The sequence below is a fragment of the Camellia sinensis genome, chromosome 10, assembly GCF_055761805.1.
Source record: "Camellia sinensis isolate YWXY chromosome 10, ASM5576180v1, whole genome shotgun sequence".
NCBI classification, from domain to species: domain Eukaryota; kingdom Viridiplantae; phylum Streptophyta; class Magnoliopsida; order Ericales; family Theaceae; genus Camellia; species Camellia sinensis.
The window spans coordinates 72,438,282-72,510,370 of record NC_138970.1 but is presented as its reverse complement, the minus strand read 5'-3'; the positions used below and the strand labels follow the sequence as shown (position 1 = coordinate 72,510,370).

Sequence of the window (72,089 nt, the reverse complement as noted above, 5' to 3'; positions counted from 1 at the left end):
TTGCTCGGTTTGTGGGCCGAATCTTGTTTCTCTTCCCTGGAGGGAGGGAGGGAGGGGTCTTATAAACCCCCTCTTGTGGTCGTAGACCACTTTTCACGCTTGGAGACTAGTTTTCGATTTTTGGAGTCTTCGGCTGCTCGCCTTGACTCGGGACCGCTTAACGTTCTCTGTTTGGCGTGGTTTTTGGACCACACCTTGTTGCCTCTGCCTAGAGGAACACTATGGTCTGGGAGACCACTTTTGTGGTTGTAAACCACTTTTGGTGCTCATAGACTAGTTTTCGAGGCTCCTGGCTGCGCGCTTTGCCTCCCGAACTTTTGTCTTGCATCCGTTTTGGTTTGTTTTTGGAACAAACGTTGTTTTCGATACAAACCTTGTTTTCCTTGTTTGAAAGGTGGTAAAAGGGTGGGAGGCTAGTTCTTCCCCTTGGAGACCACTTTTTGTCTTGGGAGACCACTTGTGGTGGTCGGCCGACCACTTCAAGTAGCTAGCCGACCACTTCAAATGGTCAGCTACTTTTTGTCACATTTATGGAGATATTTTTAGTCCAGCTGTGCCAGCTGGAAAGCACCAGAACCATCCTCCATACATGAGTATGGAAGGATGGCCTTGAACCCAAAGCTTGTCCAACAAGCTTGAGTTTTGTTCTCTATAAAGGAGAACCTCCTCCCTCATGCCTTAGGTTCAGAATTTTGTGGCTAGAGCTATACATACACATTTGTATCTATCTTGCACCTTTGCTTCATTTTTGTGCCTTAAAAGTGTAGTTTTACCACACTTTAACACACAAACACACACTCAAACACCATCCTTTTGTTGCTGAGGCTTCTTGAGGTTGTTTTTGGTGCTTTTGGGCTGGTTTTGATCCAAGAAAGCTGCTGGAGTGGTAGCCTTGAAGAGGTTCTACATGGGTGAGTCAACTAGCACTTTAATCTTTGTTTTGCTTAAGCTTTTATCCCTAGTTGCATGCTGATTTAAGCTTAACTTCCTACTGCAAAAAGTTCTTTTTTTTAGTCCTTAAAATATTTTTTTAAGGTCACTTTTTTGTTGGGAGTAGTCTACCCCCTCTTAGGCCTTGTTAGGCCTTGTTTTGAGCCATCCCTTTTGGCTCTTGTCTTAGCTTTTGTATGACCTTTCTACCATTGAAATCCAGAGGATTTTCAGTGGTGGATAGGTGGTTTTGGGGTCCTAAATAGGAGAGGGTCATCCCCTCTCCTCGTGTCTTGAATATTTGCTTCATATACCTCATGTTTGAGCATGTTTGTTAAGCTTATGTTGGCCATATCTTAGCATGGATTTGGGGCTATTTTGGGATGGCATGCTACTGTTTTTGGTTGCCTTGATCACCTCATGCATGCTTAATACACTTGTAGTGTAAATTTCATAAACTAGTCTTGTATGCTTCATGAAGTAGCATATCTTTCTAACTTATGTTGACTCCATTTCAGTAGGTTTTTGGTGTTGTTTTAGCATGCCATGACTCTGTTTTGGGTGGGTTTGATGGCCCCTTGCATGCTCCATGCACTTGTAGTGTAATTCCATGAAGTAGCCTAATGTGTGCCATGCTTTAATATGTCATTCTAGTATACTTTTGGCTTAACTCTAAGAAGCTTTTGTCCATGTTTTAGCATGCTTAAGCTCTGATTTGTGTTGTTTTGGTCATGCATGCCATGCTTTTTATAGCTATAGTGCATTCTAGCTTGTTAGCTTCGTATGTCAAGTCCACTAGCATGCATTACTTGGACTATTTTCATGATTTGGCATCATTTAAAATGTGATTTCAGTCCATGTTTCATGTTCATGCACTTGCATTTGTCACTCATTTAATGCGTTGGAGGGTTTGCCCTTTATGCCTTTAACATGAATCATTGTGTATGCCTTCATGCCTAAGCTTGCGAGCTATCATTTCAATGTGTTTTTGAGGTTATTTTGCCATGATATAACTCTGATTTTTGTTGGCGAAGCCATTCCATGCTTGGTCTTGGTAGGTGTAGTGTAATCCTCCCATATTGCCGTTGCATGATCCATGTTTTGGCCCTTCATGTTAGCTTATTTTGGCTTCCTTTTATACATGTTTTAGCATCATTTTGACATGCTCCTGGACTGTTTTGGGTTGTATTTTCCATATGCTTCATGAATTGCATAGCTATAGTGCAATTGGCCTTACTAGCCTTGTGTTTTGATGCCTCATGCATGCTATCTTTGAGCTATTTGGATGGTTTGGCATCATTTCTCATGTTATTTCAGAGCATGTACCATTGCCATGTTTCCACTTCACTCACTCTTTAAGTGCCTTTTTGTGCATTTGTTGCCTAGCTTATGGACCAATGTGTATGCCATCTTGCCTAGGTCCTTGAGCCCTCATCTTAGCATGTTTTGGTCTTTGTTTAGAATTAATTAAGCTCTGTCCATGATTGGTTCATGCATTTGTGCCATGTTTTGCATGCCTCTTATGTGTTGCTCTTTGCTAGCCTTATGCCTTAAGGACTCTAGCATGCCTTGTGCCTATTGTTTGAGTGATTTGGAATCATTTCATACCTTATTTCAGAGCCTTTAGTGTTGTCACACTCCCATGTTTATCACTTCTTGAGCACTCTTGAGAGTTGTGCTCTTAGGCCTAGTTGATGGGCCAATGCATGTGCATGCTTTGTTTTGCATTTCATGCCTTTGTTTTGGTGTTATGGCCACTGATTTGGGCATGGCTGAGGTCTGTCCATTTTGGTTTAAGTCCATTGAGTATGTTTGATTGCATGTTGTGTGCATGCTTTTATTACATCGCATTGTGCATGCCATGTTACATCGCATCGAATATGCTATGTTGTTCATTGCATTATGTATGTCATGTTCTTTGCATTGAGTATGCCAAGTTGTTGCATTGCATTGTGTATGCATGCCTTACATTGTGTTTTGGTCTTTGTTTAGATCGCATTGTGTATGCCATGTTACATCGCATTGAATATGCTATGTTGTTCATTGCATTGTGTATGCCATGTTTTTTGCATTGAGTATGCCAAGTTGTTGCATTGCATTGTGTATGCATGCCTTACATTGTGTTTTGCATGCTTGAGTTGCATTACATGTTTGCATTCTTGAGTTGCATTGCATATTTGCATGTTGTTGCTTGCATTGTGTTTGGATTAGGTGTTAGTCCAAACACAGGAAACGAGGGACGTTTCATACTTGAAGTGATGAAACGTGCCTCAATTCTCGGTCGACGACGCTCTTGATCATACATGATAGAGTTCTAGGCATTTATGTGTTTATTTGTGGATTCATTTCATATTGAATTGTGCAACTTCGCCTCTCGTCCATCATGCATCGAGATGCGTGATTGCTGGCCTAAGGGTCGAGAACCACACTCCTTTGAGCTTATGAAATGATAGGGAGGGTGGTTGTGTACACAAATACATTGCCATGCCCTTTCTCGCTCTCTGTTGCAACAAATTGGAGAAATGCAGCCACAACTGGTCAGCCAGCTAGAAAAACTAGCTGGTCGACCACTTTTTCTGGTTTGCAAACAAAGAAAAGTGGTCGGCAGGTGGTCTCCCACATCAACAACTGGTTAGCCATCCTCCTACAGGTCCCTAAGATGAGTTGGAAGCTATCTGGAGCTTGGTGTAAGTTTCTCAGAACAAATGAGAACAGAGGCAAGTTGGGGCATCGTATTGGATTTCCAAACGAAGCGACCGGGCATGCATACTCTTCTCCTTCTGAGGACATTGCATTACTGCTTTACTTAGCTTCATTTCCTTAGCTAGTTTATGCTTTGTTTCTGTACCTAATTAGCTAATGTGCTTAGCTATTCAATTTGTGTTGTAGTAATTAGTTGTAGCTAGTTATTCAATTTTAGATGTAATAATTAGTTTAATTAGCTTAGATCAGCTAGTTAGCTTGTTATTTGGACCCTCCGTCGAGAGGGCCAACTGTTGTAATAAGCGTGCGTATGTGTGATGCATGTCTTCCAACCCCCATTTCTTTCTCCCTTTTACTTAACCGCTTATGATGGTTAGTTTTAGGGCATATTTCGATTAGCATACCTTATGCTTGCATGCATGCATCCATTCATCTGTCTTGTATGCACCGGGCTCGGCGCATCATATTAACTGCATTGTATTTCAATTCCAAGTTGAATACATATAACAAGTTACATTTCACATGACATTCTAGAATAGCCGAGCCTATTTTAGTTGCATTTTTGCATGTGTTGCATTAGCCATCTTAACATGAACTAGGATCATGCATGATTTCTAACTAGTTCTTTGTTTTGGCTCGGAGTACACTGTAAGTGTTTACGCTTTAGCATACTGCATGTGTGTTAATGTTGCCATGAAAGCACGCTTGCCATGAGGCTAACTGCTTAATTGATTAACTGCCTGAATGCTTATGGGTGAAGGTTGGATTGCTTGAATTGGAACAATTCATTGAAATTCGCTATTTAGCCTACTTGCAAGTAGCAAACTTCAAATCATTTTCACAAACGAATATGCAATGTTTTGTTCCAACTTAGGCGATCTAGTCTATACTTGCTGTGCGTATCACATAGTAATTCTAGGTTAATAACCAGAATAAGAACACATGTGTTTTCAAAAACAAAATATCATGCTTAGTATAGGCCAATCTTTGATCGGGCGAGCGGGGGTGCTCATTGCATGACCTTCCCCTCTCGTACCTAAGTTCCCGAGCCGAGGCAACTTTGGTGATGACAGACACGTGGCCTTAGGCATGAGTCAGGGTTTCCTAAATTTTTCCCAAAATAAAATATTTAGGTGGCGACTCTGTATCTGACAAAGCAGTCCATGTTTGGCATTTCTTTATTAAAATCAGTTTTCCAAAGCGATTTGCCAGATTTGGACTCTATGGTGATTTACCGGTTTCACATTGCACTTTGTGAAATTAGATTCAGAACCGTGACTTTGAGTCTGAACTGTAGTAGCTCAGAACAAAATGAGATTTCGGGCCCTCGCGCACGGAGCCGTGACGTTCGGGGCACGTCTACATATATATATACATATAGGTCAAGTGATTGCGGTTCCAAGCACATCAAATGGCCTCGGGCCCAAGTCATTCATGTCCGACTGCCTTTGGCTCAATCGTTCCTGTCCGACGGCCTTTGACCCAATCATTCGCGTCAAACGGCCTTTGGCCCATTCATTCATGTCAAATGGTTTTTGGCGCAATCATTTATGTCAAACGGCCTTTGGCCCATTCATTCATGTCAAACGGCCTTTGGCCCAATCATTCATGTGAAACGACCTTTGGCCCAATCATTCATGTCAAACAGCCTTTGGCCCAATCATTTATGTCAAACGGCCTTTGGCCCAGCCTTTCATGTCAAACGGCCTTTGGCCCAATCAATCGTATCCAACAGCCCTTGGCCCGATCGTTCGGCATATCAAATATTTATCCACAATTCAGATTAGCAATCTTATAAGTATTATATACAAGTAAGCAATAGGACAAATAATATACTTCAAAATATCTTTACTCAGAGTAATCTGCCAGTGGATTTGCCCTCGTGCTTGACCTTACACATTTCATGAACATAATGGGTCACAAACGATTCATTCCGTTCTTCATTCATATATTCCTCTTAGGCTTCGTTCTTATCCTTTTTAACTCATTTACAATGCTTAATGCATGCCTAGGAGTGCTTAGAAATGAAAGAGAACAAAAAATGAAACACGAAACATCTTTACAAAATTTTAGAAATAGGGTTCCCCGCTCGAGCGCAGGTTGTCCCACTTGAGCAGACCCCCCTTTGGTCTGCAAAAGTTCTAGTTGCCTCATATTTACGCTCGAGCGTGACTTCGGACGCTCGAGCTGAGGGTCAAACATATGCCTTGGACGCTCGAGTGTGATTCTCCCCACTCGAGCGGACGACAACGTCTGCAAAACTGCTGGAAGCTAGCATTTCACGCTCGAGCGACCATTACCCTGCTCAAGCGGACATGCTGTAGACACCCCATTTTTGACCGTCCTCAAGACTTGGACATCATCGTTTGAACACTCGATGATCATCCATGTTCGTGTTCGTTTTGAGTTCCCGAAGGTCTCGGCCGCGCGCCTTGCCTCAGGATCTCTTAACTTGCCTGTTCTGTGCTTGGTTGTGGACCAAGAACTTGTTTGTTTTTGCTTTTGACGGTAGAGAATGGCTTGTTGGTCATCCCCACACCTCACCGGCCTTGGCTTGAGGCCACCGGCCCTATTTTGTTGCTACCAGCCAGTGGTGATGGCCGGTCGGCATTGTTTTTGGTCAGCTGACCGTTTGTTTGGTCAATCGGCCATATTTTCTGGCCGGGGCTTCTTTTTTGCCTTTTTTAGGCATTGTGCATGCCAGCTGTGCCAGCTGGAGCACACATACCTGTCCTCCATACACGTGTATGGAGGATTTGCACCCTTTACACCCTTTTGCCTTAGCTTCTTAAGGAAGCTTGAACCCTTTGCTCTAGCTTTCTCAAGAAGCTTGAACCTTTGTCTTAGCTTCCCCAAGAAGCTTAAACCTTTGTCTTAGCTTCCCCGAGAAGCTTGAACCTTTGTTCTAGCTTCTTGAGGAAGCTTGACCCCTTTGTCTTAGCTTCTCCAAGAAGCTTAGGCCCTTGTTTTGTTCTATAAAAGAGGGCCTCCCTTCTCCTTTAGGGGTGTTGAGCAAATCAGGGATATATATCAGAGATATATATCATATATATCACTCCCTCTCTATAGCTTCCTCTCTCTCTCCATTTGTGTGTGGAATAGTGTTCAAAAGGTGCTTTTGTTCTTAGTTTTGCACTAAAGCACCTAGTGTTACACTATACTTCGGTTACTAAGTTGTTGAGGGACTGGTTTCAGAGTTTTTAAGTTGGTTTTGATCAGAGAAAGGGGCTGGGGTTGGTGTTCTTGAAGTGTTCTTCAAGGGTGAGCACTATTTGCTTTATATTCCCCATTTTTGTACAAGATTTTAACCTATCTTGCACTTGTTTTTAAGCTTAAGTTATAACTGATAAAAGTTCTGTTTTTAAGTTCTTAAAATAGTTGTTTAAGATCACTTTGGTGTTTGGGGTTGTTTACCCCCTCTTAGGCCTTGTTTGGCCTATTTTTTTGTGCCTTTTTTGTGAGCTCCGGGACCACCTTGTATTAGCCTTCTCACCACTGAAAGCCAGAGGGATTTCAGTGGTGGGGATGGTTTTTTGTGGTCCTAAGAAGGAGAGGGCCACCCCCTCTCCTTGTTATCTTCAATACTTGTCATATTTGCCTCATGTGTGAGCACCTTGTTTAAGTTCATGTTGGCCATGTCTTAGTTGATATTTGGTGTTATTTTGCCATGATTTACCTCTGTCCAAAGTTGGTTTAGATGTGCCATACATGCTATGTATACTTGTCTTGTAATCCCATGATTTTGTCTCAACATGCACGTAGCATCTAGACCACTATGCTTACTTGTTTTGGCCTAACTCCATGAAGCTTTTGGCCTTGTCTTGCCATGCTAAAGCTCTGATTTTGGTTGTTTTGGCCATGGTTGACTTGCTTTGTATAGCTACCGTGCAATCTAGATTGTAAGCTTTGAATGTCCAAGTTGCTAGCATGCTCTATGTGGGTCATTTCATTGGTTTGGCATCATTTAGAATGTAATTTCAGTCCATATAGTATGCTCAAATACTTGCATTTATAACCTATTCCATGTCTTGGATAGTTTGTGTGTTATGCTCCATGATTGAGTCATTATGCATGCCTATATGCTTAGGCCATTTGGATGCCATCTAAGTGTGTTTTTGGCCTTGTCTCGACCTGCATTGGGACTGTTTGAAGTCCATTTCACCCTTTGGGACTTGCCTTGTATGGCCGTGGTTTAAGCCCCTTTGGCAAGCCTTAGGCCTTAGACCTTCTTGCATTCTTTGCTTGCCTTATTTGGTTGATTTGGCATCATCCCTTACATGTTTTTTAGAGCTTAGCATGTTGATCTAATGTCCATGTTTGTCCCTTTTAAGTATGCTTAAAAGTTGCCCCTTTGATGTTCAAATGGTAGGCCAATTGCTATGCATGTTTGTATGTGGCCTTGTCCCTTGTCCCTTAGCATTTTGGCCACTGTTTTGGACCTATTGGAGAGCTGTCCATCTTCGTGTAATCCCATCCTTTGCATGTTGTTGCATGCTTGCCTTATATGTTGTTGCATACTTGGCCCATTGCATATTGTTGTATGCTTAAGTTGCATTTTGCATGCTTGTTAGCTTGCATTTTGTCATGAGTTTAATATGTTGTTACATGCTTGCATGTTTGCATGCTTGTTCACATGCTCATGTTGCATTAGTTTACTTGCATGTCTAGGTTGCATAGCATTGTGCATGTTTGCATCCCTTGCCTCTTGATCAATTATGGTAGAGGTTAGGATCATTGTGTGTTTGTGTGCATTTCATTTGATATCGAATTGCACACTTGGCACCTTGGGCCATCATGCATCGAAATGCGTGATTGATGGCTCGAGGGTCGAGAACCATGCTCCTCTAAGTCTCAAACATGATGAGGAGGGTGGTGGTGCAAACATTGCTTTTGAAATGCATTGCCATGTCTTGTCTGTCCTCTGTTGCAGCAAACCAGTATTCTGCAGGAAGGAATGGCCGGTTGGGAACTTTCAGTGCCGGCCGACTACCAATACCCAGCCGGTGATCTAATTTTTGGTCGATGACCATAATTCCATGGCCGATGGTGCTCCCTCTTGGTCGGTGGCCTCCCACAACTCTCAGGGAGTATTTTAGAAGCAATTTGGAAACTTGTGCAGTCTTTAGAAGAAGAAAACAGTGCAAACAGAGGCAACATGAGCATGGCAATGGATTTCCAGGCGGAGCCGAGCGTGCGTGCGTGCATTTATCCCTCTTCTCGAGGCTGCTTTACCGCTTTATTAGCTTAGTTAATTTGCTTAACTAGTTAAGTGGTCTGTAATAATTAATTAGCTAGAGTAGTTAATTATTTATTTGGTTTGTACTATTCTTTCGGTCCCTCGAGAGGGCGCAATTGTGTAATAAGCGTGCGTGTGTGTGATGCATGTCTTCCAACCTCCACTTCTTTCTCCCTTTTACTTAACCGCTTACGATGGTTAGTTCTAGGGCATGTTTTAATTAGCATACTTATGCTCGCATGTTTGCATCATTCATCTGTTTTGCATGCACCAGGCTCGGCGTATCATGCTAACTACATTGTGTTTCAATTCCAACTTGAATACGTGTATCGAGTTGCCACATTTCACATACTATTCTTAGAATAGCCGAGCCTATTTTAGTTGCATTTTGCATGTGTTGCATTAGCCATCTTAACATGAACTAGGATCATGCATGATTCCTAACTCGTTTATTGTTTTGGCTCGGAGTACTAGGTAAGCTTTTTATGCTTTAGCATCTTGCATGAGTGTGAGTGTTGCCATGATAGCATGCTTACCACGAGGCTAACTGCTTATGTGATATAACTGCCTGAATGCCTGTGGGTGAAGGTTGGGTTGCTTGAGTTGGAATAATTCGTCGAAACCCGTGTTTTAGCCTACTTGCGAGTAGCAAACTTCAGTCCATTTTCAAAACAAACGGATATGCGATACTTTGTTCCAACTTAGGCAATCTAGTCTATACTTGTTTGCTGTGCGCATCACATAGTAATTCTAGGGTAAATAACCAGAATAAGAGCACATGTGTTTTCAAAAACTCGATATCATAGTTAGTAGAGGCCGATCTTTGATCGGGCGAGTGGGGGTGCTCACGAAGTGACCTTCCCTAATCGTACCCAAGTTCCCGAGCCGAGGCAACATTGGTGATGACGGACAGGTGGCCTTAGGCACGAGTCAGAGTTTCCTAAATTCCCCCAAAATAAAATGGTGGGGACTCTGTATCTGGCAAAGCAGTCCATGTTTCGCACTTCTTTCTAAAAATCTATTTTTCAAAATGATTTGCTGGATTTGGACTCTTTGATAATTCATCGGTCTTGCATTGCACTCTGCGAGATTAGATACAGGACTGTGACATTGAGTCCAAACTGTAGTGAGCCCAAATGAACAAAACGGGATTTCTCCCGGGACCTTCGGGGACGTCTACATATGCCGAATTCTGGGTTTTCCAGAATTGTTTTTGAGGCTCAAATTCAACATTCAAAGGTTCCAAAGCTCAAATTAAGGTATCAAAAACATGGGAAGTGATCACATAACATGAGAGCATAGGATATTCGAGACCAATCATGTAAAACCAAGATCAAATTCCCAAATTAGTCAACATTTCTCTTGTTATGATCAAAGCCCATGCATTCAAACTTCATATTCCCATTAATCAAACATGCATGTAAGTTTTGACTTCCAATTCTATTCCAAATGGTACAAATAAGGCTTATGATCATGGAACTTATGAAAATCATGCATGCATGTGAGATTTGGTGTCCAATTCTTCTTGTTCAACATGATTCATGCTTGAATATACAAAATTATAGCAATTATGCACATGCATGTTCATACAAGCTCCCAATTCAACAAATTCAATTCAAGTTATGCTCTTGATCACAAACAAACCTTGAACTTACAAAATTACAAGTTCAAACTTATGAATTCATAACCAATTACTCACCTAGAGGCTCAAATCATCCAAATTATGGTTAATTCTTAAGTGTAGCTTCAAGATCACCAAGTTCCTTAGTCAAATCTCTATCTTGAGCTCCCTCTCTCTCTAAATTCGACCCTCTCTCTCTCTAGAGTACAATTTTCGGATGTTGAGCTCCAAACAAAAATGGTGAGTTCAAGAGTATATGGGTCTATTTATATACACACCTCTAATCAAATTCCATTAACACTAATTAGTTGAGCATTATTAAATTAATTTAATCTGATTAATTTTTTCTTAATCGATTTTCAATTAAATTTCACCGTAGGTTCTAAAAATTATGCTAATCATAATGGCGTAGCCAATTTCGATTTCTATGGCCGATAAGGCCCTCAATTTTTAGTTTCTAACAGCAAGTTGAATAGATTTTCCTATGGTGAATAGATAGAAATTCAAAATCACATATAATCATATAAATAACACTCAAAATCGTATTAAAACACATAATCACAAGCATAATTAGGATCAATTAGCATAATACGGAACAAAGTTATCACAAGCAGGCCATGGGCGCCTTAGCCCGCAAGATGACAGGAGCATTGAGGGAATCCATGGACATTCTCAGGGCAAAGAATCAAGTCCAGGCCCATGTAGCTAAGGCAGGGCCGTCCTTTTTGAAGAGGGAGTTCTTCCAGTCGAATCCGGATGAGTTTATGGGTGACTTTAAAGAGCCACTGAAGGCTGATAAGTGGTTGGAACAGTTGACGAAGACGTTTGAGATGCTTGGCATCGAAGACGGAGGTTTGAAGGTGACCTTGGCGTCCTTCCAGTTGAAGGGAGACGCAAGTCAGTGGTGGAAGTTTGTTCGAAGGCGTATTGGAGGGACTTGGGAGGCTTTGGTTGACGCCTTGCAGGAGAAGTTGAGGGATCAGTTCTATCAGCTCAAGCTGCTGAATACACCTGTGGCAGAGTTTAAAGCCACTTTTACTAGCTTATCAAGGTTTGCACTAGAGTTAGTGGCGACCGAAGAGCGTAGATGTTTGGAGTTTGAGAAGAAATTGAGGACCGGGCTCATGTTTTGAGTTGCCGGGTCCATGATTAGGGAGTATTAAGCGCCTTGTGGAGGCTGCAGCCCATCTTGAGACTATCATGCATGTTGAGGAGGAGATGATGAGGGGCTCCAGGAGGAGTCAGAATGGTCAGGGGGATGGTAAGAGGCAAAGGGGTTCTAACCCTCAGCAGTCTCAAGGAGCACATTCTAGATCTACCTTTCCAGTACCGAGTTCAGGTTCTGGGAGAGGCGGTCAGGGAGACATCACCTGTTACAAATGTGGCTAGCTGGGCCACAAGTCTCCATCTTGCTCGCAGAGGGGAGGAGGGGCAGCGAGCAGCTTCATCTTCGGCTAGTTCTCAAGGCCAGAGTCGAGGTAGAGGCCAGCCGCTCACTTGTTATCCGTATGGACTGGCAGGGCACCTAAAGAGGTTTTGCCCACAATTGAGTGGCGTATCTGGTGCGTCTGGTTCAAGGCAAACATGGAGTCACCAGCCAGCTCAGTCAGTACAGGCCTTGAGGGCCAATCAAGGAGCCTCTTCTGCTCAGTCTGTGCAGCAGTTTTATGCTCCGAGAGGTGAGCAGGTAGATCAAAGACCTGCTCAGTTTGTGCAGCCGTCTTATGCTCCGAGGGTGCGTGTATGCTGTTACAACGCTAGATCTTGTACCGGCTCCATCAGTAGTGAGAGGTACCTTTTTGTTTTGCAACTTGGTTGCTAATGTGTTAATAGATACTGGTGTATCCCATTCTTTTATATTCTCTGCATTTGCATCTGTTTTGGGGTTGGAGTTGGCACAGTTAGCGTCTCCTATTTGTGTTGTATCACCCATTGGGGTTGAGGTAGTTCTGAAATAGGGGTGTCGGGGCTGTGATATAGAGGTTGTCGATCGTCGACTTCCCTTTTCCTTTGTATTGATGGATATGTCTGGATTTGATGTGATCTTGGGTATGGATTGGTTATCGCCATACCGGGTTGTTATAGATTCTTATAGCTAGAGGGTTACCGTATGTACCTTGAGTGGCGAGTGTTTTCATTTCTTGGTAGGGTTTTACCACCGGTGTATGATCCGCGAGGGCGGAGTGAGCTTGGTGATCTTCTCGCTAGCTTCATGAGTAGTGAGTGTGATGAGACCGAGACTGAGTTGCCAAGAGTGGTTTGTTAGTACTCAGATGTCTTTCCCGAGGATCTTATTAGTTTACCACCCCATCGAGAGATTGAGTTCTCTATTGACTTAGTGCCTGGCACGGCACTGATTTCCATGGTACAACATCGTTTTGCCCCAATTGAGTTGAGCGAGTTGAAGATTCAACTCCAAGAGTTACTAGATAAGGGTTTTATTCACCCTAGTACTTCGCCTTGGGGAGCACTGGCCCTCTTTGCTAAGAAGAAAGATGGGGCTTTGAGACTTTGCATCGATTACCGAAAATTGAACCAGGCTACGGTTAAGAACAAGGACCCTTTGCCTCGTATAGATGATTTGTTTGATCAGTTGAAAGGATCCCATTGTTTCTCTAAGATAGACTTGAGGTCGGGTTACCATCAGTTGAGGGTCAGGGAGGAGGATATCCCGAAGACGGCATTCTGTACGCGATATGACCATTATGAGTTTCTGGTGATGCCTTTTGGGCTTACCAATGCACCGACTGTGTTTATGTATCTGATGAATCTGATTTTTTTAGAGTTCTCAGATTGCTTCGCAGTCGTCTTTGTGGACGACATTCTGATTTATTCACCTTCCAAGGAGGAGCACGAGGAACACTTGCGAGTGGTGCTCGAGTTACTTAGAGCCCATAAGTTGTATGCTAAGTTTGGGAAGTGTGAGTTCTGGCTAAGAGAGGTTAAGTTCTTAGGCCATGTGGTATCCGGGGAAGGGGTGACTGTTGATTCATCCAAGATAGAGGCAGTGCAGGATTGGGCACAGCCTAAGAGTGTCTTCGAGATCCGTAGTTCCTTGGGGTTGGTCGGGTATTACCGTTGGTTTGTGAAAGATTTCTCCAGGCTAGCTTCGCCTTTGACTAGATTGACGCAGAAAGGGGTCAAATTTGTATGGAGTGAGACTTGTGAAAATTCGTTCCAAGAACTTAAGGTTAGACTTACCACTGCTCCAGTCTTGATTATTCCGGAGAGTGGTTTAGGTTATGCAGTGTATTGTGATGCCTCACGAGAGGGTTTGGGTTGTGTATTGATGCAAGAAGGAAAAGTAGTGGCCTATGGCTCGCGACACTTGAAATCACACGAGAGGAATGACCTTACTCACGACTTAGAGTTAGCAGCTGTGATTTTTGCCTTGAAGATTTGGAGGCACTATCTTTATGGTGAGAGATACGAGATGTTCTCGGATCATAAGAGTCTGAAGCATCTATTTACACAGAAAGACTTGAATTTGAGGCAGTGGAAATGGATGGAGTTCATAGAAGATTATGACTTCGAGTTGCATTATCATCCGGGGAAGGCCAATGTTGTGGCCGATGCCCTAAGTAGGAAGTCCATTGGCGATGTAGCTTATATTGCTATCCGAGAATGGGAGATGTTGGGGGCTCTTGGGGAATTTAACTTGCATCTGGGCGAGTCTGTTCAGTTTGCAACCTTATTTTCTGTAGTTGCACAACCTACACTTGTGAATCGAGTGTTAGAGGCACAGAAGGATGACCTTGAGGTAGAATCTCTCTGGGGGAAGATATCCAGTGGGAAGGTAGAGAAGGGTTTGACCATGTATCCTGACGTGAGTGTGAGGTACCAAGATCGTTTGATTGTACCGGATTCTTGCCGAGAGGAAGTACTCCGAGAGTTTCACCATTCACGATTTGTGGTGCATCCGGGAGGCACAAAGATGTATCATGATCTGAGTCTCCAGTTTCGGTGGAGGGGTATGATGAAGGATGTGGCGGTGTTTATGTCAAAGTGCCTTACTTGTCAGCAAGTGAAGGCCGAGCATCAGAGGCCAGCAGGTTTGTTGCAACCTTTGCCTATAGCCGAGTGAAAATGGGAGCATGTCACGATGGACTTCGTTGTAGGTCTTCCGAGGACTCAACGGGGTAGTGATGCCATTTGGGCAGCAGTGGACCCGTTGACTAAGTCGTCGCACTTTGTCCCTATGCGCATGAGAGATTTGGTAAATTACCTTGCCGACCAATATTTTCGGGACATAGTGAGATTGCACGGGGTCCCAGTGTCAATTGTCTCAGATAGAGACCCACGTTTTACTGCTAGGTTGTGGCCAAGTTTATAAAGTGCCTTGGGCACTAGATTGACTTTTAGCACGGCTTACCATTCTCAAACTGACGGGCAGTCCGAGCGCACCATTCAGATACTTGAGGATATGCTTCGAGGCTGTGTCCTTGACTTTAAAGGGTTATGGGAGAGACACTTACCCTTAGTGGAGTTTGCCTACAATAACAGTTTCCAATCGAGTATTGGTATGGCACCGTTTGAGGCCTTGTATGGCCAACCGTGTAGATCTCTAGTGTGTTGGGCCGAGGTGGGTGATGCACCTTTGTTGGGTCCAGAGTTGGTTCGGGAAACGCCGGAGAAAGTGGCACTTATCTGTAAGAGACTTGTTACAGCCCAGAGTCGCCAAAAGAGTTATGCAGACCGTATGAGGGGACTTTTGTCATTTGAGGTGGGTGATCACGTCTTTCTGAAAATATCACCTAGGCGGGGTTTGATGAGGTTTGGGAAGAGTGGGAAGTTGTCCCCTCGGTTTATTGGCCCTTTTGAGATCCTTGAGCGGATTGGGGAGGTTGCATACTGTCTAGCTTTACCGCCACAGTTGTCCAGAGTGCATGACGTGTTTCATGTTAGTATGCTTCGGAAATACGAGCCGGATACATTGCACGTATTGGATTGGACCGACTTAGAGGTATATGAGGATGCTTCATATGAGGAGAGACCGGTGAGGGTCTTCGATAAGCAGGACCAAGTCTTGCGAGACAAGACAATTCCCTTGGTCAAAGTGTTGTGGAAGCATCACGGGGTTGAGGAAGCCACTTGGGAACGTGAATTAGAGGTCCGAGAGAAATATCTGGATCTGTTTATTAATGTTTGAGTATAGGTTGGAGATTTTGTTTTGTTGATGAACTCTAAGAACATTGAATATGTTTTGGGTTGAAAAACATTGTATATGTTTTGGATTATGGAAGTACTGTAATTATTGAATGTGTCTCGGAAATGCAAGTTTAGTTTAACATTGTATATGTTGAATATGTTTTAGAAATGCAAATATGATTATGAACATTGAATATGTTTTGGAAAGCATGAGTTATATGTGTTGAAGTTAGTTGAATTTCAAAAGGATGCATGTTGAATTATGTTGTAGATTGCTCTCTTGAGAAGAGATGGAATGACCGGTGGTGGGTCATGTTGGTAAAAGTTGAACTATAATCATGTTGAGTATTGAAAAGATCATAATTTTGAAACTTATATATCTAATTTCGGGGACGAAATTCTTGAAGGGGGAGAGGTTATAGCGATCCCGATTTTTCCTCCATTATTCATTGCATTCCGGACTCGGTTCCGTAGGTGGTTGCTCTTGTCTATATCTCATTTCCATCCTTTAGTTCTTTTTATTTGAGTTGTGGGATGTGTTGGGTAAGTTTGGAACAGGTTGGTTGGGTGTTGGAACAAATGGTTGTTGTCCAGAATTTGGCATCTTCGTTCGAGCGAGGCTTTTTGCACTCGAGCGAGCGAGCCCTATGTTTTGTGTTTCTTCACTCGAGCGAGAACTCTTGCGCTCGTGCGTGCTTCTGCGTTGTAGACCTGAAGCTTTGCAGTGTTCACTCGAGCGACGATTCCTGCGCTCAAGTGAGGTTCTTTGTGTCAAGTCGCTTGAGCGACCACTTCTTCGCTCAAGCGGGCCCTGTATATACCAGTTCGCAGCAGCGTGATTCTACATCACTTTTTCATCTCCATTTCTCTCCAAACCCTAGATCCGGTTGTCTCTTTCTACATGCTCTCTCTCTCTACAAATACTCCATGTCCTAGAGGTTTTCTATCCTAGTCCCTTTGTAAGAAAGGTGGAGCTTTGCGTGGGCTGCATTTTGATCTGAAAAAGCTTGAGTTTGGAGCATTTTGGGTTTCTCTCTTCGTCTCCTTGAGCTTCTCCAGTTGAGGGAGCGATAATCTACTCCTTTTTATGAGTTTTGACATAAATGTTGGTTATTTCGTATAGATGGTGGTGTTTGGGAGTTATGGAAAAGTTAGGGTTTGATTTGAAATTATAAAAGAGGGGTTTATTTGTTTTGGACTCCATTATGAATATGAGGTTTTGAAATGGGGTTATTTGTGTATAATAGATGAAATTGAGCCTTAGGGTTATTATTTGAGAAAGAGGGAAAAATGCCCTAATAGGGATTAAATGAATTATTTGTCAAAATAATGAAATTAATTATGGGAATATATAATTGGATTGGAAGTGATGAAATTGGGTTGAAATGTAATTGAATGGTGTAGTTGGATTGATAAATCACTCACCTATGGAAGATGTAATAATTTATCTGTTTAGAAATAACTATTTTGGGCTATCGGTGAAAGATAGTTTCGATTGTTGTAGAACTGCATGATAATTAGGCAAATTGAAACTAATCAACGGGATTATGTCATTGAATATGACGGTTGGATTAACACATTGAATATGTGCTTTAATTGAACATTGTATATGATGATGTGTTTAAATACATTTGTAGACACCCCATTTTTGACCGTCCTTAAGACTTGGACGTCATCGTTTGAACACTCGATGATCATCCATGCTCGTGTTCGTTTTGAGTTTCTGAAGGTCTCGGCTGTGCGCCTTGCCTTGGAGCCTCTCAACTTGTCTGTTTTGTGCTTGGTTGTGGACCAAGAGCTTGTGGTTTTGTTTCTGAAGGGAAGGGGGTGGCTGTAGACACCCCATTTTTGACTGACCTTAAGACTCAGACGTCACCGATTGAGCGCTTGGTGATGTTGCATAATGTGCTCGTTCAGAAGTTTCAGAGTCGCGGCCGTGAGCCCTGCCTCCGGACTTCCGAACCCTCTTTTGTACCTTGCCTCGGTTTGTGAACCAGACTCGGTTTTCTTTGTTTTTTTTCTTGAGGGAAGGGAGAGGTCCCGTAGACCATCTCTCAATGTCCGTAGGCTACATTTGGTGGCCATAGGCCATTTTGCCCATTTCGGAGTCCGGTTTCCGGTTTTCGGAGCCGTCAGGCCGTGTGCCTCGGTTCGGGACCGCTTAACCATCTCCTATTGCTCCGGTTTTTGGTATACTTCCTATTGACTCCCTTTTGAGGGACACTGGGGGCTAAGAAACCCACTTCGTGGCCGAACGCCACTTTCGGTGCTTAACAGCCCATTTTCGGGACCCCGAATTGCGTGTTTTGGCCCCGGAACTTTCATTTTGCAACGGTTTTCGTTCATTTTTGGTAGGTACCTCTGTTTTATCACCAGGAAGGTCACTGAAGGGTGGGAGGCCAGCAATTGTTGCAGCAACCAGTTATACATCCTCCGACGCCCTCCGGCGCCCGTTTTTCACACTTCCGGGCTAATGTTGAACACCTTGGGCCCACATTCTTGAACTTTGAACCACATATTTGTAATGTACACACATGGGAGGACCCTAAAAAATGGTGGCCGGCCATTAATGCTACCTGACCCTTTTGACCCCCTCCTTCCGGGCTAATGTTGAACCCCTTAGGCCCATTTTCTCGAACTTTGAACCACATATTTGTAATGTACACACATGGGAGGACCCTAAAAGTTGGTGGCCGGCCAGTAATTCCACCTGACCCTTTTGAACCCCTCTTTCCGAGCTAATGTTGAACCCCTTAGACCCACTTTCTTGGACTTTTAACCACAGGGTTATGTTGTACACAGATAGGAGGACACCATCAGTTGGTGGCCGGCTAGAAAATCTGATTGACCCTTTTGACCCCTAGCCGGCCGGCTAGGGGGTGTGGCCGGCCGGCCACCTGCAGCAAAAGTAACTGGCCGGCCGAAATCTTGGCACTGTGCACTTTACAGCTGTGGGGCTTTATCCCCTAGAAAAGATCTTTATCTGGGGGATATTTTGTGGGGGAAAGTTTGTCTCCTTTTCCCCCACCTTTACACCCCCTTGTTGGCCTATATAGCAAGCAAGATATATCCTTTGTTGGGGTTAGAAAACTTCACCTTCAAGCCTCCATACACAACTCCATCTCTATACCTCTCATTTCCTTAAAAATCTCTAAGTCCCTAAGCTCCATTCCTTCTACACCACCAAGCTCTACCATCACCACCTCATTTCCAGCAACAAGGAAGGTTTCTCAAAGGAAAAAGAAGCTGCAAATTGGTCCAAGAAGCAACAAAAGTCTTAGTCTTCAAGGGTGAGTAACTTTTCTTCACTTTGACCCTTTTTCTTGATCCATTGGTAAGCCCCCTATGCTTTTTGTTTCAAGCTCCGGACCTAACTGAAAAGGGCCCTCTTTTGAGCTCATATTCACTTTTCATTAAGGGCTCAACCCTGTTTGAGCCCTCCATGATGCACTTGCTTCATTGATCATCTTATATGTCATAATCTTGCATGCTATTTTTGACCCATGAGTAATCTGTTTTTGAGCATGTTGTAAACTAATATGAGGCTTATTTTTAGCCCCTCTTCAACATTTAAGAAGGGCTCAACACCATTTGGGACTTCCATGTTGTACCTACCTTTATGCTCCTCTTTTCTTCCCCATTCTTGCATGCAATGGCAGCCTACCATGCTTTTGTTTTTGGCCATTTTACAGTTCTGAAAAAGTGCTTATTTTGGTCCATTATTCATGTTTCATTTAGTTCCTTTCATGGTTTGGGACCTCCATAGGTCACTTCATGTTATATCTCTCTTTTATTCCCCATTCTTGCATGTTTAGTTAGCCTATCATGCTTTTGTTTTTGGCCATTTTACAGTTCTGAAAAAGTGCTTATTTTGGTCCATTCTACATGTTTTATTAAGGGTCTTTGTCTGTTTGGCGAATATTTTGCATACCTCATGTTATAGCCACTTTTGTGCCTCATTTTGCATCACATTTCTATCATGTTTTTATACTGATTTGAGGTTTACCATATACTGTAAATATTCATATTTTTAGTCCTTCTTCAATGTTGTAGAAGGAATTTTTTCAGTTTGGATTTTTCTTATATCACTTGCTTCATTACCCCTCTCTTGGCCCCTATTCTTGCATGCCATTTTTGCCATACCTATGCTTGCTGTTTGGCCTTGTTTATAACTGTGAAAGTGCCTTTTTTGGGACTGTCTAGCTTCTGTCTTTGCATTTCATGTCCATGTTGTGCATGTTTGGCATAGCTATAGGCCATTTCGGGTGCCTAAATTCGCATTTCGGGACAATTCCATGCATTTGGTATCATTTCGCCTCATTTCGGGACTGTTTTCCCCCATATTTTAGTGCTGAAATTCCATTAGAATGATTGCTATCCATTTCATGTCATTTGCATCGCATTTTGTCATTGTCTCGGTTTGCGTGCCCGTGTGCACGCATTTCGAGGCACCCCATTTTTATCCGCCGGCATCCTATGTGAGTGTGGCTGAGGCTCACTCATGTTGGTATAAGCCCATATCATGTTTTCATGTCATTTGCATCGCATTTTGTCATTGCCTTGGTTTGCATTCCCGTTTGCACGCATTTCGAGGCACCCCATTTTTATCCGCCGGCATCCTATGTGAGTGTGGCTGAGGCTCACTCATGTTGGTATAAGCCCATATCATGTTTTCATGTCATTTGCATCGCATTTTGTCATTGCCTCGGTTTGCATGCCCGTGTGCACGCATTTTGAGGCACCCCTTTTTTATCCGCCGGCATCCTATGTGAGTGTTGCTGAGGCTCACTCATGTTGGTATAAGCCCATATCATGTTTTCATGTCATTGCATCGCATTTTGTCATTGCCTCGGTTTGCGTTCCCGTGTGCACGCATTTCGAGGCACCCATTTTTTATCCGCCGGCATCCTATGTGAGTGTTGCTGAGGCTCACTCATGTTGGTATAAGCCCATATCATGTTTTCATGTCATTGCATCGCCTCGGTTTGCGTGCCCGTGCGCACGCATTTCAAGGCGTCTCATTTTCATCGCCTTCTGCCATCGCCTCGGTTTGCGTGCCCGGGCGCACGCATTTCAAGGCGTCTCATTTTCATTGCATTCTGTCATCGCCTCAGTTTGCGTGTCCGTGCGCACGTATTTCAAGGCGTCTCATTTTTATTTCATTCTGTCATCGCCTCGGTTTGCGTGCCCGTGCGCACGCATTTCAAGGCGTCTCATTTTCATTGCATTCCGCCATCGCCTCAGTTTGCGTGCCCGTGCGCATGCATTTCAAGGCGTCTCATTTTTTGTGCATTCTGTCATTTTCTTGGTTTGCGTGCCCGTGTGCACGCATTTCGAGGCATCTCATTTTCACATCATAGTGCATACTAGGTTGCATTTTAGATCGCGTTCTGTATTTTCTCGATTTGCGTGCTCGTGTGCACGTATTTCGAGGCATTTCATTTCCATAGCATTGTATATGTTAGGATTGTATCTTAGTTGCATTTCATGCATATCATGCATATTGCATCATGTCCGGAATAAGAGTTAGCCCAGGCACGGGAAACGAGGTACATTTCGTACTCCGAGTGACGGAATGTGTCTCAATTCCCCAGTCACCGATACTCCGGATTATCCATGATGGAGTTAGGTTTTAGCTATAGTTTCATGTGCATTCATTCTATATTGAGTTGTGCATTTCGACTCCTCGGCCATCATGCCTCGATATGCGTGATTGGTGGCACGAGGTTCGAGACATGCATATATCTGTGCAAATACATTGCTATGCCCCTTTCCTGCTCTCTGTTGCAGCAAAATCAGGAATCAGCCACTTTTTGGGGCTTGGCACGCATTTCAGGAACAGATGTAAACAGAGGTTAATCGGGGCATCCCAGTGGATTTCCGCGCAAGACAACCCGGACATGCACCATCCATCAGAAGCAAGGCAGTCCCTGGCTTGCACGCCAGTTTCATTTACTTTCTTAGTTAATTCATTAATTAGTTAGAATTTTGTAATATTTTGGACTGTAATATTCTTTTATTCGGGACTGTAATATTTGGACTGTATTATTCATTCGGACCCTCTGAGTGAGGGCACAACTATAATAAGTGTGCGTGAGTGTGATGTATGTCTTCCAACCCCACGTCTTTCTCCCTTTTATTTATCCGCTTATGATGGTTAGATTAGGGCATATTTAAATTAGCATACAGTATGACAGCATGTTTGCATTCATTCATCCGTATTGCATGCACCGGGCTCGGCGCATCATACTAACTGCATTGTACTTTCAATTTCAAAGTTGAATACATGATAGTTGTAACATTCCATATGCCATCTTAGAATAGCCGAGCCTGCTATAGTTGCATTTTGCATGTGTTGCATTAGGCATTTTTGTATACTTAGGATTCATGCATGATTTCTAATGTAGTTTCTGTTTTTGGCTTGGAGTACTCGGTAAGTTTTATGCTTTAGCATCCTTGCATGCGTGTGAGTGAATGCCATGATAGCATGCTTACCATGAGGCTATGTGCTTATCTGATATATCTGCCTGAATGCCTGTGGGTGAAGGTTGGGTTATCTGAATTGGAATAAATCATCAAATGTTTCAAGCCTACCTGCGGGTAGCAAACCATTTTCAAAAACAAACACGAAATGTTTCGTTCCAATTCAGGCGACTCAGTCTATACTTGTATGCTGTGCGCATCACATAGTAACCTAGGCCAATAACCGGAATAAGAACTCACAATGTTTTCAAAAATTGATATCATGGTTAGTAGAGGCCGGTCTATGACCGGGCGAGCGGGGGTGCTCACGAAGTGACCTTCCCTAATCGTACCCAAGTTCCCGAGCCGAGGCAACTTTGGTGATGACGGACACGTGGCCTTTTGGCACCGAGTCAGGGTTTCCTAATTTCCCAAAATAAAATATTTAGGTGGCGACTCTGTATCTGGCAAAGCAGTCCATGTTTGGCACTTCTTTCAAAATCTGTTTTCTCAAAACGATTTGCCAGATTTGGACTCTTTGGTTCAGACTTAGAACCGTGACTTTTGAGAGTCCTGAGCTGTAGTGACCCCAAAATGAACAGAACGGGACTAACCCTCCCGGGGCGTTCGGGGACGTCTACAGTTTCTGGCGACTCTGCTGGGGATTTAGAGAACTTGACTCGAACTCGTGATATCTGTTTTTGACTACACTTGTGTGTTTCTTTGCATTGCATTTGCATTGGTGCGCCTAGGACACCGTGTTTGCCATCTGCTATTCCTGAACGGTTTGCCGGAGGCTTGTCTTGTCAAGGCATGACCATAAGGCTGACCGGTTGTGGGCTCTGCCAGTATGGGAACACAAACCCCGGTTTTACCGGGGCACCCTCTTTGACCATTCGACCTAGTGCATATTCGGATCCATAGTGACCATTCCAAATTAGGATAGGTTGCTTACCCGTTTATAGGTTGTTTGAAACCGTTGCGTGCGTAATGAAACCCTAGCTCCTGACACAATAGGACAGGGAAACCCTACCCCAACATAGGGGTGTTTTGGCTCTCACTTATCTGTTATGTGCTTTAGAGTACGTCTCTACAGGAATGCATGTATCAGTATATGAGTATGGCCATCAAGCCTGCGGGCTTCAGTTCAGTATTGTCAGTATCAAGCCTGCGGACATCAGTTCAGTATCAAGCCTGCAGGCATCAGTTCAGTATTGACAGTATCAGGCCTGCGGGCATCAGATTAGTCTACAAGTTTGAGCATCAGGCCTGCGGGCATCAGTTCAGTATTATGGGTATCAGGCCTGCGGGCATCAGCTAGTATTTGAGAATTAGTTATCTGCGGATATCAGATTCTGTTTCAGGGGACAGTGATACAGGGATAATAATCATTGTTTGAGGACAGTGTGTTATTCAGCTTATTGACTGTGTGTTGATTATGCCTGACTGTGTGTCATGCATTTTATTTTAAGCTGTTATGCTGCCCGTTTATCTGTTTATTTATTTCCTTTTCGCTTTATTTATCTTTTGCTAGGTCAGTTCTAGCACAATTGCTTCCAACCCGACAGGCATTCCCCAAGCACTTTGGACACGAGGTCGTCGACTCCATCGATCTGAGGATCTAATCGACGGACAACCAGTGTTCCATTCTCTACCCCCTGTTACCAGAAGAAAGCCGAAAAGGCGCAGTGTGTCAGAACAGAGGTTGTCAGAGCAGTGGGTTACTTCATCAGAGGACTATAGGGCTGAGGTCTCAATTACTGCTGTAGAAATAGACATACCAATTAGACAGATGGATCAACAAAATACATCAGGGATGGAGGCTCTAATGCGCCAGATGCAGGAGAGCATGAGACAGATGCATGATGATGCCGCCCGTCAAACGGAGTTCTCCAAACAGCAGGCCGCGATCATGGCCCAACAGGCCGAACTAATCACCAGACTGCAACAGCAGAATGCGGCATCTGCTTCACACCAAATTCCTCCTCCGGCAGGGGCTCCGTTACCTGAGCAGGAACCTACTGTTCAGAACGCCTCACCAAATGCCCAGAATACCCTGCCGCATGTCCAAAATTTACAAGAGGACACGAATCTTCCAACGGGGCCAGCTCCGCCCCCGCTTCCACCACAACTGTCCAAGGTCCATACATCCAATCACCCGGACTCTCCCTTCGAGGTCGAGGTTGATCATACAGCTCTGAAATTGAGCAAATTGGAGAAGCTCTTCAAGAAATCCCAAGGGGTCAAGGCTATGCTGGATATCGAAGATGGATATACCGAGGAGGCCGTAACACTCCCCGATAGGTTCAAAATGCCACAAATTGACCGCTTTGATGGGTCCGGCGACCCCATGGTCCATATCCGACTTTTTGCAGACGTCTTGCGGCCAATGGGCCTAACACGACCACAGAAGCTCTCACTATTCGGCCGAACCCTGTCGGGTGTGGCCTCCCATTGGTATGCAAAGTTACAAGATGAAGTGAAGAGGAACTGGGATGAAATGACTGAGGCCTTTGTCGCATAATATTCATACAACACTCAGATCGAGATCACAACTCGTGATCTCGAAACGACAAGGCAAGAGCCCAAAGAAACTTTCTCGGACTTTGTGATCCGATGGAGGGAAAAGGCGTCAATGATGACTTTAAGGCCGAGAAAGATCAAATCCGGATGATTGTGCGCAATCTCCACCCAAAGCTAATGCAGAGGATGATTGTAGTCCCCTTCCCTACTTTCGCAGATTTACATGAGATGGGGGTGCAAATCGAAGACGCAATGAGACAAGGTCTGTTTGACCACGACAGAGAACAACCGAGGAGGACGTTCAACCGTAACAACAATGCGGGCCCGAGTGGCGCTGCAAATACAAGAGCCTCGGAAGTTAGTATGGTCACCACCACTCCCCCTCCCCCTCCAAGGCCCATGACTGCCACACCCTTCTCCGGCGGGTCCGGAAGTAACACACAAGCCAACAGATTCCAACCGCGAGGCCAAAGAACCTTTACCCCACTATATATGCCCCTGACCAAAGTCCTGGGAATATTGATCAGAAAGAATCATTTAAAACCCCTGGAGCCAAAGCCATTACCGAGTCCACTCCCCCCCTCTTACGACCCGTCAAAATACTGTGCGTATCACCAACAACACGGTCATGACACCGACCGTTGTTACAGATTGCGTCATGAGATCCAAGATCTTATTGACAAACAGGTGATCGCGCCTCCTGATAAACCTAATGTCACAACCAACCCTCTCCCGCCACATAACCAACCTCCCCCTCCCAAAAGAATTAATTTTATCCAGACTGGGGTCGCATCTTACGATCCTAGCATCTATATTACACCCACCCACCTACCCAAGCCGGAGGTGCTCCTCCCCGATTGCACTGACTTCTTGTGCATGGTGGACATCTCTAAAACCCAACCAGAACCGATGGTGGTGACCGTCGAAGATAGGGCAGGGCAGATTTTGGGAGAGAGTGAGATTGTTGAATCTGTGACTGAACAGGATTTTGCTGGGGGAGCCTATGATCCAAGCAAGTACATCCTATCAATGAGCCGAATTGGGCTAAGTGTAGAATTGCCAGAGACAGGAGAGCTATGCATGATCTGGGGGGACGGATCTGGGCTATGGGCAGATGATCTGACAGCCGTAGAGGAGGACTTTGCTAACTTGCAATTTCTCGATGACCAGGAACTGGGGGATGCGTCAATCAATTGGTACGATTATGAGGGATCAGCGGAGGCCACTGGATGGCTCGAGGATCAACCAGATGCAGTGGGGGAAGCCCAACCAGAACAGAGCCCAGCGGGGGCAGAAGTATCAGTTGTGGCCGGAACGACCGAAAGTCAAGTTGTATCGCCGGAGAGCGCCGGTCCTAAGAATTCCGCTCGAGATTTGGGCATTATCGATACGGGAATCGTTGAACAAACAGCTGTACTGACGCAGCTAGAACGAGAGAAGTTTGAGGAGGCTGAGAGAATTAGGAAAGCTAAAGGCCCTGAGGGGACTGAAAGTGCTATGTGCACGAAGATGGAGAACGCTGTGAGCATGTGGACAGAGAATACTGTGAGTACAACTAAACTGGAGCCAGACAGGTGTCTGTTGGCTGCCGATGGGATGTGGTGGGAAGACGATGACTTATGTCTTGCCCACACGGATGAAGACTGGGGAAATAATCAACCGGATGACACTTGGTACCTCGATGAGGTTGACCATATGACGAGAAGTGGGAGGTACTTCAAACCCCCACATCTGGACCAACCCGAGGCATCCGGGAAGGATAGAGAAGCGGAGAAACAGAAGGAGAAGCAGATTGAAGATGAAGCTGTGCTGAAACAATTAAAAAAGATACAAGCAGACATCTCCATCTGGGGACTGCTAATGGCATCACGAGTACACAGAGAAGCTGTCCTATCTGCTATGGACAAGTCCAAACTCTCCATAGACACCACGCCTGAACAGCTGGTTGGGCTGGTTTTTCCGGGAGGAGGTTCCCCGGCATTAACCTTTTCGGACAAGGAGCTACCGCCTGAGGGCACAAGTCACAACAAACCTCTCTATATTTCTATGGAATGTAGAGATAAGTGGATACCGGTGGTACTTGTTGATACCGGGTCTGCAATTAATGTCTGCCCAACCAGAACGGCATATGCAATCGGGTTGAAACCCGCGGACTTCGTCCCAACCACCCAAGTGATCAGAGCATACGACAATACCAGCAGAGAAGTGATGGGGACTGTTAAAATTCAAACCAAGGTTGGTCCAGGACAACACAGCATCGAATTTCATATCTTGGACGTTCCCGCAACCTTTAACCTACTTTTGGGGCGACCGTGGTTGCACCAGGTCAAAGCAGTCTCTTCCACTCTACATCAGATGCTAAAGTACCCCCACGGGAAAGGGGTAGCGATCGTTTTTGGGAATTCATCAATCCATCCGCCGCCGGAAGTGTCCACACCCGTCTTGGAGATCGAGCACGGCACGGAGGATGTGTTTTTGTCGGGGTTCACTTTGGCCGAGGCTCAAGTGGTGCAGAATGTCATGGCTGTGAATGAGGGCATGTATGTTAGTGCACAATCTATCTACCTCATGAACAAGCTAAAACATACCCCCGGAATGGGATTAGGGAGAAGCGGCCGGAAGGGCGTCTCAGTGTTGGTCGAAGTGCCACACAACCCTCACGCCTTTGGACTGGGTTATCTGCCCACCAAGGAGGATTGGGTGAGGAAAGGAAAAGAAATGGCCGGGAGGGCCAGAGCAAAGAAGGCCGGGAAGCCATTTGAGTTAATGCACAGGCCCATCTGGGGTACCCTAAACGGACGCTTCGTCCGGGAGGGGGAAGATTTTCCGTTCTGCGGCTTCCCGGAGCCATGGCTAAACGCGGAGGGAACGCGCGTGCCTGGTTTTGAAATCTTCTTCGACATACAATTATCTGGGGATGACATTGCCGAAGCGCAGACAGACCCACCAACTGAGGTTGAGCAATGTAAAGCAGTGGATCCTGAGGGCACAGAGCTTGAAATGGGGGTAGCACTGGCGAGTCTACTATCAGATCCTCCGATCGGCCAAGAGTGCTTGGGGGATAACTCTTCGGTTTCTGTGATTGGAGATGAAATAGCTGCGGGCTTTCCAGCACCGATCTTGGATGCATCTATCGCACCTTCTCTCATCTGGCAACATGAAGAAGGCTTTTTATTTAGCAGTTCCGGGTCAGGTAGTGAGCCGGAATCTGATTCTACCGAATCTTGTGCGTCGGAATCAGATTCCAGCTCGACTAAGTCTGAGTCCGGTATTCCCGGGGGTGATAACCCGGATGCCACAGTCCTGTCTAGGTCGTCTTTTTCATTTTCTTTTGAGTCTGTTGTAACAGAGGAATCTGACGGCTTGGAAATATTTAATGAGAATGATGTGGACGTGGTTTCCGAGTATTTTTCTGTGCCTCTGATTTATTGCTTAAATCAGGATTTTCAAAATTTTGATGAAAACAACGAGGGAGAAATTCCCCCAGTTTTGCAACGATTAATTGATCAAGAGCAGGAAAGATTTGTTAAACCTTTAATGTATGAAATCACTACTGTGAATGTTGGTACTGAGAAGGACCCGCGGCTGGTCCAGATCGGGTCCACGTTGTCTTCAGAGGAGCGCGAGCGCTTAGTCGCTTTATTAAAAGATTTGAAAGATGTTTTCGCGTGGTCCTACGAAGACATGCCTGGAATCGATCCTGAGATTGTACAGCACCGGATCCCTCTTGATCCTGAGGCCCGCCCTGTCAAACAGAAACTCAGAAGGATTCGCCCGGACTGGGCTCTCAAGATTAAGGAAGAGGTCACCAAACAAATTGACGCAGGGTTCCTGCTGGTATCTGAATACCCAACTTGGTTGGCCAACATTGTTCCGGTGCCAAAGAAGGACGGCAGAATTCGGGTCTGTGTAGACTTCAGAGATTTGAATAGGGCCAGTCCGAAGGACGACTTCCCCTTGCCGCACATCGATGAATTGGTGGATTTCACGGCAGGACACGCCTTGCTTTCATTTATGGATGGTTTCTCAGGCTATAATCAGATAGTAATGGCACCCGAAGACCGGGAGAAGACTGCGTTCACTACCCCGTGGGGTACATATTGTTATAGAGTGATGCCATTCGGGTTGAAAAATGCTGGAGCTACGTATCAACGGGCAGCGACTACAATATTGCATGATATGATCCATAAAGAGGTCGAGGTGTATGTGGATGACATGATTGTCAAGTCCAAAGATAGAGAGGGCCACTACACCGCCTTACAAAATTTCTTTCAGAGGATCAAAGAGTTTCGACTGCGACTGAATCCCCAGAAATGCATGTTTGGTGTTACAGCAGGGAAGATGTTAGGGTTTCTGATTACACAAAGGGGCATCGAGGTCGACCCTTCCAAAATCAAGGCCATCTTAGAAATGCCACCACCAAGGACTGAAAAGGAGGTGCGAGGCTTTCTGGGTAAAGTGCAATTCATAAGACGGTTTATTTCTAAATTAACCTTGACTTGTGAACCACTTTTTGGTCTCCTGAAGAAAGGAAAGAAATTCCAATGGGACGGCCGATGTCAAGCAGCTTTTGAGCAGATCAAAGAATATCTACAGAACCCACCCGTGTTGTCACCACCAGAGCCGGGGAGACCGTTGATATTGTACCTTTCGGTAACTGAGACCACCATGGGCTGCATGCTCGCGCAGGAGTCAGAAGACAAAGTGGAAAGGGCCATATACTATCTGAGCAAAAAGATGCTGGATTACGAGACCCGCTATACACCGCTGGAGAAGGCTTGTTTGGCCTTGGTATGGGCAACCAGGAAGCTGCGGCACTACCTGTTAGCCCACTCTGCAACGTTGGTTTCGCGTTTGGATCCCATTAAATATCTTCTCGAGAAACCAGCACTTACGGGTAGGTTGGCTCGCTGGCTGCTGTTGCTCTCCGAATTTGATTTAAAGTATGTAACGCGCAAGTCAGTAAAAGGGAGAGCGGTAGCGGAGTTCCTTGCCGACCACCCGGTTGAGGGGGATGAAGCAGTTGAGTATCTATTCCCAGATGAAGCCATTCTGCACGTCGAAGATGAAACTTGGACAATGTACTTTGACGGAGCGTCAAACCAGTATGGGTATGGGATAGGGGTCTTGCTGATAGCACCTGACGATTCCCGTATGCCTTTAGCATTCAAGCTCCGGTTCAAAGTTTCCAACAATGAAGCAGAGTATGAGGCATGTATTGCTGGCCTGGAAGCAGCCCTAGAACTAGGGGCAAGACGGTTGGACGTCATTGGGGACTCGAACCTTGTTGTGTCTCAAGCAAAAGGAGATTGGAAAGTCAAGGAGGAAAGGATGATAATCTACCACCAAACCTTGGATTTATTAATTCCTCGGTTTGAGAAGCTAAATTTCACCCACCTCGTAAGAGAGAACAACAGGTTTGCAGATTCATTAGCAACTCTATCTTCTATGATAGACATCCCGTCCGGAGTCCGGATCCGTCCAGTCATTATTAATCAGAAGTTCGTGCCAGCATACGAGTCAATTTCCGCCATAGATGTGGTTCAAGACGGCAATCCTTGGTATTACGACATCTGGAACTTCTTGGAAAAGGAGACATATCCACCGGGGGCGAATGCCAAAGATAAGAGGACTGTCAGAAGAATGGCTGCTCAGTTCATTATCTGCGGGGGAAAGCAGTACAAAAGGGGTCATCTGGGAATGCATAAGCTCTGTGTAGAAGTTGAAGAGTCAAAACGCCTGATGGAAGCCATCCATGGGGGGGAGTGCGGTGCACAGATGAATGGAGTAATGCTGGCCAGAAAGATCCTCAGACAGGGCTACTACTGGTCAACTATGGAGGAGGATTGTATTAGTTTTGTTCGGCGATGCCACAAGTGTCAAATTCATGCAAATCGCATGAACATCCCACCGTCAAAACTATATAACATGACTTCGCCATGGCCTTTTTCAGTCTGGGGAATTGATGTGATCGGAGCTGTTACCCCGAAGGGGTCAAACGGGCATGAGTTTATCCTAGTAGCGATAGATTATTTCACAAAGTGGGTCGAGGCCCAATCATACGCGGTGTTGAAGGCGTCGCACGTCGCAAAGTTCATCAGAAACAACATCATCTGCCGCTATGGGGTGCCAAACGAGATAATTTCAGATAATGGTTCCCACTTCAAGAAAGAAGTGATAGACTTGTTAGAGAAATACAATGTGGCTTTCCATAAGTCATCTACATACCGGCCGCAGACCAACGGAGCGGTTGAAGCCGCCAACAAGAATATCAAGCATATACTGCAGAAGATGGTGGGAACCTATCGGGATTGGCCAGACAAGCTGCCATTTGCTCTGTGGGGCTACAAGACTTCAATCAGAACTTCTACTGGAGCAACTCCATATTCATTGGTCTATGGAATGGAGGCTGTTCTACCCATTGAGATTGAGGTTCCGTCGTTACGAGTGTTGGCTGAATGCCAGATAGCCGAAGCAGATTGGCAGCAAAGCAGATTCGAAGAACTCATGCTCTTTGATGAAAGAAGACTGAAAGCACTGTACCACATCCAAGGCTATCAACGCAGAATTGCCCGGGCTTTCAACAAGAAGGTTAAGTCCAGGAATCTGAAAGAAGGAGATTTGGTGCTCAAAGACAACCGAGCTCCCATCCACGACCCAAGGGGCAAGTTCAAACCCAATTGGACTGGTCCTTACATCATCAAGGCTATCTGGTCAGGTGGAGCTGTGGTTCTGATGGATCTAGATGGCTTGGAGTTCTCACAACCGATCAATATGGACAAGTTGAAGAAATACTATCCTTGAGAGGCTCGCTAGGCCAAAAACCCGAAAGGGCGACCTAGGCAAAAGTCAGAGCACAAAAAATTAGAAAATATAAAAACTGAGCTCGCAAGGTTGAAAACCCGCAAAGGGCGGCCTTGGCAAAAGTTAGAGCGCAAAAGGAGAGTGAAAATACTCGAGTGAACCTCGGCCTGAACTACGTAAGGCTTGATTCTCATCTTTGGGATACGTAGGCAACTTCACATCGAAGTTCAGCCATAAAATTTTCCCCGATCAACTCTGTCCATTTCGATCATCTCAGTCATCTTTATCCGTCAGCATTTATCGCGATCTCCGGTACAGTGCTGTTCAAACTACGGGCAACTTTCCGTTGCCGCAACGGTGCAAAGTTACTCAGACTAGGGGCAACTTTCCGTTGCTATGAAGTGCCACATTGTTCTTCAGACTAGGGGCAACTTTCCAGTTGCAGGGATCTGGGGTTGTGCATTTCAGTGACAGATCTCCGGCGTGTCCAGTTCTGATCCACATCGAAAATAGTTTTGAAAAGTTTTAATAAAAGTTGACTTTGTTCAAATCAATCTTTTTACGACTAAGACCATTTTTGGACCAAAAGCGGAAAATTTTCAGTATAATAACTTTCAATTTCATTGATTTCAAAACTGAGTTCTCCTGCTCTTGCATTACAATCGAGGTTGCTTTTTTTAGTACATTCATAAAGAAAACTTGAAAATGCTAAATAAGCAATAAATTTGGGGCATAGTCGAATCAAGTATCTCTGCGTCCCCTCCCAGAGCTGGACGGAGCATCTGATGCCAAGCTAGGCCCAACCTGTGCCTCCTCATTGAGCCAATCCAAGCACTCATCGGACAAAGTGCAACTGAAAGTTGAAGCAGGGGCCAGGAGCTCTCTAGTCCTCCATGCTGTGGCATATCGTGCAAGCTGTGCGCCCCGGATCGGGAAAGCGGCTGGGTACTCAATCCCCTCCGGTGGGCAGGTCTGATCATGACCACACTGATGTAGGAACCGGAACGGAAAATAGAATACGCAGTGGGTTAGACCAATCAATTGGATCCCAATCAGCCGGGACATACTATAGCTCATTGCCGGGAGGTTGAGCCAAGGACAACGCCAAGCAATGCTATCTGCAGACAAATTGCACATCCAATCAAACCACCACCTTTCGTCAAGAGCATTGACTAGGCGCTGCCGAAAGAAGTAGCCTCGAGCTGAATAGGCCGGGCAAGAGTCCACAACCTGCAACTTGTCCATTAACCATACCTAGGGGAGGGATGGAAAATGAGAGAATAAAGAACAAAGAGATGTACGATGAGAGAAAAGTAAGACAAGGGTTTTGTGAGAAAAAATGAGCCTGAGGGTCGAGTGATGTGAGCAAATATATACGTAAGGTTGGGTGGGAAACATTACCTGCAGCAGCAGTGGACTCCCAGCAAACCTGGTCGCCTCCCGGCGATAGACAGAATCTAAGCCCATCAGTGTCTCGGCCAAGGTCATGGCAATACAACTCTTTCCTTCTCTCAAACCTTGGGCGACTTCAATCAGGCAAATACTAGCCCCACCAAAGCCCGAGGAAAGCAGAAAGTGAGACAACAAACATAAGCAGAGGGCGTGTTGTCGGAAACCCTGCCGATAATGGTTGCTGCGGTCACCAGCGTCGAAAAAACGATGGATCAAGCCGAGGATGTCCAGTTCCCCACTGCAGATCAGAGATCGAGCGTCATGCGCCGTGAGCCCACACATCCGCCCTAAAGCCTGAGCGTGGCCAAAACGGAGCTGGGGCAAGATCACTTCAGAGCATTCAAACTCCATCAAAACCTGAAAATCTTCGAAAGTGGGACACATCTCTTGGCCGCCAAAGCTAAAAACATGCGTCACTGGATTCCAGAACCTTGCCGCGGCATGGAGAAAAGGAAGCTGTAGCGGAGTACGGCTCAGCGTAAATAGTGCATTCAAGCCGAAACCCCGGAAATTCAGCTTTTCCGAGCCATCTAGAGAAGAGATCCAAGATGTGACATTTTCTGCGAGAAACGCCTCCATCTTTGTCTAAAACTAAGATGAAATGAATGTTCCCGAAGTTGAGGCTTTTATAGAAGGAAAAACACTATTCACGGGGACACGTGTCAAAAATCTGGAGGCTGCAGGACTGAGTGGCCGGCCGGCCACCTTTTCTGGCTGGCCAGCCATTTACTTTTTACAAAACTGGCCGGCCAGCTGTCTCTCTCCACAAAATGGCCGGCCGGCTCCCAGGGATGGCCGGCAATGCTGCAGTGTATCCCCTTGGCCCTGTTTTACCCTTTGAGGAAAGTTTCAAGCATTTCCATGTAACGGGAGAGTCAAAGGCCTTCATTTCGGATACGTTCCGGTGCCCAGATCGTCAGAAGTACACTCTGTTGCTGCTGAGTTTTGTTTATTGAGTTGTTGTTTTGATTATCGAGTTGTTGTTTTGCTTATCGAGTTGTTTATCGAGCGGACGTGTTTCGTGTTTTTGAGCCATTGTTCTCTGTTTAAAACAGTCTTCGTTTAAAGTCTTGTTTATTTGCGTTGTCAACATTGTTGCATTTTGCTTATCGAGTTGTAAACTTCCTAAGGTTCTGTTATATCTTAGTAAGTTGAGTTGCTTAGTTTGTTGCGTCGGTTCACTACCTGACTTGGTGATTACACAACGCGCATTTCCATTCAATTCCATTTTTGTGCAAAATAAATTGATGCGATACGATGCTAAAAGTTTAAAATACAAACACCTTTTCAAAAGCTATTTCATTCCATCATGCTTTACAACAAACCAAGGTACAAGTTTTACAAAAAATAAAACTGCCTAACAATGTGCAAAGTGCTACAAACTACTAGCAAAAAGAAAAATAAAGCAGGAAATAGCAACATCAATGTCCTCGGGAGCGGGAACGAGAAGCACTCCTCATCCTCTTCTGCAGGACAACCTCCGCACCATCATCACCATCTGAGTCGGAGCTGTCATCCTCAGGATCCCCCTCAGTCTCGCCTCTATTCCCCGAGCCAAAACCGGAGCCCCCCTCCTCAGCAGATGTCTCTGACTGACGATCGGTAGCCTCCTCCTCCTCCTCAGCATCCTCCTCCTCCTCATCAGGCTCCACCTCCACAACGTGAGCCCTGCGTCTGCGGACAGGCCCTCCTCGAGCTCCTCGAAAAGGCCTACATGGCCCGGCTCCTCGAGAAGGCCGAGATGACCCCGCCCCCTGAAAAGGCCCAGATGGCCCAGCTCCCCAAGGAGGCCCAGGTGGCCTGGCCTGCGGCTGACCGGACCATGAAGGCATCTGAAAACAAAGAGTTCAATTCAAATACATCAGTCCGAATATATATATCAGATGTAGATACAAGCAAAGGCTACGTGAAGTGGGTGCATGTAAATACAGTGTACAAGTGGGGTGTGTGTTAGATGTGCTCTACACAAATAGTCTATCGATGCAGTAGAAATCAGCATGTCATCAGAAGTATGATAAATGCCAGAAAACTGAAGAGTACCTGAATGCCCGCGACAGACAACTGTGCCTCCCTCCGCAAGACCATGCCCTCGAGTGTGGCCACCAGTCCAACCACCTCCTCCATATACCCTCGATGTGGCTGCAAATATGAGCTCATAATCATCAGTGAACAAAAGAATGTCTAAACATCTGAATGATGAATGAAAAACAGTGGAGCATACCAGCGGTGAGTCAGGATCAATGGCGTATCGATCACTGGGCATCGGAGGCTCTAGTGGGATCGGGGTCGGAGAGATAGCCCCATACTGCCACGCCATCAACTCAGTGGGCATATCTGGCCATCCAGGATGAGGATAAACCGACGGAACCAGAGGAACCGGTCTACTCCCACCTCTAGATGTACCAGCCCTGCTAGTAGAAGGGGCGTCTGCAGCCCGAGCCTGAGCCTGGCCCGAGGATGACATACCGGCAGGCCTCATCATCGGGATACGAGCTCCCGTCAATGGAGGCATCAAGTATATGTGAAGGTAAGTGGCGTAGTCCCCCTCCTCAATATGTAGTAAAGCATCACTACCCAGCATGACGCCGACTACCTCCGAGTAAGAGAGCCTGTCAGCAGTCCGCATACTGGCTGGGGGTACTGCGGGAAGATCCTGAGAAAGATACCCCCATACCTGGCGCAGAAAGCGTTCCCCCAGGAACCATACCCTGCCAACCGGCCCTTCGAGCAGGACCCTATACTGGGAGATGTCCGACGCTCCGGTATACTAAAGTCGGAGACCATCACCCAGGGGCGCCCAAGGCTGCCATGTGATCTGCGGATGATAAATGCATAAACCAATCAGAAATCGAGAATATGCAGAGCAAATCAAAGATGAAAATGAAAGGAACTGAAAGTTCTGAGGTACCTCTGAATGTCGCACAGTGTCAAAGTACTGTCACAGGTAAAGGAGGGTCTCTCGAGGTCTCGGCCGGTGCGGGCCCTCGAACACCAGTGAATATGGGGTCATGGGAATCCCTGCCACCTCCAGCTGTGGGGCTAATGATGGGAAGTATACATAGACCCATAGCTGAGAAAAGCAGTGCAGAATGTAAGTACGAAATGCTGAGAGTAAAATACAGACTGTAAAAGTGTGCTGTGTGTGCAATGTACAATTAATGAGAAGTAGAAATATAAATCAAGGGGACAGAAAAGTACCTCCCAGGCTCTCCAGTAGCCGCCAAGTAAATCGCCCCGTCCGCGGGAGGTCGCGCTCATATAAAAGTAAAGGGTAGCCAGGCCGGTGCCACCCCAGTCATATCTACTGACCTGTGATAGGTCGACTAGAGCGCTCAGCAGATATAACCCAACTGTGTTCCCTCTGTCGGCGAACAGGGTAGTCCCGAAGAGGAACATAAGGAAACCACGGGCATACTGCTCCGTCTCCTCGGGAGTCTCAGGCACCATCTCCGCCCGCCGGAAGTGGGAAGAGAACCAAGTGTATCGAACTCTCCCTGAAACCCTATCAACAGGCGGGCGAGCCCCCAGTAGGTACATCCAAGCGGCCTCCCACTCGCCCATATCCTCATCATAGGGGATGGACCAACCTCCTATGTCTAAGCCAGTCAACACAGCGAAGTCTAGGGGCGTCATGGTCATGTCCCCAGTAGCAGAGAAATGAAAGGAGTTGGTGGTGTCCCACCATCTCTCTACCAAGGCTGCCATCAGTGTCCTCCTGGCAGGACAACGTAACAACCCAACGCAGAAGGGTCCAAATCCTGCCAAGTCTACTAAGTCTCGGACACCCTCCGGGAGCTCAGCATACCAGTCCCGCGCGATGGTGGAACCATACCCCTGCACACTACGGGAACCAACCTGTATTCAGAATGAATACACGTGTCAATAATAAAATAAATGGGCCGTGTGCCAATGAGATGAAATGGGTTGTGTGCCAATGAAATGAATGGGCTGTGTGCCAATAAAATAAATGGGCTGTGTGCCAATGAGATGAAATGGGCTATATGCCGATGAAGTGAAATAAGCTACATGCAAATTCTAGTGTGGGCTGCGTGTTCACTATTAACTAGGCTGCGTGTTCAGAAAATTTGAAATTTGGGCTGCGTGTTCAACTTTCAGTTAAATTGTGGGTTGCGTGTTCAGAAAATTTGAAGTTTGGGCTGCGTGTTCAACTTTCAGTTAAACTGTGGGCTGCGTGTTCACTATCTATCTGGGCTGCGTGTTCAGAAAATTTGAAATTTGGGCTGCGTGTTCAACTTTCAGTTAAATTGTGGGCGGCGTGTTCAGAAAATTTGAAGTTTGGGCTGCGTGTTCAACTTTTAGTTAAACTGTGGGCTGCGTGTTCACTATCTATCTGGGCTGCATGTTCAGAAAATTTGAAGTTTGGGCTGCGTGTTCAACTTTCAGTTAAATTGTGGGCTGCGTGTTCAGAAAATTTAAAGTTTGGGCTGCGTGTTCAACTTTCAGTTAAATTGTGGGCTGCGTGTTCAGAAAATTTGAAATTTGGGCTGCGTGTTCAACTTTCAGTTAAATTGTGGGCTGCGTGTTCACTATCTATCTGGGCTGCGTGTTCAGAAAATTTGAAATTTGGGCTGCGTGTTCAACTTTCAGTTAAATTGTGGGCTGCGTGTTCACTATCTATCTGGGCTGCGTGTTCAGAAAATTTGAAATTTGGGCTGCGTGTTCAACTTTCAGTTAAACTGTGGGCTGCGTGTTCACTATCTATCTGGGCTACGTGTTCAGAAAATTTAAAGTTTGGGCTGCGTGTTCAACTTTCGGTTAAATTGTGGGCTGCGTGTTCACTATCTATCTGGGCTGCGTGTTCAGAAAATTTAAAGTTTGGGCTGCGTGTTCAAATTTCAACTAGTGTGGGCTGTGTGTTCACTTTTGAATTCGGGCTGTGTGTTCGACAAATCAGTGTTTGAGCCGTGTGTTCGCCTCTTAACTAATGTGTACTATGCGTTCGCAATTAATTAATGAGTCGAGTGTTCAGAAATTCGAGTGTTGAAACTACATGTTCAGGATGCAAGCAAAGTACTATGTCATAAGCTAAACTGCATGTTGAAGCATGGCAAAGGTGCGAAAATGTACGAAAAATACAGAAAATGAGGAAAATACCTCTCGTGCCTCATGAGAGAGGTGATGCTCCGGCTCTCGGAGAAGCAGATCCCCGGGTGCTCGCTCGTCAAAGCTAGTAAAGTGACGGAAGACAGCACGAGGGAGGACATGTGCTGGCGGATGGTACCTCCCGGGAATAAAAGGTCGGGTCCTCGGGGGTAGAGTCATGGGATCGAAATCATCTCCGGCACCTGGAAAACCTCCGCCGTGGGGAGAATTGCCCGCCATTTTCAAAGAATCTGCAAAAGGGAGCGAAAATGAGCAAAATGAGCCAAAATTGGAAAAAGTCAACAAAAGTCAACTCTCGGGAAATAAAAAGTCAACAAAAGTCAACTCCCGAGAAAATCTTCCAAATATTAAGACAAACTTACCTCAAATGGTGAAAATGCGAAAAGAAGCTTCGAAACCGAAATTTAATCGCTTCAAAGTGCTTGAAACTGAGTGTTTTTGCGAAAACAATTTACACGAGGCGTTGGAAAACGCGTGTGAAACTCAGATCTGGAGAAGAAAAGTGTTGTAGGAGGCAAGAAAGAAAGGGGCCTCGGCTGCCTTTTATAGGCTCAAGGTCTTGGTTGAAGAAGCATGAAGGAAGGATGTGAAAAAGACCAAACTGCCCTCGGATCTGGGCACATGGCCGGCCGGCCCCCTTTTCTAGCCGGCCAGCTATCTGCTTTTTGGATAACTGGCCGGCCAGCTATCTACTTTATGGAAAACCGGTTGGCCACCTCCCCTCTTCCCTATAACCGGCCGGCCATGTTCCCCACATGCCCACCTAGCTCTCTGCAAATTTTGAGGAAGATCGGAGTTCCCGGGACCTGAAAAAGTTCAAGAAAAGTACACTTCCGGTCGCGAAATAGCTCCGCCGGGACTTCAGCTTCAAGTTCTGACATATGTCTCATCATCATTCATCGAAATCAAAGTGTATCCTTTTTGAATGAGTTGTAACCTTTCAGGGAAGCGGATCGGAGGCCGTAATTGAATCGCCTTCGCCGAAATGCGCATTTCCGTACTCGTTATTTCATGACAAATGAACACCTTGATTCATGCTCGTGTCACATTATCTTGCATTCTCATGAGCATACCTGCATTAACATGCACATTTCTTGATATTGGCATACCGCTATACTTGGGCATGCGTTGTCACGCATGTTCCACTCTTGCATTACGATGCATTCACTCACTGGCACTGCGTGTGTCGAACTTTCGGAATCACATTGGATATATAGCATATTGTACTTGTTGCAATTTCTCTCTTTTGCAGGCACGATATTGTATGTACGGTTCAATTGAGGCTGGTGCGACCAGACGAATCGCGCAGGTATCGTATCTTCTCCGTGTGAGACGTGGCGGGGATTGAATAATCCTTCGCATTCTTAACTACATGAAATGTAGTTGTTGCTTTGCATTCTTGCTTAAAACTGTTGCATCTATTTGCGAATACTTGCTTCATTACAGCTTGCTGCATTTGCATGATCATTGGGTTACCTTCGGCTTCTTGCATATCATTTGCACTTTGCCCCTGCCTGCGGGCATGCCTGCGGGCACATCTCTGTTTATCTTGTACGTTTGTCTAAGTCTTCGGCCTTGTCAAAAATGGGTCGTCTCTGGGCTTTGACATTCACTCCCGTCACTTGTGACTTCCGAGTTCTGTCAAAGAGGGGCAACTATAGACACCCCATTTTTGACCGACCTTAAGACTCAGACGTCACCGATTGAGCGCTTGGTGATGTTGCATAATGTGCTCGTTCAGAAGTTTCAGAGTCGCGGCCGTGAGCCCTGCCTCCGGACTTCCGAACCCTCTTTTGTACCTTGCCTCGATTTGCGAACCAGACTCGATTTTCTCTGTTTCTTTTCTTGAGGGAAGGGAGAGGTCCCGTAGACCATCTCTCAATGTCCGTAGGCTACATTTGGTGGCCATAGGCCATTTTGCCCATTTCGGAGTCCGGTTTCCGGTTTTCGGAGCCGTCAGGCCGTGTGCCTCGGTTCGGGACCGCTTAACCATCTCCTATTGCTCCGATTTTTGGCATACTTCCTATTTACTCCCTTTTGAGGAACACTGGGGGCTGAGAAACCTACTTCGTGGCCGAACGCCACTTTCGGTGCTTAACAGCCCATTTTCGGGACCCCGAACTGCGTGTTTTGGCCCCGGAACTTTCATTTTGCAACGGTTTTCGTTCATTTTTGGCAGGTACCTCTGTTTTATCACCAGGAAGGTCACTGAAGGGTGGGAGGCCAGCAATTGTTGCAGCAACCAGTTATACATCCTCCGACGCCCGTTTTTCACACTTCCGGGCTAATGTTGAACACCTTGGGCCCACATTCTTGAACTTTGAACCACATATTTGTAATGTACACACATGGGAGGACCCTAAAAAATGGTGGCCGGCCATTAATGCTACCTGACCCTTTTGACCCCTCCTTCCGGGCTAATGTTGAACCCCTTGGGCCCATTTTCTCGAACTTTGAACCACATATTTGTACTGTACACACATGGGAGGACCCTAAAAGTTGGTGGCCGGCCAGTAATTCCACCTGACCCTTTTGAACCCCTCTTTCCGAGCTAATGTTGAACCCCTTAGACCCACTTTCTTGGACTTTTAACCACAGGGTTGTGTTGTACACAGATAGGAGGACACCATCAGTTGGTGGCGGGCCAGAAAATCTGATTGACCCTTTTGACCCCTAGCCGGCCGGCTAGGGGGTGTGGCCGGCCGGCCACCTGCAGCAAAAGTAACTGGCCGGCCGAAATCTTGGCACTGTGCACTTTACAGCTGTGGGGCTTTATCCCCCAGAAAAGATCTTTATCCGGGGGATATTTTGTGGGGGAAAGTTTGTCTCCTTTTCCCCCACCTTTACACCCCCTTGTTGGCCTATATAGCAAGCAAGATATATCCTTTGTTGGGGTTAGAAAACTTCACCTTCAAGCCTCCATACACAACTCCATCTCTATACCTCTCATTTCCTTAAAAATCTCTAAGTCCCTAAGCTCCATTCCTTCTACACCACCAAGCTCTACCATCACCACCTCATTTCCAGCAACAAGGAAGGTTTCTCAAAGGAAAAAGAAGCTGCAAATTGGTCCAAGAAGCAACAAAAGTCTTAGTCTTCAAGGGTGAGTAACTTTTCTTCACTTTGACCTTTTTCTTGATCCATTGGTAAGCCCCCTATGTTTTTTGTTTCAAGCTCCGGACCTAACTGAAAAGGGCCCTCTTTTGAGCTCATATTCACTTTTCATTAAGGGCTCAACCCTGTTTGAGCCCTCCATGATGCACTTGCTTCATTGATCATCTTATATGTCATAATCTTGCATGCTATTTTCGACCCATGAGTAATCTGTTTTTGAGCATGTTGTAAACTAATATGAGGCTTATTTTTAGCCCCTCTTCAACATTTAAGAAGGGCTCAACACCATTTGGGACTTCCATGTTGTACCTACCTTTATGCTCCTCTTTTCTTCCCCATTCTTGCATGCAATGGCAGCCTACCATGCTTTTGTTTTTGGCCATTTTACAGTTCTGAAACAGTTCTTATTTTGGTCCATTCTTCATGTTTCATTTAGGTCCTTTCATGTTTTGGGACCTCCATAGGTCACTTCATGTTATATCTCTCTTTTATTCCCCATTCTTGCATGTTTAGTTAGCCTATCATGCTTTTGTTTTTGGCCATTTTACAGTTCTGAAAAAGTGCTTATTTTGGTCCATTCTACATGTTTTATTCAGGGTCTTTGGCTGTTTGGCTAATATTTTGCATACCTCATGTTATAGCCACTTTTGAGCCTCATTTTGCATCACATTTCTATCATGTTTGTATACTGATTTGAGGTTTTCCATATACTGTAAATATTCATATTTTTAGTCCCTCTTAAATGTTGTAGAAGGAATTTTTTCAGTTTGGGTTTTGCTTATATCACTTGCTTCATTACCCCTCTCTTGGCCCCTATTCTTGCATGCCATTTTTGCCGTACCTATGCTTGCTGTTTGGCCTTGTTTATAACTGTGAAAGTGCCTTTTTTGGGACTGTCTAGCTTCTGTCTTTGTATTTCATGTCCATGTTGTGCATGTTTGGCATAGCTATAGGCCATTTCGGGTGCCTAAATTCGCATTTCGGGACAATTCCATGCATTTGGTATCATTTCGCCTCATTTCGGGACTGTTTTCCCCCATATTTTAGTGCTGAAATTCCATTAGAATGATTGCTATCCATTTCATGTCATTTGCATCGCATTTTGTCATTGCCTCGGTTTGCGTGCCCGTGTGCACGCATTTCGAGGCACCCCATTTGTATCCGCCGGCATCCTATGTGAGTGTGGCTGAGGCTCACTCATGCTGGTATAAGCCCATATTATGTTTTCATGTCATTTGCATCGCATTTTGTCATTGCCTCGGTTTGCGTGCCCGTGTGCACGCATTTCGAGGCACCCCATTTTTATCCGCCGGCATCCTATGTGAGTGTGGCTGAGGCTCACTCATGTTGGTATAAGCCCATATCATGTTTTCATGTCATTTGCATCGCATTTTGTCATTGCCTCGGTTTGCATGCCCGTGTGCACGCATTTCGAGGCACCCAATTTTTATCCGCCGGCATCCTATGTGAGTGTGGCTGAGGCTCACTCATGTTGGTATAAGCCCATATCATGTTTTCATGTCATTGCATCGCATTTTGTCATTGCCTCGGTTTGCGTGCCCGTGTGCACGCATTTCGAGGCACCCATTTTTTATCCGCCGGCATCCTATGTGAGTGTGGCTGAGGCTCACTCATGTTGCTATAAGCCCATATCATGTTTTCATGTCATTGCATCGCATTCTGTCATCGCCTCGGTTTGCGTGCCCGTGCGCACGCATTTCAAGGCGTCTCATTTTCTTTGCATTACGCCATCGCCTCGGTTTGCGTGCCCATGCGCACGCATTTCAAGGCGTCTCACTTTTATTGTATTCTGTCATCGCCTCGGTTTGCGTGCCCGTGCGCACTCATTTTCATTGCATTCTGTCATCGCCTCGGTTTGCGTGCCCGTGCGTACGCATTTCAAGGCTTCTCATTTTCATTGCATTCCGCCATCGCCTCGGTTTGCGTGCCCGTGCGCACGTATTTCAAGTCGTCTCATTTTCAGTGCATTCTGTCATTTTCTCGGTTTGCGTGCCCGTGTGCACGCATTTCGAGGCATCTCATTTTCACATCATAGTGCATACTACGTTGTATTTTAGATCGCGTTCTATATTTTCTCAGTTTGCGTGCTCGTGTGCACGCATTTCGAGGCATTTCATTTCCATAGCGTTGTATATGTTAGGATTGTATCTTAGTTGCATTTCATGCATATCATCCATATTGCATCATGTCCGGAATAAGAGTTAGCCCGGGCACGGGAAACGAGGTACATTTCGTACTCCGAGTGACGGAATGTGTCTCAATTCCCCAATCACCGATACTCCGGATTATCCATGATGGAGTTAGGTTTTAGCTATAGTTTCATGTGCATTCATCCTATATTGAGTTGTGCATTTTGACTCCTCGGCCATCATGCCTCGGTATGCGTGATTGGTGGCACGAGGTTCGAGACATGCATATATCTGTGCAAATACATTACTATGCCCCTTTCCTGCTCTCTGTTGCAGCAAAATCAGGAATCAGCCACTTTTTGGGGCTTGGCACGCATTTCAAGAACAGGTGTAAACAGAGGCTAATCGGGGCATCCCAGTGGATTTCCGCGCAAGACAACCCGGACATGCACCATCCATCAGAAGCAAGGCAGTCCCTGGCTTGCACGCCAGTTTCATTTACTTTCTTAGTTAATTCATTAATTAATTAGAATTTTGTAATATTTTGGACTGTAATATTCTTTTATTCGGGACTGTAATATTTGGACTGTATTATTCATTTGGACCCTCTGAGTGAGGGCACAACTATAATAAGTGTGCGTGAGTGTGATGTATGTCTTCCAACCCCACGTCTTTCTCCATTTTATTTTATCCGCTTATGATGGTTAGATTAGGGCATATTTAAATTAGCATACAGTATGACAGCATGTTTGCATTCATTCATCCGTATTGCATGCACTGGGCTCGGCGCATCATACTAACTGCATTGTACTTTCAATTTCAAAGTTGAATACATGATAGTTGTAACATTCCATATGCCATCTTAGAATAGCCGAGCCTGCTATAGTTGCATTTTGCATGTGTTGCATTAGGCATTTTTGTATACTTAGGATTCATGCATGATTTCTAATGTAGTTTCTGTTTTTGGCTTGGAGTACTCGGTAAGTTTTATGCTTTAGCATCCTTGCATGCGTGTGAGTGAATGCCATGATAGCATGCTTACCATGAGGCTATGTGCTTATCTGATATATCTGCCTGAATGCCTGTGGGTGAAGGTTGGGTTATCTGAATTGGAATAAATCATCAAATGTTTCAAGCCTACCTGCGGGTAGCAAACCATTTTCAAAAACAAACACGAAATGTTTCGTTCCAATTCAGGCGACTCAGTCTATACTTGTATGCTGTGCGCATCACATAGTAACCTAGGCCAATAACCGGAATAAGAACTCACAATGTTTTCAAAAATTGATATCATGGTTAGTAGAGGCCGGTCTATGACCGGGCGAGCGGGGGTGCTCACGAAGTGACCTTCCCTAATCGTACCCAAGTTCCCGAACCGAGGCAACTTTGGTGATGACGGACACGTGGCCTTTTGGCACCGAGTCAGGGTTTCCTAAATTTCCCAAAATAAAATATTTAGGTGGCGACTCTGTATCTGGCAAAGCAGTCCATGTTTGGCACTTCTTTCAAAATCTGTTTTCTCAAAATGATTTGCCAGATTTGGACTCTTTGGTTCAGACTTAGAACCGTGACTTTTGAGAGTCCTGAGCTGTAGTGACCCCAAAATGAACAGAACGGGACTAACCCTCCCGGGGCGTTCGGGGACGTCTACAGTGGCCTTTTGGCCAGCCCTCTAATCCATCAGCCAGGCCCCCTGACCATTGGCCATGACCTCTTTCCATTGGCCATCAGTGACGGTCGGTCAGCATCATTGATGGCCGGTCGGCACTTTTAATAGCCGGTCGGCCATACTTTTTGGCCGAGGCCTTTTTTCTTGCTTTTTCAGATATTTTGTTGCCAGCTGTGCCAGCTGGTGAGCACATAACTCATCCTCCATACACGTGTATGGAGGGATTTTAACAAGCTCCTAGCTTGTTCAACACACTTGGGACTTGGATTTTTATAAGAGGGGAGGTCCCTCTCCCTTTCCAGAGGTTCTGAAAATTTGAGATACAAAACATATCTCTCTCTCTATATATATATATATTTGCACTTGTTTGTGCCTTAAAGTGATTTTTCTTCAAACTTTTGCACTAAAGCACCTAGTGAAACACCTTCACTACTGAGCTGAGGTTCTTGGAGGTTGCATTTGAGTTGTTTAAGCTTGGTTTTTGCCTCTAAAGTTGCTGTTCTAAAGTTGTTCTTCAAGGGTGAGTCTCTAGCCTCTTTCAAGTTTTGTTGTAGTTGCTTACTTAACCATATTTGCATGCTTCTTTTGGCTTAGCTTTCAACTGTAAAAAGTTCTCTTTTCAAGTTCTTAAAGTGTTTGTTTAGGCACCTTTGGTGTTAGGGGTGGTCTACCCCCCTTTTGTGCCTTGTTTGGCCTTGTTTTGTGCCCTCATTTTAAGCCTTCAAGATCACCTTCTCTTGGCCTTTTAGCCACTGAAATCCAGTGGATTTTCAGTGGTGGAAAGTATGTTTTATGGCCCCAAATAGGTGGGGTTTGTCCCCCCTCCTCTACTCTTGTTGGCTTGTGTTGATGGCTCATCAAAAGAGCATGTTGTTCTATCTTCTTGAGGCTTTGTTTGAGCACTTTTTTGTGACCTTTTAGAGCTACCGTGATTCTATCTTTGGCTGTCTTGGTCTCCTCTTGCATGCTTCTTGTACTTGTAGTATAATCCTAGTCATAGCTTTGCAAAGGAGCATGTCCTTCTAGCATGTTTTGGCCCCATCTTAGCATGTTTTAGGCATTATTCTAACATGTTATAACTCTATTTTGGGTTGGTTCGATTGCCTCTTGCATGCTTAATACACTTGTAGTGTAATCCTTGCAAACTAGCCTTGTACACTTAAGGTCTTAGCTCACCTTTCTAGCATGTTTTTGGCGTCACTCTAGCGAACGTTTACTCATGTTTCGCCATGCTTAAGCTCTGTTTGAAGTTGCTTTGGTCATGCATGCCTTGCTTTGTATAGCCTTAGTGCAATCTTGTTCACTAGCTTTGAGTTTCCAAGTCACTAGCATGCATTGCTTGGGCTATTTGCACGATTTGGCATCATTTGATATATGATTTCAGAACATATAGTGTAGTCACACTTCCATGTTTTTCACTCATTAAGTGCTCTTAGGAGTTGCACCTTTGTGCCTAGTTCATGGGCCAATGCATGAGCATTTATTTTATTACTTTCAATGCTAGCATTTCAGAGCATTTTAGCTATTATTTTGACATCCATGAGGACTATTTGGGGTTGGTTTAGTCCATTGAGCATTGCATTGTATAGCCTTAGTGATGTATACTTCATTAGCTTTAATGCTTAAGGACCCTAGCATGCCATGCTTTGTGTTGCTTGCATGATATGTCATCATTTCTCACATGATTTCAGTGCTTGTACCTATGCCATGCTCTCATATTCATCACTTCTTCATTGTGTTTGAAAGTTGACCCTTGTGTCTAGTTGATGAGCTATCACATGAGCATGCATATGTTGCCTTTTTGTGCCTAAGTTTTGGTGTGTTAGCCACTGTTTTGGCATGATTTAGGTCTACCCATATTCGGTTTAAGTCCATTGAGCATTGCATTGGATGCCTCTTGTGAGATGCTCTTTCCTAGCTTTGATGCCTTATGCTTCTAAACTTGCCATGCATGCATTGTTCATATGTTGGAATCTAGTGCATGCCATTAGGATTGATAAGTTGATCATGTGTGTTGCATTGCATTGTGTTCGGGTCGGACGTTAATCCAAACACGAGGAACAAGGGACGTTTCATATTCAAAGTGATGAAATGTGCCTCATTCCTTAGGTCACCGACGCCTTTGATCATGTATGATAAGGCGGAGGTTCATCGAGTCCTATGTGTTATTTGTGCATTCATTGACATTGACTTGTGCAAACTTGGCTTTTTGGCCATCATGCATTGAGATGCGTGATTGGTGGCCCGAGAGTCGAGTACCGCACTCCCTTGAGTTTGAGAAATGATAGGGAGGGTGGTTGTGCATACATACCTTGCAAATACACTGTCATGCCTCTGTTTGTGCTCTGTTGCAGCAAAATGAGAAATTGTAGGAAGTAGTGGCCGATCGGCCATCAAAGCTGCCGATCGGCTATGAACTTTGGCCAATGGCCATCCCTCTTGACCGTCCCTCCCTCAGCATGTTCCTAAGGTGGGGCATAATTTTCAGAAGTACATGAGGTGTGCAAACAGAGGCATCTTGAGGCAAGGTAGTGGATTTCCTGGAGGACGCGACCGAGCATGCATCCTTCATTGTTCAAGGCGGAGCTGTGGCAGCCTAGTTTAGATGCTTTTCATACTTAGTTGGTTTTGTAACTTAATTAGTTTGATTAATTAGTTGGTTTGTAATTAATTAGCTTAGTGTAGCTAGTTAGTTGATTTATTCGGACCCTCCTCCGAGAGGGCAAATGTTGTAATAAGTGTGCGTGTGTGTGATGCATGTCTTCCAACGTCCATTTCTTTCTCCCTTTTACTTATTAGCATTCGATGGTCAGTTTTAGGGCATGTTTCAAGTAGCATACTTATGTTTGCATGCATGCATCATTCATTTGTATTGCATGCACTGGGCTCGGTGCATCATTCAAACTACATCGTATTTCAATTCCTATTTGAATACATGTATCAATTGTTTCATTCTTATGCCATCTTAGAATAGCTGAGTCTATCTTAGTTGCATTTTGCATGTGTTGCATTAGGCATTCTTGACATTGCTTGGATCATGAATTGATTACTAACTAGCTTCTTTTTTGGCTTGGAGTACACTGTGAGTGTTTATGCTTTGGCATCCTTGCATGTGTGTAAGTGACTACCATGATAGCATGCTCGCCATGAGGCTAACTGCTTAAGTGTTTAACTGTATGAATGATTGTGAGTTTTAAGCCCACTTGAAGTGGAAAAATCATGTTTTTCTAAGCCCACTTGAGGGTGGCAAATCCACGTCTTAGCCTACTTGCGAGTGGCACTTTCAAACCATTTTCGAAAAACAAACATGAGTTGTTTTGTTCCAATCCGCGTGATTGAGTCTATACTTGTATGCTGTGTGCATCACATAGTAATGTTAGCCAATAACTGGAATAAGAATGCATGTGTTTTCAAAAACAACATATCATGTTAGTAGAGGTCGATCCTTTGATCAGGCGAGCGGGGGTGCTCATTTCATGACCTTCCCCCCTCGTACCTAAGTTCCCGAGCCGAGGCAATTTTGGCGATGACGGACACGTGGCCTTAGGCACGAGATAGGGTTTCCTAAATTTCCCAAAATAAAACATTTAGGTGGAGACTTTGAAATCTGGCGAAGCAGTCCATGTTTGGCACTTCTTGACTAAAATCGATTTTCCAAAACGATTTGCTGGATTTGGACTCTTTGGTGATTTATGAGTCTTACATTGCACTTTGTGAGACTAGATTCAGAAATGTGACAGGAGTTCGAATTGTAGTAGCTAGAACTACAATTCGTGCCCTCGTGCGCGGAGCGGAGTTTGGGCGGTCTACAGTTTCTGGCGACTCTGCTGGGGATTTAGAGAACTTGACTCGAACTCATGATATGTTGTTTTGTCTACACTTATGTGTTTCTTTACAGTGCTTTTGCATTGGTGCGCCTAGGATACCGTGCTTGCCATCTACTATTCCTGAGCGGTTTGCCAGAGGCTTGCTTGAAAAAGCGTGCCATAAGGCAGATCGGTTACGGGCTCTACCACGATGGGAACACAAACCTCAGTTTTTACCGAGGCACCCTTTTTGACCATTCGACCTAATTGCATATCGGAAGCCATAGTGACCATTCCAAAGTAGGACATGTTGCTTACCTGATTGTAGGTTGTTTTGAAACCATTGGCTGCGTAGTGAAACCCTAGCTCCTGACAAGATAGGACAGGGAAACCCTACCCCACCATAGGGTTGTTTTTGGCTCTCACTTGCTTGCTATGTGCTTTTAGAGTGTGTCTCTATATGAATGCATGTATCAGTTTGCAAGTCTGGGTATCAGGCCTGTGGGCATCAGTATTTGGGGGAATCAGTTTTACCTGAGGGTATCAGATTTGAGGAAGTGATTTGGAGGCAATGATCAATGTTGAGAACAGTGTGTTCAGCTTACAAATGTCAACTGTGTGTTGCGTTTATTTAAGCTAAAATGTTGTCCGTTTTTCTAGTTGCTTGTTTCCTTATTTTTGCTTTATTTATCTTTTTGCAAGGTAGTTTAGCATCATTGCTTCCGAAGAGGCAGTTTCCCCCGAAGCACTCTGGGTTAGAGGTAGAAGACTTCATTGATCTGAGGATCTAGTTGACGGACAAGCAGTGTTCTTTTCATTACCCCCGGTTACTAGACGAAGGTTAGTTAGGCACAGTTCATCAATACAGCAGTTACCAGATCAGCGGTCCTTATCCACCCCACCAGTGAGTAGTCGAGCTAAGGTTTCCGTTTCCACCGCAGAGAGGGATATACCTGTTGTTCAGTCAGATCAGCACCTTATGGCAAGTATGGAGGACACGATGCGTCAGCTCCAAGAGACTATGCAAGCCATGCAGCGGGATGCAGCCCGCCAGACAGAGGCTGCCGCGCGTTAGGCATAAGTAGTGGCTCAATAGGCAGAGTTAATTGCCAGGCTACAGTAGCAACAACCACAACAAGCCGGAGCATCCACTTCGTATCCACCCCTGCCCCCACCTAGAGTTCCAACACTCGGGAATACTGTAAATGTCCAGGAAGATACAGACACCCCAACAGGGCCAGTTTCGCTACCAGTTCTACCGCAGATTTCAAAGACACCGGCCTTTTCAACAGATATACCATTTGAATCTGAGATGGACCCAACCGCTCTAAAGATGAGTAAGCTTGAGAAGCTGTTCAAACGGGCCCAGGGGGTCAATTCCATTCCGGACATAGAGGATGGATACACCGATTCGGTGGTGACTTTGCCGGACCGGTTCAAGATGCTGCATATAGACCGATTTGACGGTTCTGGAGATCCCATGGTATAACTGCGGCTCTTCTCCGATATCCTAAGGCCAATGGGCCTCTCCAAACTGCAAAGGCTTTCCCTCTTTGGCTGGACCTTGTCGGGTGTTGTGGCTATCTGGTACACGAAGTTGAAAGACTCTGTCAAGTGAAGTTGGGAGCAGATGGCTGAGGCCTTCGTTGCCCAGTATTCATACAACACGTAGATCGAGATCACAACCCGTGATCTTGAGACAACGAGGTAGGATCCGAAAGAGGGCTTCTCTGACTTTGTAACCCGTTGGAGAGCCAAAGCTTCTATGATGACCACCAGGCCGGTCGAGAAAGATCAAATATGGATGGTTGTGCGCAACCTCCAACCCAAGCTGATGTAAAAGATGATCGTCTTACCCCTCCCTACCTTTGCTGATTTACACGAAACTGGGGTACAGATTGAGGACGCGAAGAAATAGGGTTTGATTGACCACGAGAGAGAACAGCCCAAGAGGGCATTTACCCGCAGTTCAAATGCAGGCACGAGTAATGCTGCAGCTGCCAGAACTTCCTATGTGGGCATGGTCACCACCACCACATCAACAACAGCCACACCCTTTACCAGCACATCTAGTGCCACCCCACAAATAGCAAAATACCCACCCCAGGGCTAGAGGACTTTACCCCGTTTTATATGCCTTTGTCCAAGGCCTTGGGGGTTTTAATTAGAAAAAAGCATCTGAAGCCCCTCTAACTGCGCCCACTGCCAAATAATCTCCTGCCAACCCATAACCTAGCCAAATACTGTGCCTTTCACCAACAGCATGGTCACGACACTGACCCGTGCTATAGACTTCGTCATGAGATTCAGGATCTCATTGACAGTAAGGTGATTGCATCTCCAGAAAAACCAAATGTCACAACCAACCCACTCCAGCCACATAACCAAGGTCTACCACTCAAACACATCAACCTGATCCAAACCGCGGTCATTCTATATGACCCAAGCATATACATCACGCCCTCCCACCTACCCAAGCCCGAGGTGTTCATCCCTAAAAGCACAGACCTATGCATGGTGGGCATCTCCCTAACCCAACCCGAGTCGGTGGTGGTGACCGTTGAAGGCAGAATTGGGATGACTTTGGAGGAAGATGGAAATGATGATTCAGAGCCTGAGGGGTCTGGGAGCTTTGCGTACAACCCAAGTGGTTATATCACATCAACGGATCAGTTTAAGCCGAGGGTAGAGTTGCCGGTTGGGGCAGAGATCAGTGTGGTTTGGGAAGATGGGCCTAGTCAGGGGTTAGATGACCTAGCAGATCTGGAGGAGGATGTCGCGAATCTGCAGTTCTTTAATGAACAGGACCCGAGGGATGAGAGTGTCAACTGGTTTGACCTGGATGGATTAGCAAAGGCTACAGGTGACCCAGTGACGAGCCAGATGTTGTTGAGGAACCTCAGCCAGAATAGGGGCAATCAGAAGCTGGAATATCAGTAGTGGCCGGAATGGCTGGGAATCAAGAAGCATCGCCGGAGAGCACCGGTGCGAAGAATTATGCTCGAGAACCGGGCAGTTTACGTACAACCGACGCTGAACAAGAGGCTACATTAAAGAGATTTAAGCGGGAAAAGATCGAGAATCTTGAAAAGGCTAGAAAAGCCAAAGCCCCAGCAGGGACGGAATGTGCTGTGAGCACAGAAGCAGTTACAACAAAACTGGACAGCTGTCTGTCAGTTATCGATGGTATGTGGTGGGAAGACGACGACTTGCGTCTTGCCCACACTGACGAAGACTGGGGTCGGAACCAACCAGATGACACTTGGTATGTTGAGGAGTTTGACCAGATGACTAGAAATGGGCGGTATTTCAAGCCCCCACACTTGGACCAACCGAAGGCGTCTGGAAAAGATAAAGAAGCGGAGAAGCAGAAAGAAAAATTGCTCGAGGAGGAGGCTGTACTGAAGCAGCTTAAGAAGATTCAAGCCGACATCTCCATCTGGAGACTGCTAATGGCCTCAAGAGTCCACAGATAGGCCGTCCTTACAGCCATGGATAGGACCAAGCTTTGAATCGATACGACTTCTGAGCAATTAGTAGGGCCGGTTTTCCCGGCAGGAGCTTCCCCGACCTTGACCTTTACTGACAAGGAACTGCTGCCTGAGGGCTCAGATCATAACAAACCGCTCTATGTCTCCGTGGAGTGCAGAGAGAAGTGGATACCGGTGGTCTTGGTCGACACAGGATCTGCAATCAACGTGTGTCTGTCGAGGACAGCATATGCTATCGAGTTGAAGCCCGCAGATTTTGTGTCTACAGCCTAGGTGATACGGGCCTATGACAATACCAGCCGAGAGGTGATGGGGACCGTACGGATTCAGACTCAGGTCGGTCCGAGGCAACAGGACATTGAGTTTCATGTCTTGGATGTTCCCGCAACCTTCAATCTACTCCTTGGGTGGCCGTGGCTGCACCATGTGAAGGCAGTCTCTTCTATCTTGCATCAAATGTTGAAGTACCCCCACGAAAAGGGGGTGGCAATCATTTTTTAGAATTGTTCGATACATTCGCCGCCAGAGGTTTCTACACTAGTTCTGGAGATTGAGCATGGAGCGGAGGATATATTTCTGTCAGGGTTCACCCTAGCTGAGGCCCGGGTTGTACAGAACATTCTAGCTGTTGATGAGGGGCTATACGTCAGTGCACAATCTGTCTACCTTATGAACAAGCTTCAGCACATGCCCAGGATGGGATTAGGGCGAAGTGGCCGGAAGGGAGTTGCAGCATCGGCTGAAGTGGCGCACAACCCATATACCTTTGGATTAGGTTATCTGCCTACCAAAGAGGATTGGGTAAGGAAAAGAGAAGAGATGGCCGGAAGAGCCAGGGCAAAGTAGGCCAGGAAGCATTATGAGTTGGTGCACCAACATATCTAGGGGACCCTGAACAGACGCTTTGTCCAGGAGGGGGAAGACTTCCCGTTCTGCGGCTTTCCGAAGCCATGGCTAAATGCAGAGAGGCGGCGCTTGCCAGGATTTAAGATTTTCTTCGACTTGCAATTGTCCAGGGAGGACGTTGCCGAAGAGCAGACAGACCCACCAGCTGAGGCTGAGCAGTGCAAGGATGAGACCGAGGGTACAAAATTGGAAATGGGGGTAGCACTGGCTTGTCTCCTCGCAGATCCTCAGATCGTACCGGAGTGCTTGGGGGATAACTCATCAGTTTCCATGATCAGGAATGAAGCGACTGTGGGCCCATCATCAGGCATTCTTGATGCATCCATCTCACCCTCCCTCGTCTGGCAATACGAGGAGGGCTTTTTATCGAGCAGTTCCGGGTCAGGTAGTGAGCCGGAATCTGATTCCACTAAGTCTGTGGAGTCGGAATCAGATTCCAGCTCGTCTGAGTCTGAGTTCGGTATTCTTGGGGGTGATAACCTGGACGCCGCTGTCCTATCCAGGTCATGTTTTTCTTTTTCCTTTGAGTCTATTGTAACAGAGGAATCAGGCGGATTGGATGTTATTAATGAGAATGGTACGGCTGTGGCTTCTGATTACTTTTTTGTGCTTTTAATTTATTGCATTAATCAGAACTTTCAAAATTTTGATGAAAATGACGAGGAAGAAATTCCTCCAGTTTTACAACGTTTGATTGATCAAGAGCAGGAGAGGTTTGGAAAACCTTTGGTTGATGAAATCACCATAGTTAATGTTGGTATTGAGAAGGACCCGCGGCTGGTCCAGATTGGGTCCATCTTGTCTTCTGAGGAGCGCGAGCGCTTAGTCGCTTTACTAAAAGATTTCAAAGATGTTTTCGCGTGGTCCTACGAAGACATGCCTGGAATCGATCCTGAGATTGTACAGCACCGGATCCCTTTTGACCCAGAGGCCTGACCTGTTAAGCAGAAGCTCCGAAGGATCCGCCCAGACCGGGCTCTGAAGATCAAAGAAGAGGTCACCAAGCAGATTGACCCAAGGTTCCTATTGGTATCTGACTACCCTACTTGGTTGACCAATATAGTTCCAGTGCCGAAGAAGGACGGTAGAATTCGGGTATGTGTGGACTTTAGGGATTTGAACAAAGGCAGTTCGAAGGACGACTTTCCTTTGTCGCATATCGACGAATTAGTGGACTTCACTGCTGGGCATGCGTTGCTCTCATTCATGGATGGGTTTTCAGGCTACAATCAGATTTTGATGGCACCCGAAAACAGGGAGAAGACTGTTTTCACTACACAGTGGGGGACCTATTGTTATAGGGTGATGCCGTTTGGGCTGAAGAATGTTGGAGCTACGTATCAACGGGCTGCGACCATAATTTTGCACGATATGATCCATAAAGAGGTTGAGGTGTACGTGGACGACATGATTGTCAAGTCCAGGGAAAAAGAGGGCCACTACACCGCCTTACAGAAATTCTTCCAACGGATCAGAGGGTTGCGGCTAAATCCTCAGAAATGTACATTTGGTGTTACAGCAGGGAAAATGCTGGGGTTCTTGATCACACAAAGGGGTATCGAGGCCATCTTAGAAATGCCACCACCGAGGACTGAAAAGGAGGTGCGAGGCTTTTTGGGTAAAGTGCAATTCATAAGATGGTTTATTACAAAATTAACCTTGACTTGTGAACCACTCTTTGGTCTCCTGAAGAAAGGAAAGAAGTTCCAATGGGACGACTGATGCCAAGTTGCTTTCGAGCAGATCAAACAATATTTACAGAACCCACCTGTGTTGTCACCACCTGAGCCAGGGAAACTGTTGATTCTGTACCTATCAGTGACTGAAACGACAATGGGCTGCATGCTTGCACAAGAGTCTAAGGACAAAGCGGAAAAGGCTATCTACTACCTGAGCAAGACAATGCTGGATTACGAGACCCACTACACTCCGCTGGAGAAGGCTTGTCTGGCCTTGGTATGGGTTACCAGGAAGTTGAGGCACTACCTGTTAGCTCACTCTGTAATACTGGTTTCGAGATTAGATCCCATCAAATATCTTTTCGAGAAACTGGCATTTACGGGTAGGCTAGCTCGTTGGTTGCTTCTGCTTTCTGAATTTGATCTGAAGTACATGACGCGCAAGTCAGTGAAAGGGAGAGCGATAGCGAAGTTCCTAGCCGATCACCCAGTGGACGGGGATGAAGTAGTTGAGTATCTGTTCCTAGACGAGGCCATTCTACATGTCAAAGAAGAGACTTGGACGATGTACTTTGACGAAGCATCAAACCAGTACGGGTATGGGATAGGGGTGTTGCTGATAGCACCCGACAATTCCCGCATACCTCTAGCATTCAAACTTCGGTTCAAAGTGTCGAACAATGAGACAGAATATGAGGCATGTATTGCTGGATTAGAAGCCGCCCTGGAACTAGGGGCAAAACAGTTGGATGTCATCGGGGACTCAAACCTTGTTGTATCTCAAGCTAAAAGAGATTGGAAAGTCAAAAAAGAAAAGATGAGAATCTATCACCAGTCCTTAGACGCTTTGATTCCTCAGTTGGAAAAACTGAACTTCCCTCATCTGTTAAGAGAGAACAACAAGTTTGTTGATTCTTTAACAACTCTATCTTCTATGATAGACATCCCTTTCGGAGTCCGGATGCGTCCGATCATCATTGAACAGAAATTCGTGCTGGCCTACGAGTTGATTGTTGCCATAGATGAGGTACAAGATGAGAATCCCTGGTATTACGACATCTGGAACTTCTTGGAAAAAGGAAGCATATCCACCAGGGGAAAATGCCAAAGATAAGAGGGAAATTCGAAGAATGGCTGCTCAGTTCATCGTCTGCAGAGGTAAACTGTACAAGCGGGGTCATCTCGGGATGCATAAGCTGTGTGTTGATGCTGAAGAGTCCAAGCGCCTGATGGAGGCCATCCATGGAGGAGAGTGTGGAGTGCACATGAGCGGGGTGATGCTAGCCCGGAAGATCCTTAGACAGGGTTATTACTTGTCAACCATGGAGGAGGATTGTATTGGCTTTGTCCGGCGATGCCACAAATGTCAGATCCATGCAAACCGCATGAACATTCTGCCATCGAAGTTGTACAACATGACTTCGCCATGGTCATTTTCAGTCTGGGGGATTGATGTGATTGGGGCTGTCACTCTGAAGGGGTCCAATGGGCATGAGTATATTCTAGTAGCGATAGACTACTTCAAGAAGTGGGTTGAGGCCCAATCTTATGCGGTGTTGAAGGCGTCACACGTTGCTAAGTTCATCAGAAAAAACATCATCTGTCGCTACGGGGTTCCGAACGAGATTATTTTGGATAATGGTTCCCACTTCAAGAAGGAGGTGATTGACTTGTTGGAGAAATACAATGTGGCTTTTCATAAGTCATCTACATATCGGCCGCAAACCAACGGAGCTGTTGAGGCCACCAACAAGAACATCAAGCACATTCTGCAGAAGATGGTCGAAAGCTACAGGGACTGGCCAGATAAGCTGCCATTTGCTTTTTGGGGCTACTAGACTTCAATTTGAACTTCTACTGGAGCAACTCCGTATTCCTTAGTTTATGGGATCAAGATTGTTCTGCCTATCGAAGTTAAGGTTCCGTCGTTACGGGTATTGGCTGAGTGTCAGATAGCTGAGGTAGATTGGCAGCAAAGCAGGTTCGAAGAACTCATGCACTTTGATGAAAGAAGGCTGAAAGCACTGTATCACGTCCAAGGTTATCAATGAAGAATTTCTAGGACTTTCAACAAGAAGGTTAAGTCCAGGAATTTGAAGGAAGGGGATCTAGTGCTCAAAGACAACCGAGCTCCCATTCACGACCCTAGGGGCAAGTTCAGACCCAATTGGACTGGTCTCTACATCATCAACTCTATCTGGTCAGGTGGAGCTGTCGTTCTGATGGATTTAGAAGGCCTTGAGTTCTCCCAGCCAATCAACATGGACACGTTGAAGAAATACTATCCCTGAGTGGCTCGCTATGAAGAAAGCCCGAAAGGGCAACCTAGGCAAAAGTTAGAGCACAGAAAATTTGAAATAATAAAAACTGAGCTCGCAAGGTTGAAAACCCAGAAAGGGCGGCCTTGGCAAAAGTTAGAGCGCAAAAGGAGAGTGTTAATACACGAGTGAACCCGAACCGAACTACATAAGGCTTAATTCTCATCTTTGGGATACGTAGGCAACTTCATTCTGAAGTCTAGCCATAAACACTTCCAAATCAACTCTGTCCATGTGATCATGTTGGTCATCTCTGTCTATTCCGCATTCAAGAGCTCGGTTGTGATCTCCAGTGCAGTGTTATTCAGACTAGGGGCAACTTTTCAATTGCTGGATCAGGGGTTGTACATCTCAGTGATAGATCTCGGGCGTGTCCAGTTGTGATCCATATCGAAAATGGTTTTGAAAAGTTTTAATAAAAGTTGATTTTGCTCAAATTAATCTTTTTATGACTTAGACCATTTTTGGACCAAACGGAAAATTTTCAGTGCCCACAACCTTCAATTACATTGATTTCAGTTCAGAGTTCTCCTACTCTTGAATACAAATTGAAATTGCTTTTTATTATATTCATAAAGAAAACTTGAAACTACTGATAAAGCAATAAATTCAGGGCATAGTCAGGTGTTCCTGCGCCCCCTCCCAGAGCTTGTGGAAGTCTCTGATGCCAAAATAGGCCCAATCTGCGCCTCTTCATCAAGCCAAGCTACGCACTCATTAGAAAGGGTGTAACTGAAAATGGAAGCGGGGGCCAGAAGCTCTCTCGTCCTCCATGCTGTGGCAGACTGAGCTAGCTGTGCGCCTCGGACTGGAAATGCAGCAGGGTACTTTATCCCTTCTTCTGGGCAGGTCTGATCATGCCCAAATTGGTGCCGGATTCGAAATGGGAAGTAAAAGACACAATGTGTCAGGCCGATCAACTAAATCCCGAGCTGGCGGGACATGCTGTAACTCATCGCCAGCAGATTGAGCCAAGGGCAGCGCAAAGCAATGTCGACAGCAGACAAACTGCACATCCATTTGCACCACCATCCCTCATCAGGGGCATCGACTAGACGTCGCCAAAAGAAATAGCCGCGAGCTGAATATGCTGAGCATGAGTCCACAACCTTCAACTTATCCATCAAGCATATCTGGGGAGGGATGAAAAATGAGAGATTAAAAAAAAGAGAGGTGTACGAGAAGAGAAAAGTGAGAAAAGGGTTTTGAAAGAAAAAAACCGAGCCTGAGGGCCGAGTGATGTGAGGAATACACATGTGAGTAGGGAGTAAAACATTACTGTAGAGGCACCCGCGTGGGACCCCGCTACAGTTCGGACTCAATTTGTGTCACGGTTTTTAATCTGAACCAAAGAGTCCAAATCTGTAAAATCGTTTTGAGAAAACAGATTTTTAGAAAAGAAGTGCCAAACATGGACTGCTTTGCCAGATACAGAGTCGCCACTTAAATATTTTATTTTGGGGGAACTTAGAAAACCTTGACTCGGTGCCAAAGGCCACGTGTCCGTCATCACCAAAGTTGCCTCGGCTCGGGAGCTAGGGTACGATTGGGGAAGGTCAGCCATGAGCACCCCCTCTCGCCCGATCAAAGATCGGCCTCTACTAACCGTGATATCTTGTTTTGAAAGTATTATGTGTTCTTACCCCAGTTATTAGCCTAGAATTACTAAGTTATGCGCATAGCAAACAAGTATAGACCAAATCGCCTAAATTGGAACAAAACATTTCATGTTTGTTTTGAAAATAGTTTGCTACTCGTAAGTAGGCTAAAATGCAGGTTTTGTCATCCTCAAGTGGGCTTTGGAAAAGATGATTTTGCCATTATCTAGTGGGCTTTAAACTCACAATTTTTAATGCATTATCCCAATTTAAGAAATTCGACCTTCATCCACAGGCATTCAAACAGTTATATCACATAAGCAGCTAGCCTCATGGTAAGCATGCAATTATGGCAACACTCACACGCATGCGGTATGCTAAAGCATAAAAGCTCACCTAGTACTCCAAGCTAAAACAGAAACCAGTTAGTAATCACATGCATGATCCTAGTTCATGTTTTGAAATGGCTAATGCAACACATGCAAAGATGCAATGCAAACAGGCTCGGCTATCCTAAACATGGCATGTGCAATGCTGCAAATAACATGTACTCAATTTGGGATTGAAAATACGATGCAGTTAGTATGATGCGCTGAGCCCGGTGCATGCGAAACAGATGAATGAATGCAAACACGTTGTCATGCTGTTATGCTAATTTAAATATGCCTTAGTCTAAGACGTGGGATTGGAAGACATGCACACACGCACCCACACTTATTACAAATTTGCCCTCGCTCGGAGGGACCAAAAGAATAATACAATCCGAATAATGAATTACCTATCCTAGCTAATTAATTATTATAGACCCTCTAATTTAACAAATTAAATGCAGAATAAAGACGGCCGTAACCCTACCTCGGGATACGCGAATGATGCATGCTCGATCTATCTTGCCCGGAAACCCGTACCATGCCACTGCTACATCTGTTAATGCTGCCTTGCTCCTCTGAAAATTGCCAAAGTCTTGGAATATGTTCTCTGCACACTGTAGAACACCATCGGCTAAAGGAAATAACCACCGGCCATGGGAAATTTCCATCGGTTGCTTTCAAGTCTATCGGCCACATATTCTTTGCCGGTCGGCACTAAACACTGCCGATCGGCCACAAATTCCTGCTAGGACCTGCAGTTGACAACAGCAGAGGGCAAAGCAGTACATGGCATGGAATTTTGAGCAAATGTGAGCTTGGTCACACTCCCAATCATGCAAGAGACTCAAGGGAGCGTGACCCTCGACCTTCGGGCCATCAATTGTGCATTTTTGATGCATGATGGCCTAAGAGGCCGAGGTTGCAATTCAATGTAAAATGCATGCAAACAAAACACATGAATACCAGCACCCTATCATGTTGGAGTCAAGGGGATTGGCGACCGAGGGTTGAGGCGTGTTTTGTCACTTGAAGTACAAACACTCCTCAATCCCCATGCCCGGTTTGACACCCCAAACCAAGCAATGCAATGCATATATACAAACTTGGCTCAAATGCACAACATGAGGTTAAAATGCAAAAGATGCCAAATGTAATGCAACCTAAACATGCAAACTAAGTTAGTGCATTCTAAATGTGCCAAGTATGGTACAATGTATATGAGATGCAACTAGATAAATGCCATGCCAACATGCAAGTATGATACAATGTAAGCATGAGGACCAAAACAATGCAACATGATCATGCAATGGTGGTGCTAAACCATGAAGGGCAAACCTCAGTCCATCCCAAAACAGTGACCAAAAAGTGTCCAAAATGGTGAACAAGCACTCACGCCAACATGCAAGCCAAAGGGGCCCAAAGCTAAGGCACAAACAAGGGGCATTCTACTACAACTGTCATGACCACTCATGGCATGGACTAAGCGACCAAAAATAGATGTTCAATGCAGCAAAATACGCCCAAAAACCCGCTGATACGGCAGCCCCAAAATGTCTTAAACATACAAGCATGCACAATGCCCATTTCAAGGCACAAAACTACAACACCTTAAATCATGGGAAGGGACACAAATGAAAATATAAGACCACCTTACATGGACTGAAATATTATCTTAAATAATGCCAAATCATGAGGATAGTCTAAGTTAAGCATGCTAGAAGCCAAAATACTCAAGGCCTACAAGCCAAAATGTAAAGCAACTACATCAAGCATGTCAAACATGACCAAAACAGTGGCCAACAGACCTTAAGCATGACAAATCATGACCGAAAGATTCAACAAGCTAAGCTAAATCATGCAAGCATGGAAGCCTAAATAGAAGATGCATTTCTATGCAAAAGGGTGGGATACAAAACAAGGGTATTATGCATGTAAAAGACCACAAACCCGACCAAAGATAGAGATATATTATGATCAAAAGACACCTAAAACCTCTGAAATAGGGCCAAAATCAGTCAAGCATGCATGTTGCCCTTTAAGCCAAAAACAAGGATCAAAGACAGACAAAGGGGAGAGGGGTGTCCCTCCCCTATGCAAGACCTCAAACCATATTCTTCACCACTGAAAATCCACTGGATTTTAGTGGTGAAAAGAGCAATACAACAAAGTCAACAAGGCTTAAAGAAAAGGCACCAAAAGAGGCCAAAAGAGGCCTAAGAGGGGGAGTTCGACCCCTAATGAAAAAATGACCTCAATGAGATGTCTTAAGAAGGAAAATATAAGACTTTTTTATGTTATACTCAAAGCTTGAATCAATATGCAAGACAGGTCAAAAGCCAATGCAAGATTGGGGAAACTAAAGTGAAAATCTTACCTTTGAAGAACACTTCAAGAACAGTTGGTCCAACCACACTCTTCTGAGCAAAATCAGTCCAAAATCTCAAAAAACAACCCTCAATGCCTCTCAATCTCAGAGCAAGGTGTAATGGTGTGTGTATTAGTGCAAAAGTGAGGTCAAAATGCACTTTTAGGCCAAGAAAACACACACAAGGGAGGAGAGAGAGGGAAATATAGAGAGAGAGAGTGTGTGTGTATAAGATGTATATGTATATAAGCTCTGGTTTTTATGTTAAAAAAAAAACTCCAACCTCAACAATGGAAGAAGAGATGTGCTTAAATAGGCAAAGGGAAATGATTTAAGCTTCTCAAAGAAGCTAAATGAAAGGGGCAAAGGGGGCAAGGAGGTCAAGGCTTCTTGAGGAAGCTAATATAGCTGGCCAAGCTTCTTGAGGAAGCTTTGACAAAGGGTCAAGCTTCCTCAAGAAGCTTTGACCAAAAAGGGGGCAAAAGGGGCAAAACAGCCACTTCATGCACGGGGAGGAGTGCTGGTGCATTCTAGCTGGCACAGCTGGCATGCACCAAGTTTGAAGGGTGCAAAAGGGTCACATCGGCCAGCAAAAAATGTCACCGGCCAGAGAAAAGTGCCGGTCGGCAAAATATAGTGCCGACCGGCCATTGGTTTCAAGAAACCACTGCCGGTGGCACCAATAAACGGCCAGTGCTGTGAGGGGACAGCTGGTGGGGTGTGGGAATGGCCAACAAGCCATTCCCTGCCCCTTAAGGCAAAAACACAAGTGTTTGGTGCAAAACCAGACACCGAAAAGTCGAGTCGAGAGATCCTGAGACGAGGCACACAGCCGAGACCTCCGGGAACTCGAGACGAACACAAGCACGGATGATCACCGAGTGTTCCAACGGTGACATCCAAGTCTTGAGGATGGTCAAAAATGGGGTGTCTACAATTACCTGCAGCAGTAGTGGACTCCCCGAGAATCTAGTCGTCTTTCGGGGACGAAAAGCATCCAAACCCATCAATGTCTTAGCTAGTGTCATGGCGATGCAGCTCTTGCCCTCTTTTAAGCCTTGGGCAATCTCAATCAAACGGACGCTAGACCCTCTGGAGCCTGGGGCAAGCAAGAAATAAGACAACGTGCATAAGCAAAACGCATGTCGCTGGAAACCCTGCCAGTGATGATCGCCGCGGTCACCGGCATTAGAAAACCGATGAATCAAGCTGGGGATGTCCAATTCCCTATCGCTGACCAAAGATTGATCATCGTGCAAAATGAGCCCGCACATCCGTCCTAAGGCTTGGACATGGCCAAAGCGGAATTGGGGCAAGATTTCTTCATCTCTTTGAGATTCCATCAAAGCCTGGAAATCTTCGAAAGTAGGGCATACCTCTTGTCCGCCGAAGCTAAAAACATGAGTTACCAGATTCCAACACCTTGCCGCGGCATGAAGGAGCGGAAAACGCAGCGGAGTGCGGCTCAGCGTGAATAGTGCATTTATTCCGAAGCCCCGAAAATTTAGCTTTTCTGAGCCATCCAAGTTAGCAATCCAATTTGTGAGATTTTGGACAAGAAATGCCTCTATTTGGTGCAAAAACATTGTTGAAATGGAGAAACCACGAAGCTGGAACCTTTATAGAAGATGAGGTGTTTGAGTGGAAGACAGGTGGCAGCATTCTGGAGGTTCCTGACATTAGTGGCCGACCGGCCATGTTAGTAGTCGATCGGCTAGTGTTGGTGGCTGATGGTCATTTCTTGTGGCCGATGGCCTTCTACCCTAGCCGATGGCCTCTCCTTTTGTTCCCTGAGATGTCCATGTGTTGGAGGTGTTGAGAACTTGTGACTTGTTCCACTTTGAATGCTTTTTGTGACGATTTTGTGAAGTCGAGCCTGTGTTACTTCAATTTGTTTATCGACTTGTTGCATCTGTTTATCGAGTTGTATTTTCAGTTGATTGTTAAGTTCTTGTCTTGCTTATCGAGTTGTATTCACATTTGGTTAGCATGTCAAGTCTTGGTTTTGCTTATCGAGTTGTTTTGTTCTTTCAGTTGTCAGTTGGTTCACTACCTGATTAAGACATTGTAAATCGAGTGTGTAGCTTTCAAACAAAATTCTATCTCATTTACATGTTGTGTGATGCGATGCGATGCTCAGAATATAAAATGTAACACTTTTTCAATCAAAAAGCTGTTTTCATTCCATCATGTTTTCTTTTACAAAAGAAGAGTACAAAGTTTCAAAGAAAATAAAACTGCCTGAGGTAGTACAATGTGCAAAAACTACAAGCAAAAAGAGAACTAAAGCAAAAACAAAACATCTGAATCGGCGGCAGTCACCTCAAGAGCAGGAAGCCCTCCTCGTCCTCTTCCTCGACGAAGGCCCAGGACTACCGCCGTCAGCTCCGCTACTTGAGTCTGAACCTGAGCCATCTCCCGCCTCATCTCCATCCTGAGACGACTCTGACTGCGGACTCACTGCCTCATCGTCAGACTCATCATCATCTAGGACAGGCCTCCATGAACTGCTCTCGGTATGAGTACGCCTAGCTCTACTCCGGCTGTTCGCTGGAGTCCCTCGTCTCACTCCTCCTGCTGCTCGGGGAGGCACTGAAGGTCCCACTGAGGCACCCACTGTGGTCGGTGTCTAGAATGGGGCCTGAAAAGAACATATTGGCAAATGCATCAGTTATGCTATGCAAAGCTGAGTATGGTATCAAATGCAGTATATGATTACAGTGTGTGAATGCTGTGAGCAGCATATGAACGCCGTGATCGGTGAATGATTGCAGTGTATGAGGGCCGTGGCCAGTATATGAGATGCAGTGTATTGCTGCCGTGAGTGGTATATGAGTGCGGTGTATCAAATACAGTATTGATAATGTGATGCATTAGACCAGAATGAAGCAAATGCAGGGTTGTGGGACAGAGGTTGCAAGAACTTACCGGAATACCGTAAATACTGAGCAGGTCCATGCTCCTCTGCAGCATCCCCATCACCGAAGCCGACAGCTCCAGAGCCTGGCCAGTGTACTCTATGAAAGCCTGCAAAAGTGTTGAGGTAATTAGTAATCTGCGGGATATAAACTGAAATGAAGTAAATGTACAGAATGTAAAGTATAGCATATACCAAGGTCGAGCCTCGAACTCCGACGAGCTCATGATCAACTAGGAGAGGAGTGATGGAAATATGATAAGTCTCTCCAGCCTGTCCTCGGCATGTCATAGTAGTGGGCAGGTCTGGCCACTCTGCTCTCTGGGCCCTCCGGGAACCCCGCCTACCATGGGCTTGGGTCGCCTTGGATCTCCCACTCCTCCTACTGTGGCTGCAGATCTCTAGATGAAAACGGTGTAGTCCTTGTCAGCTTTGAAGAAGTCGGCATCCCAACCTATTGTGAAATCGGTCATCCCCTGCGGGGTGTACCACTCTGTCTGCCTCATGTGCGAAGGAGGCGACATCGGAACCACCGGCTTTAGTAAACCAAGGCTCTGTCGCAAGATGCGCTCCCCCAAATACCATGCCTGACAGACTGGACCCTCAAGTAAAACTCGGAATCAGGAAGTCTCCCGAGCGCCCATAAGTCGGTCTCTAACTGCGTCAGGCAGCACTGCCCAGGGCTGCCAAGTGATTTGCAAATGATGGATATACAGGTTGCTATTTGCTACCGAAAGTGCAATATAAAGCAAAGCTCAAATGAACTGTAAGGTTTGAAATACCTTCGTTGTGGCTACAGTGTCAAAGTATCGGCGGAAGAATGAGAAAGACTCTCGCGGCCTCCGCTCGCATCTTCTGTCGAACCTATGTGAATATGGAACCATGGGGGGCATCTCTACCTCCGGCTCTGGAGCAAGCCTCGGGAAGTAGCCATATACCCACAACTACAGAATGTGAAAGGGCAATAATGGGTATGTTTATCAGTAAAGCAGTATACAGATAAAGTTGAAATCAGAGAATGATGTGCGGTGTATTGTGCAGTGTGTGTAGTGTACAACTAGTGTAAAGCAGATTGCATGTTATGTAGTGTGTGTGGTGTACAGATAATGTAAAGCAGAACTGTAAAGCAGAAGGGAAAGATGTACCTCCTAGGCTCGCCAATAGCCTCCTAGTAGGTGCCCACTCCGGCGAGATGAGGAACTCATATATCCATACAGTGTGGCTAGGCCTACGCCGCCCCAGTCATAGCGCCAGATGCGAGTCACGTCCACCAGTGCGCTCAAGAGGTAGAGGCCAACGGTGTTCGCCTGGTCGGCGAATAGAGTGGTGCCAAGCAAAAACATGAGGAACCCCCGGGCGTAGTGCTCGACCTCCTCGCGGGTCGTCGGCGTCTGTCCCCTGAACTGGTCGGCGAACCATGAATATCTTATGAACCCTAGCCGGAAGAGAGGTGGGCGAATGTTGAGCAAAAAGATCTAGGCAGCATCCCACTTGCCCATATCAGTGTCGAAAGGGATCGGATCATCCCCTACTCCGTTGCCAGTGAGCATGGACAAGTCGAAGGGAGTCATCATCATCTCCCCTGCTGTAGAAAGGTGGAAGGAATCGGTGGTGTCCCCCCACCTCTCCACTAAGCCACCTAGAAGAGGCCGACTCGCAGTAAGGCGCGAGAGTCCCATGCAGAATATGCCAAAACTGGCCCCATCGACGATATGGCGAACATCATCGGGTAGCTCCATGTACCAATCTCGAGCAATGGTGTTCCCATAACCCCGGAAGGCATGGGAATCTCCTTGTGTTCAAGATAAACAGATGCGAAGCAGTGTCAGGAATACAGTGTATGTATGTGTTCCGAATTGGTAAAAATGCAGTGTGTGTATGTTTTCGAGTTGACAGAAGTATCATGTATGAATGTGCTCAGAATGAACTAGGCATGCGGTATACAAGTGTGTTTGGGTTAATCAGATAAAGAGTGATATTGGCTATCCAAGACATATAACCTACATTGCAGAAAGTAAAGAAGAAGAGTATCCCTCAGCGGCTCCATAGGATAAGTGTGACTCTGGCTCGCGTAGTAGGAGGTCCTCCGAAGCACCTCGCGCAAAGCTCCTGAACTGGCGAATACTGTCAGGAGGCAATATGTGTATGTTAGCGTGATAAGACACTGGGTCGAAAGGCCGAATGCCGAGTGACAAAGGCTCGAACTCGAGATCCATCTCCATCCCTGGAGGAGCCCCATCCTGTGGAATATCATCCGCCATCTCGAGAAGAGTGAGAAAATGGTCGAAGGTATGGAAAATGGGCAAGAATGCCAAAAGTCAACCGAAAGTCAACTCTGAGGGGTAAAAAATGGAAGAAAATGTCAAGGCTTGGAAGAGGGCACGGAAACCAAGGGTAACTCGAGGGAAACAAACCCCAAGTGGTGGAAATAAAAAAAGAGGCACCGAAGGCACTTTTCAATCGGTTCAAAGTGTGTAAAACAACGAGGGTTTCGCGAATCAAATGTTTTTGGGACGTTGGAAAATGCGTTTGAAGCACGGATCTAAGGGGGAAAGTGATCTAGAACAAGAGGTGAAAGGTTTTCGGCTTTGGAGAAGTGAAAGAATAGGGTTTGGAACCCTATACTTAAAGACCCAAGGCAAATGGACAAAACTGCCCCGAATCTGTCATTTTTGGCCGATCGACCAAATTGTTGGCCAATAGAGTTTTCTGGTGGCCGATGGGTGGCCGATGGTTCCCTCTTGTGGCCGATGGACCTCCAATGCCCTTGTTTGGGATTGTTCTGTTGATTTGTATCCTCATCTTTCAAGAAAGTTCAAGCAAATACACTTTTGAGCTCTAGCAGTTTTTCGTGGAAGCTCCGAACTGTGTTTCCGGTGCGTGGCACTCGATATGCACAAAATGTATCCTTTTCGTATCCTTTTGCATATTGCTAGATTCAAAAATTATCCTTGAATGTGTGGCTTTACAGTGTTCTTATCACATTCACAAGGCTTGCATTTGTTATATGCCTCTTTTACTTTTTCATTGGACATGCATCATCGCGTTTGCATAACATATGCGCGTTGTGTCAAATAGGTATTCGTGTTTACATTGCATAGAGTATGTACATTGCATGAAGCATGTTTTAACCTTGCTTGCATAGAATGTGAACTTCTCACCTTAGCATGAAATGCACGTCTTAATGTTGCATGGAGCATACATTTCTCCATTTACGTTGTCACGCACGTTCCAGTTGCATTGTTATGCACACTTCACTTGCATTGTTATGCACACTTCACTTGCATTGCTATGCACTTTTCCCATACATTGTTATGCACCTTTCCATTAGCATCATATGTGCATGCATCTATCTTGTATTGGAATTATATCTTGATGTAACGTTGAACATGTGTTTCTACTATATTGTACCTGGTGAGTTTCTTTCTTATGCAGGCACGATATTGTATGTACAGTTCATTTGAGGCTAGTGCAACTAGACGATATTGTATGTATGGTTCATTCAGAGGAATTCCAGGTGAGACCTTTCATGTCCTCAGAGTTCGTCTTGTCTCGGTTAGAAGCATTCGGGTACGCCCGACGTTTATACCACTCCTTTAGTTAGAAGTGTTTGGGACGTGTGTCCAACACTTATACTACCTTGTTGGTTAGAAACACCTGGGTGCGCTCGGTGCTTACGCTATACCCTTATTAGAAGCATTGGGATGCACTTCGATGCTTATACAACTCCTCAGTGTTTGCACTGTTTACCCTTCCCTCTCTTGCATGTGATACGCTGAGAGGTGTACCTTTCCTCTCTTACGTGTGATACCCTGAGAGGTGCACCCCTTCCCTCTATCGCGTGTGATACGCTGAGAGGTGTACCTTTCCCCTCTCGCGTGTGATACGCTGAGAGGTGCACCATTTCCCTCTCTCTCATGTGATATGCTGAGAGGTGTACTTTCCCTTCTCTTGCTTGTGATACGTTAAGAGGTGCACCCCTTCCCTCTCTCGCGTGTGATACGCTGAGAGGTGTACCTTTCCTCTCCTGCGTGTGATACGCTTAGAAATGTTGTGTTTGAGACTCCGAGTATTCTCAGTAGTCGCTTTTAGTCTTCTCCGCTTGAGACGCAGTGAGAATTGTTTAATTTTCTTACATCTTTTCTGTTGGAATGTGTGAGACTATTGTTTCTTATTCTCTTTCTTAAAATGTTGTGTTTATTTTGCATAAATGCTTCGATACAGTCCTCTTTGCATAATCATAAGTTATGTTCTGCATTGTGCATATCATTTGCATTTTGCCCCAGCCTGCGGGCGCATCCATATTGTTATCTTGTATGTTTGTCTAAGTCTTCGGCCTCGTCAGAAATGGGTCGTCTCTGGGCTTTGACATTCACTCCTGTCATTTCTTGACTTCCGAGTTCTGTCAAAGAGGGGCAACTGTAGAGACACCATTTTTGACCGTCCTTAAGACTTTGACGTCATCGTTTGAACACTCGATGATCATCCATGCTCGTGTTCGTTTTGAGTTTCTGAAGGTCTCGGCTGTGCACCTTGCCTTGGAGCCTCTCAACTTGTCTGTTTTGTGTTTGGTTGTGGACCAAGAGCTTGTGGTTTTGTTTCCGAGGGAAGGGGGTGGCATTTTGGCCAGCCCTCCAACCCATCGGCTAGGCCTCCTGACCTCTTTCCATCGGCCATCAGTGACGGCCGGTCGGCATCATTGATGGCCGGTCGTCCATACTTTTGGGTCGAGGCCCTTTATCTTGCTTTTTCAGATATTTTGTTGCCAGCTGTGCCAACTAGTGAGCACATAACTCATCCTCTATACACATGTATGGAGGGATTTTAACAAGCTCCTAGCTTGTTCAACAAGCTTCGGACTTGGATTTCTATGAGAGGGGAGGTCCCTCTCCCTTTCCAGTGGCTCTGAAAATTTGAGATACAAAACATATCTCTCTCTCTATATATTTCTCCCTGTCTCTATATATTTGCACTTGTTTGTGCCTTAAAGTGATTTTTCTTCACACTTTTGCACTAAAGCACCTAGTGAAACACCTTCACTACTGAGCTGAGGTTCTTGGAGGTTGCATTTGAGTGGTTTAAGCTTGGTTTTTGCCTCTGAAGTTGTTGTTCTAAAGTTGTTCTTCAAGGGTGAGTCTCCAGCCTCTTTCAAGTTTTGTTGTAGTTGCTTACTTAGCCATATTTGCATGCTTCTTTTGGCTTAGCTTTCAACTGTAAAAAGTTCTCTTTTCAAGTGCTTAAAGTGTTTGTTTGAGGCACCTTTGGTGTTGGGGGTGGTCTACCCCCCTTTTGTGCCTTGTTTGGCCTTGTTTTGTGCCCTCCTTTTAGGCCTTCGAGATCACCTTCTCCTGGCCTTTTAGCTACTAAAATCCAATGGATTTTCAATGGTAGAATAATCCTTATTCTCTTGCATGCTTAATACACTTGTAGTGTAATCCTTGCAAACTAGCCTTGTACGCTTAAGGTCTTAGCTCACCTTTCTAGCATGTTTTTGGCTTCACTCCAGCGAGCTTTTACTCATGTTTGGCCATGCTTAAGCTCTGTTTGAAGTTGTTTTGGTCATGCATGCCTTGCTTTGTATAGCCTTAGTGCAATCTTGTTCATTAGCTTTGAGTTTCCAAGTCACTAGCATGCATTGCTTGGGCTATTTGCACGATTTGGCATCATTTGATATATGATTTCAGAGCATATAGTGTTGTCACACTTTCATGTTTTTCACTCTTTAAGCGCTCTTAAGAGTTGCACCTTTGCGCCTAGTTCATGGGCCAATGCATGAGCATGCATTTTATTGCTTTCAATGCTAGCATTTCAGAGCATTTTGGCTATGATTTTGACATGCATGAGGACTTTTTGGGGTTGGTTTAGTTCATTGAGGATTGCATTGTATAGCCTTAGTGATGTGTACTTCATTAGCTTTAATGCTTAAGGACCCTAGCATGCCATGCTTGTGTTGCTTGCATGATATGTCATCATTTCTTACATGATTTCATTGCTTGTACCTATGCCATGCTCTCATATTCGTCACTTCTTCATTGTGTTTGAAAGTTGACCCTTGTGTCTAGTTGATGAGCGATCACATGAACATGCATATGTCGCCTTTTTGTGCCTAAGTTTTGGTGTGTTGGCCACTGTTTTGGCATGATTTAGGTCTGCCCATATTCGGTTTAAGTCCATTGAGCATTGCATTGCATGTCTCTTGTGAGATGCTCTTTCCTAGCTTTGATGCCTTAAGCTTCTAAACTTGCCATGCATGCATTGGTCATATGTTGGAATCTTGTGCATGCCGTTAGCATTGATAGGTTGATCATGTGTGTTGCATTGCATTGTGTTCGGATTGGACATTAATCTAAACATGAGGAACGAGGGACGTTTCATACTCAAAGTGATGAAATGTGCCTCATTCCTTAGGTCACCAACACCTTTGATCATGTATGATAAGGCGGAGGTTCATCGAGTCCTATGTGTTATTTGTGCATTTATTGTCATTGACTTGTGCAAACTTGGCTTTTTGGCCATCATGCATTGAGATGCGTGATTGGTGGCCCGAGAGTCGAGTACCACACTCCCTTGAGTTTGAGAAATGATAGGAAGGGTGGTTGTGCACACATACCTTGCAAATACACTGTCATGCCTCTGTTTGTGCTCTGTTGCCGCAAAATGAGAAATTGCAAGAAGCAGTGCCCGATCGGCCATCAAAGCTACCGACCGGCCACAAAAGTTGCTGATCGGCTATCAACTTTGGCCGATGGCCATCCCTCTTGGCCGACCCTCCCTCAGCATGTTCCTAAGGTGAGGCATAATTTTCAGAAGTACAGAAGGTGTGCAAACAGAGGCATCTTGTGGCAAGGTAGTGGATTTCCGGGAGGACGCGACCGAGCATGCATCCTTCATTGTTCAAGGCGGAGATGTGGCAGCCTAGTTTAGATGCTTTTCATACTTATTTGGTTTTGTAACTTAATTAATTTGATTAATTAGTTGGTTTGTAATTAATTAGCTTAGCATAGCTAGTTAGTTGATTTATTCAGACCCTCATCTGAGAGGGCAAATGTTGTAATAAGTGTGCATGTGTGTGATGCATGTCTTCCAACCTCCATTTCTTTCTTCCTTTTACTTATCAGCTTTCGATGGTTAGTTTTAGGGCATGTTTCAATTAGCATACTTATGTTTGCATGCGTGCATCATTCATTCGTATTGCATGCACCAGGATCGGCGCATCATTCAAACTACATCGTATTTCAATTCCTATTTGAATACAGGTATCAATTGTTGCGTTCTTATACCATCTTAGAATAGCCGAGCCTATCTTAGTTGCATTTTGCATGTGTTGCATTAGGCATTCTTGACATAGCTAGGATCATGCATTGAGTACTAACTAGCTTCTTTTCTGGCTTGGAGTAAGCTGTGAGTGTTTAAGCTTTAGCATCCTTGCATGTGTGTAAGTGACTGCCATGATCGCATGCTTGCCATAAGGCTAACTACTTAAGTGTTTAACTGTATGAATGCCTGTGGGTGAAGATTTGATTGCCTGAATTGGAATAACTCAATGATTGTGAGTTTTAAGCCCACTTGAAGTGGCAAAATCATATTTTTCTAAGCCCACTTGAGGGTGACAAATCCGCGTCTTAGCCTACTTGCGAGTAGCACTTTCAAACCATTTTCGAAAAACAAACATGAGTTGTTTTGTTCCAATCCGCATGATTGA

The 72,089-nt window shown here is 45.4% G+C and overlaps 1 protein-coding gene across 1 annotated transcript; it reads right to left on the bottom strand.

The window, feature by feature from the left end:
- Nucleotides 1-34,238: 34,238 nt before the first annotated feature.
- On the bottom strand, nucleotides 34,239-34,995 carry LOC145801656 (uncharacterized). Its single transcript, XM_082893391.1, has 2 exons — nucleotides 34,920-34,995; nucleotides 34,239-34,711 (listed from the first exon to the last, which is right to left on the bottom strand). Exons 1-2 carry the CDS (start codon nucleotides 34,962-34,964, stop codon nucleotides 34,301-34,303), a joined length of 456 nt encoding a protein of 151 aa, XP_082749517.1. The 5' UTR covers nucleotides 34,965-34,995; the 3' UTR covers nucleotides 34,239-34,300.
- Between the last annotated feature and the right edge of the window lie 37,094 nt (nucleotides 34,996-72,089).

Excerpts from the sequence above, each read along its gene's own strand:
- LOC145801656 (XM_082893391.1), bottom strand. The coding sequence starts at position 34,964 with ATGGTCTTGCGGAGGGAGGCACAGTTGTCTGTCGCGGGCATTCAG. Across the intron at positions 34,712-34,919 it reads TGTCTGTCGCGGGCATTCAG|ATGCCTTCATGGTCCGGTCA; the intron begins GTACTCTTCAGT and ends CTTTGTTTTCAG.